Below are 72,089 nucleotides of genomic sequence, written 5' to 3'. Positions count from 1 at the left end.
AAAAAATCAACCCAAAATTAGAAAGGGTAGAAGATGTTAAAAGAAAACAAAAGATGATTGGCAGATAGATAGAACTCCAATGTTTCAGACCTATATCAAACAGGAACACATTTGCATTCTGCCTCCAAAGCATTTCTATCAGCATACAGTTGCTATCAGCATCAGAGAGTATCCTTGTTTCAGAGTAACAGCCGTGTTAGTCTGTATTTGCAAAAAGAAAAGGAGTACTTGTGGCACCTCAAAGAATAACCAATTTATTTGAGCATAAGCTTTTGTGAGCTACAGCTCACTTCATCGGATGCATACTGTGGATTATCCTGCTTCTTTATGAGCACTGGGGTCCCTAATCCCTGAGGCATGACTGTGACAGGCGTTCCCGGGGTGCAACCTGGAACTGGGGCACCACTAAGCTCTCTGTCTTACCAACCCGAGCTCCCTTTCATATTGTAATAATGCAACTGGTCTTGCACCGACACAAACATTCACAGGCAGGGACACACCCAGCTGAGTTACATGAATGGTTTTGCCAGCTGCTACGAACCAACAATAGGCTTCAGTCAGTTCCCTCTTGCTCTCCAGTCTAGGATCCCAGACCTGTATTGTCCTGCCCTGGTCAGAAGCCTGACCAGTGTAAGTTATTACCCCATCCACCCTCCCTCAATGTGGAGAGGACAATGCACCAGCCCCTCCTGTTCCTTAGCAGATTTCCCTTTCCACTTCAAACAACACACTGTTTTAGGTAAAAAACATAAAACAGGTTTATTAACTACTGAAAGATAGATTTTAAGTGATTATAAGTAATAAGTGTACAGATTAAAGTAGATTACATAAGAAATAAAAAGAAATCACAATCTACGTTCTATAACCTAGACAGGATTTGAATCAATCAGTGTCTCACCGTGATGGGACAAACAGCTCACCAATCTTCCACACTGGCTGGAATTCCTCGTTTCCCGCCTGGGGCCACTTCCCCAGTCAAAGTCTTTGTCCTCTAGCCATCTTTCCAGGTTTCCAGCTGTGGGGGGAGTGAAGCCAAGTGATGATGTCACTTCCCCCTTTTACAGCTTCTGAAGTGTGGAGGAACTTCATTGTCCCAAACAAAGCACCCAGGACAGTTCGTGGAAAAGTACAGGCACAAGATGGAGACCAGTGTCATATGAGCTGTTCACATGCCCTTGCATACATTGATGACTCATAGCAGGGGCCATTACCTATATTCTGGCTAGAATGTCCACAAAATATCTATCGGGTCAGGATAACCTTCTTCTCGTTGCCCATCCCTCTCACAATTGTTTGTAGAATGTTTCTTCCTAACACCCACAGGTTAGAGGTTGGTTTCTGCTCTAATGAATATGCTTTATATCTGTCCCTGAAAGCTTATGCCCAAATAAATTTGTTAGTCTTGAAGGTGCCAAAAATACTCCTCCTATTTTTTTAACCTTTATTATAAATCTGGATATTGTTTTAACCATAAAATGTCCCTTCCTTTTTCAATCCTGCCTCAATGATATCTTATGATAGTAAATTCCACAGGGAAATATATCAGACCTGAGTCTCACATGATCTAGTGCAATAGGAACACTGGAAAAGTTCCTTCCATTTCCAGAGAGAGTAATGATTTGGGAGATAGTCCTTATAATTTAATGAGGATATTTCTGCTTAAACTGATAATACTGATACATCCAAAAGGAATATTTTAAGTCAACCACTGTATCTTATTCTGGAAATGATCACATTTAAATGAAAGGGAGTTAAGAGCAGAGAGCAACTTTGTGTCCAAAGAGTGAAGTGATTAAGTATTCATTTAATAGCTATTCATTATTGTGATGATGGAGAGAAACCAGAGAGGGGAAATTTTATTTTTAACCATTTTAATATCACAAATTGTAATTATTAGGACAAGACTGTTCAAACACCACATTATATTTCATTATATAAGAATCATACAAAAACCAGATAATAGGACATTACAACAAGTTTGGCACCATCCAAGATAGGCATCCAATCCTCCCCTATTTAAATTCTTTGGGAGCTTTGCTACTGAATTAAATGGGATTAAGATCAGACCCTCTAACAGAAATATTTTGATGTACAATAATAGCAGAAAACTTTCCCGAGAAGAACCATGTTACATCACAGAACTGCAAGATCATAACAAATACCAATATTAATACATTAATGTGTTGTTACAAAAATTATAAGAATTTATTTAGATATTTTGTTGGTATCAGTTTTTTTCATTCTCCCCATGCATAAAAATTGGATATGACCTCAAATTTTGTACACTTATTTGACAAATTAAACCAATATGTTAAACATATAATTATTTGTAGATTTCTTTGAAACACAAAAATATTATTAGGCCCCATCAGAAATGCTAATATAAGTGTTCACTCGATAACAAGATAAAAAAGACAGAAGAAATGAGTCCAAAGGGTGAATTAATCCATGAGTCATTTTTCTAGTAACTATGAATAATGATGATGGTATATTTAATTTTTAATTGCCTATCAATATGAATTCTTTGATCCAGGCTTTATGGTCTTGTGAGCCCAAGGATTACATCTTTGAACTTCACAGCATGGAATGTCTTCAGTGCTGCAAGTCCGATACTACTGAGACATTACACTGCAATGCAATGACTTTGTTGTTGCCAGCACGGAGGGATTACCGCATGGCTCATGCCTAAGGGCCCAGGCCAGTTTAGGGCCCCTGGAAAATCTGCCCCACCACTGCCCCAGGGCTGGAAGAGCTCTCACTACTTGTGGTGGCCCTGAGGCTGTGGTTGGGGCAGAGAGCTTCTCAGGTTTTGGGGCTGAAGTGGGGCTGGCGTAGAAAGGAGCCAGAAGGGGGCAGGGCTGTGGAGGAAGGGGCAGAATAGGGCGGGGACATTGGAGGAGCCTCAGGGAGAAGGAGCAGAATGGGATGGGACCATGGGTGGGACTTTAGGAGGAAGGGGTGGGGTGGAGCCATTGTTTCCGGTGCTGGGGCTCCCCCACTTGCTCTGGCCTAAGGCCCTGGGAGACCTTAATCCATCTATGGTGCCAGCACAGATTGTACTATGCCCTAAGCCTGTTGTCACTGTTTGAATGTCACGACTCTCCCCAAACTTAAGAATCTTTGTGCCGGCAATAAAGTTCCTCCGTTCTGTGGCTAGACCAGGACTGTCAGGCACGGGCTTACGCTGCACTGCCTGGGCTAGATCCTCAGCTGGTATCATTCAGTGTAGCTCCAGTCTCTGGCCCTTTGGTGCACTGCAATTTGGCCACAGATTACAAGGCAGGAAATTTCCTAGGCAGCGCCTATGTTATTAGCGAAAAGTGGCGCCCGTTTTAGTGCAGACAATCCCTGTGACGCTGATGACTGACACAATTAATGTCAGTCTGTGAGCAGCCACTAGGAGGCAGTACCCCACGCAAAGCCTAATACATGACAGAATGCAGGAAAACACATGACATATGGTCAGGGCTGATATAGGTTGGCAGGAAGGGAGAACAATTGTACCAAGGCCCCAAGCTCAGGGAGGGCCTCAAAACATCTGTAACTGGGGTGAAATGGAAGGGGTAGAGCTGCAGTGAACATGATCTATCAGGTCCCCTGCCAACAATGCAAGGTTAATGTGCTGTTGCTAGTCCCAAGACATAGGATTTATGCCCGTAGGGTATTCCCTCTTTGAGGTGGTTAGCCCCAAAAGTATATTAGGCCTTATGTCTGCACAGCAGGTTCTGTGAGGTGCTGATAGTCTAAAGAATATTGAGATTTATATCGACAGAGCAGTTGCATTGCCAACCCATGGATGACCAGCCCTTAGAAAGACCTGCAGAAAAATCAGTGATGTTGATAATTCAAAGACTGTTAATTCAGATATAAGGCCTCCAATGTGATTTCTGTGTGGGGTGATGTAAGCTTAAGTAGTGTCATTTTTATATGTGTATAATACAGTGATGATGTGGTGCTGGATTCATATAGGATGAAGTCTGTTCTGTTGCTTTCCCAAAGATTATGACGCCCAGATGCCTGCAGGACAGTACCAGTGTGGCATTGCTGACCCAAAGAGTATCAGACCTTTTAATTATTAATAACTATTAGTATTACCTGCAGTGTTGTTGTGCCCATGTTGCTCCCAGGATATGCCCACTTCATTCTGAATGGTTTCTTGCAACAAGTGTTCATTCTTTGTGTTTAACAGTCTGTTCCACCTTGCATTTAGCTGGGACACTCTGAGTACCTTTCCCAGACCTGAAGCAGTGCTCTCTGGGAGCTTTGTCTCTTTCACTAACAGAACTTGGTCCAAGAAAAGATATTATCTCATCTATCTTGCCTCTATTATTATTATGGCAGACGATCACATGGGACGATCCTTATTAGTTAATCCTAAAGATTATTTGACTTGATGCCTGTGCATCATAGTTAGCCTCAAGCCTCTCCAGGAATTTATGCAAGAGAAGATGTGTTGGGTCATGAGACTAACCAAACAGCTACTAGGCCTTTGTGGTGTTTCTAGCCTAAAGACATAAGAATTTTGTCTACAGGGCCATCTTGTGGTGTGTTGCTAACTTTAAGGTTATAAAGCCTGATGTTTGCTCTATTGTGCCACTATTTCAAAGATTATTAAACCTTTTCCTTCCCGGGCAGTGTCTTTGTGTGATTTTGGTAGCTTGAAGATTAAAACAGATGCTTGTGAAATACACTGAATTAGTGCATCTGATAGTGACAGTTCCCAAAAACAATAAAAGCATATGACTTTCATTTAGCTAAAAGAATCTTTGGATGCCTTCGGTTTGATCTTTGTTGAATGTGTGAGTCCTTCTTTTACAGGAAAGCCTCATTACACCTGCCCATCGGTGTCTTTGTGGTAAAAGTAGCTCCAAGGTGACGAAGGCTAATGACTGCTGGGCAGGATTTGTGAGGTGTCTCGAGCCCAGTAATTGTTAGGTTGTCTGTCTGGCCAGCAGATTCTGTGCGGGGTTGCTAGCCCCAGAAATATTAGGAATGAGGCCTATATGGCTATACCAGTGTGATGCTTCTGGGCCAAAGATCATTGTGCTTTCAGGGTTATTTGTGCCTGCGACATGTACTCGTCAAAAAACTAGGTCTTAAACATATAGGAGAATCCATACTGTTGCTAGCCTGGAGACCATCAGGTCTGAAGCCTTCTGAACAGCCTCTGCTGGTTCCTTCACTCATGCCATTTCTTTTGTGTATCCTGAGGCCTAATAATTTTTAGGTGAGCGACACCACACAGGTACTCCCCTACAGGATTGAAGCTTTACAAACCTTAGGTTCACTTACCTCACAGTGGTGCCGACTCTCAAAATGCTATCAGTGAATAAGAGAAACAGTAATTATGTAGTGTTAGTAACTGAACAATTACTAGACCTTATGACTATGTATTACACTGGCTTCGTGTGTGTGTGTGTGTGTGTGTGTACACACACACACATGCATGAATGTACGACCTTCCAGCAGCAGGCTTGGGGAGCAGTAGCAGTCAAGCCATGCATTAAAGTTAAAAGGAATCTCATTCAGCTCAGATAGTATGGACCTGAGGATGGGCAGGAATGATGCCAGGATGGGTAGGAATGGCATCCCTAACCCTCTGTTTGCCAGAAGCTGGGAATGGGTGACAGGAGATGGATCACCTGAGATGACCTGTTCTGTTCATTCCCTCAGGGGCACCTGGCATTGGCCACTGTTGGAAGACAGGAGACTGGGCTAGATGGACCTTTGATCTGACCCAGTCTGGCCGTTCTTATGTTGACCTGTTTTTTCTGTGCCGAAGACCTCATCGTGAGTCTTTGTGGACAATCAAGATGCCCTCATGACTCATTACACCTGCACAGCAGATTTGGATATATTTGCTTACCTACACGTTATTAGATTACAAGCCTGTAGGGCAGTGCCCATGAGGTATGGCTTACCTACGGATTGTTAGTAGATCAGATCATAAATTTTCCAATGGAATGTTCTTTTACCAAAAAAAAAAATCATTTAGTCAACACTGTCATTTCCATGGGAAGATATTTATTTTGGGGCGGGTGGGCGGAAGGAGACTCATAAAGAAAAAGAAAGGTTTCAGAGTAACAGCCATGTTAGTCTGTATTCGCAAAAAGAAAAGGAGTACTTGTGGCACCTTAGAGACTAACCAATTTATTTGAGCATAAGCTTTCGTGAGCTACAGGCCCAACCTGATGATCACTTTAGATAAGCTATTACCAGCAGGACAGTGGGGTGGGAGGAGGTATTGTTTCATATTCTCTGTGTGTATATAAATCTGCTGCAGTTTCCACGGTATGCATCCGATGAAGTGAGCTGTAGCTCACGAAAGCTTATGCTCAAATAAATTGGTTAGTCTCTAAGGTGCCACAAGTTCTCCTTTTCTTTTTAAAGAAAAAGAAATAATTGAAATGAAGTGTTTTGGTGGCATTGGACTGGGAACCTTTTGATTTTGTGTTCTGACATGACTTTTTGTTTCATTTTTTTTTCCCTTAGGACAGTAGCCTATGTGTTACCTATGTGATGTGGCTCTCCTAAATATTATTAGTCCTTGAGCCTTGATGGAAGCACCTGTGAGGTATAATGGACCTAAAGATTACTAGGCCACAAATCTGTATGTCAATACTTGTATAGCATTCCACACTTAAAAATGATTAGGCCCCTTATAACTGCCAGGCAGGGCCTGTGACATATTGCTCTCCTAAAGTGTATGAAGTCACCAGCCTGAAAAGCTGTACCTGTATGGTGTTGCTCACCCAAGTATTATTAGGCCATATGCCTGCACGGCATTACGCATCCAGAGATGATTAGGCTTCAAGTAGTCCTTGTGTGGTTGTGACAGATGTTTTCCAAGGATATTGAATTAAGGTGAAATCTCTTTGGAGTCCATTGTATTAACTACAAAGCTCATGCATTAATGTGGGCCTGGATGATCAAAGTGCCGTATTGACAGACAAGAATGGTCTTTTAGGACAATACATGTGAAGTGGATTTCATGGCAAATATCTAAGGAGAGGTGAAGACAAATTTCCCACCTCCAGTTATGCAAAAACCCAGCTTACTGAAGCTATGGCCTGAAGAGTGGGCCTTTTTCTGCTGACTACCTGTTCCCAGAGGCACAAGATCAGTGGTCAAGCTGTACAAAGGATAGACTGACCTGTTCACAGGGGTGGGAGTTCTGAGCTGAGGCTCTTATGAACTTGTAGTCACAGGGAAAACCCCCTAAGTGTGGTTTGAAAGACTGACTCCTGCCAGAGCCCCTGCTGGATTTGGGAGGTGATTTTGGGTAAGCTTATTAGCAGGTGTGTAGGTTCTCTTATTGTTTTTAATATGTTTTCTCTGTAATAATTTCACCTTCAGAATACATGTGGCAGCTTATCAAAGTCTGTGTAGTAATTTATAACTGCTGGCAATTACACTGTTCATAATCTTTGATGGGAAAGCAAAGCACAGAAGCTGGCCTGTTTAGGAAGACTGATTTACAGGGAATATCACAATGTAGGCAGTGAACTGGAAAATCCCAAGTTACTTGGGGGAGAGATGCAGATCTCTGTCCAAGAGAGGTGTTGGCTGAGGAGCTGGGGGCCTAGAATGGATGCCCTTGGTAGACCAGTAAGGTAACCAGATGTCCCGATTTTTTAGGGACAGTACAGATTTTGGGGTCTTTTTCTTATATCAGCTCCTATTACCCCCCACCCACTGTTCCGGCTTAAAAACAGACTCCAGTGAGAAACTGCAGAACTGGAATTAGTTTGCAAACTGGACACCATCAAATTAGGCCTGAATAAAGACCGAGAGTGGATGGGTCACTATAAAAACTAATTTCCCCCTACTGTTACTCACACCTTTTTGTCAATAGTTTGAAATGGGCCACTCTGTCTCCATTGGCCCCATTACCACTTCAAAAGTGATTTTTTCTCCCTTGGTATTCTACTGTTGAGATTAGCCCACTTCCACTTCAACTGAATTGTCTCGTTAGCACTGACCCTCCACTTGGTGAGGCAACTCCCATCTTTTCATGGACTGTGTCTATGTACCAGCTTACTGTTTTTTTTCCACTCCATGCATCTAATGACGTGAGTTTAAGCCAATGCAATCTTATGCCCAGATAAATGTATTAGTCTCTAAAGTGCCACAAGTACTCCTCGTTGTCTTTGTATAAATCCTGCTATTCTTTCGACAGGATTCTTTTGGTTGAAGAAGCCTCTCAGAATCCCCTAAGTTAGGACAGCAATCATCAAGTTTGGTCATTTATCTCTGGGAACTGCTAATTTCAATGAATGTTTGCAATGTCTTTGAAACACATTCAGATTTTAATGATGCACAGTGGACCCACTTTAACCACACTTCCAAACTTGCTTGCCAAGTTACGCAATCTCAGTTTGGTAGGCACAAACTTTTTCATCATCATGTCCACTGAGAGCTTATTAAAATGGTCAGAAGCTAATACCGTTTCTGGAGAGATGGGTCAATTACACTAAATTGATCGCCTCAGGTCCTGGAAGTGTAACCTCCCTGGAATTTGCATTTTTGTTTTGTTGCCAGAGCCAGGGTGATTATTTTGAACCAGCACGCATAATCTCCAAAGTGCATTACCTTCTTCCTCACAGGGGAATTAAAGAAATTACCAGCAGAGAATTCCCTATGAGGGACTATACAGAGACAGAAACTAATTATTTGATTTGTAACTGCAGAACTGCACGTATGAAATTCAAAACTGTTGTTTCAGTGACAATATTAGTATCAGTCAAATATTACTATTAATTCTACTAATGTCAGACCTACATATCCACCTCTCTCTCTATAGCCCACACACCTTCTGCCCAGACCTCGGAGACCAGGACAGACACATCTTGATTGGATGCACCTTAATACCATGGGGAAACAGCGAAAGAATATGGACAGAATAAACATGTTTTAAACTGAAACTGCTATCACAGCCACAGGTTACAAAACAGGCTCTCCCCTAGGATAGAATAGTTCCCTGCGCTGCAGGAATGATTGGAATAGTCTGACCTGTGGCATGTAGGATATGAGACTAACTGATAATCATGACCTCTTCTGGCCTTAAAATCTATGGACCCATGTACAGACTTAATTTCCTGTTTAAAAATAATGCAAAGAGAAGTCTTTGTGTTCAGAACTGCTTGGATGAATTCAGATTGGAATAAAAAGAAATTAAAACCAGTTGCTAAAAGGTATTTAGGTGCCTAATTCACATTGAAATTAGTGGGGCCCAGACATGAAATCAACAGACCTATTAACTTCGGTGGGACTTACCAAAGGCCCATAGGGAATAGCACCTTCTCCCATCCAGGTCCAGTCATCTCTGCTGCCTTCTAAGAGGAAGGGGGAACATGACCCTATCTACCCCCGGCTTCTTCCCCCCTTTTGGGGGATAGCTCGCAGCCAAAAGGGGATTAACAGGGAGCGATGCTTGGACTCAGGAAAGCAAAGAGAATGCAGTCATGCATGGTATCTGTGCAGGGGCACTTCGGTGGACACTTTCCTTGCACTGTCTCTTTAACCCTGCACATTCAAGCAAGGACAATGTGACCATTTGCAGGCAACTACTCCCCTAGAAACTGAGCTGTGCACAAATCCCCCAGGCCTAGTTTCCTGCATCAGAACTATGTGTCATAATTGTGGAAACATCGCACCCCAAGCGGCGTAGTCAAGCCAACCTCAGTCCCCAAGTAGGCAGCACTAGCTAGCACCTCTGAAGGAGGCAGATTACCTCTGCCGACAAGAGAACACCTCCCGTCAGCACCGAGAGCCTCTACACTGAGGCGCTACAGAGGTGTCCCTGTAACAGTCCAAGTGTAGACAAGCCCTATGGATTTTGCTGGTACAGAAACATTGTTTAAAATAAAAAATCACACGCCTCACCCACATCGCAATACTGGCAAAAAGTTTTCAGCATACACCTGGCCTCAAGCTGGTCAAATACCAAACCCACAATTTGTGAGAGTTTTAATGAATAAAAGTGCCATTGTCGGCCAGCTCTGATTCCTACGGACATAGTATAGAAGTTACCCAAATGAGGCTGTGCATTGGTGATCCTTAGCTCAGATCCTCAGCGGCTGCAAATTGGCACAAGAGTCACACCTGCAGTGGCTCCGGCCTGTTGACTTCAACGGGAACACTCCAATTTACACCACCCAGAAGCTCCAAATGACCGGTGTCAGTTACACCAGCAAAGAATCTGGTGTAGAGACTTCAATGGGGCTTCTATGCTTCACACCACCTAGGGATCTGGCCCACTGTCTTCAGTGGATTTAAGCTGATTTATGCCAGCTGGGGATCTGGCCCCTTTGAATTACATAGTGTTTGTGGCCAATGTACATTAGCAGGAGATCTGGGCAATTAACTTGAATAGAGCATTTCTTATTTACACCTGGTCCATTGGCATCAATACAGTTATGCTGACACAGACCAGCCAGGGATCTAGCTTTCACTTGGCTGAATGGGGAAAAACAGTGATGTTTAAAGAATGCTAATACGAGTTTGATTCCCATTAGCACTCACTCCCTTTATTGGTTTGGATGTGAGGTGGGGGATGAAGGCTAGAAGAGTGAAGCTGCTCAGTGGAGTCAAGCTTTTCAAAAGTGAATAGTGATTTTGGGTACCTAGCTTGAAGCACCTCAAAAGGACTGGACTTTCAGAGAGCGCTGAGCACCCACCTGTGATGAGTTTGATCACAGAAACCTCCTTAGAACCTGCCAACTTATGAGCCGAGACTCCTTCTGCCCCTGCTTTCCTGCCCTGGCAGCTTGGGACTTCAGTGCCCTGTCTGGTTTGAGCCAGACCCGCTAGCCTGCTGCAAACCCAGACCCAGGTCTGAACCATGTCCCCTAACAGCTGTTGGTTTTCCTGGAAGCAGCTTAAGAAATGTTCATGTCTTTAACACTCAGATGCTCAACTTCCAATGGGGCACTTAACTTGCACGTTCCTTACTGCAGAAGCTGACCAAATGCTCTACTAGGCTACTTAAAATCAAGCAAGTACACAGCCAATATTCATAACTCCAAATACAAAAATGATAGATACATACGAATAGAAGGAATATATCCAGTAGATCTTAACCTTTGTAGAGATATGTTACATGGCCTATCTAGCATAAAACATATTCCAGTTATGTCATAGTTACACTCATAAGCATATTTCTAGAAAGCATTATGGGGTGTAATGTCACACCCTCCTCCTGAACATACTGCCAGAGACTTGGACACTGTCCATGGCAGAGGCAGTACCTGTAAAATCCCTGTTGGTTTCAGGTCACAACCCCTTTTAGTACCTTTAAACCGTAGGAAGTCTTTCATTGGTGTTCTAGCAAGGTTTGGGGTTCCTGGTCCCCGGATGCCTGAAAACAAGTTGGGGTGTAGTATTGCTAACAGAATGCAGACAGCAATATCTGTTAAAGTGGAGTTGTCTTGGCATTTAGCCTTGAGGCGGTGTGCCTCAGTTTCCCCTTCCACACAGCAGCGTAGGCCTGTTACGCTTTTGCTGCGGTGCCAAGCTTCCAGCCTGTTTACAGGTATAAGCTGAAAAGCAACATGCTTGTGGGACTGTCTTGCCACCATCCCTAGCATGAACAAAAGTGTTTTTTTTCCCACAAAGCAGGTGTGTCCCACATGTTTAAAGGATTTACCACTAGCATGAGCTCCTTTGTCTTGACCCAGAGATGAAGTAGCAAAAGAATCAAGATTAACAGGAAATCTTCAGCGGACAGGCTTTGTTCACACAATTTAGCTTGTTTAGTGTCTATTGCATTTCCCAGTTCCTTTGTGTACCCTGGTAGGGGCTCTGGTGCAGATTCTCCTGCCTCTTTGGAGAAGGCTTTTAATTCAGGCCTGTGTTTGAGGCTTTGGCAAGAAAAGGGGCACTGCAACCATGCCTGCCCTCGGCCGCTCTCTCTTCTGAAGCTTCCCAAGTGCAGAGTTTTTCTCCCACCAGCCTTGAAGAGAGAGTTTTATTTTTAATAAGGGTAAAAGGAATAACATTCTTTAATGGAGTGCTTTGGATCGGTAAGATCCCCTCATTTACCCCACTTTCTGCTCCCAACAGGTCAGCTGGATGGGCGCTCCCCTCCAGGAGATCTGATCCTCAGTCTTTCCTTAAAACCTGATTCACAAGAGAGGGGTCTGGCATTTTAAATGCAGATTTTTCACCCTCCTCTGGGGAAGAAGCTCCCCTACAAGAAGTGGGCAGAACCTCCACCAGTTTCCATGTGTACCTAAAGGGGCAAGGACTTTCTAACCTCCCACCAGTTCCAATTCTGCCATTTTCCCTGGCAACAAATCCTTCTCCTGGATCAGGTCCCTCTTGACCACAGAAAAGTCTGCATCCGTGTCCCTCAATCCCAGGAGAACTTTCCCATTCAGTTTAACAGCATGCATGTGCTGACTGCTCGGTTGTGTAGAAGCCCCCATTACAAATCCTGTGTGGAAAAAGGCCACAGCCTGGCTCTGAGAAGCAGCAGTTTATGTATTACCTGCTGCCTGTTCCCACTCAGCAAAGGACATTTATTTCTCAGGTGCTCAGTGGACTCACAATCCGAGCACCTCTTGGGCTCCTCTGCGCATACAGGAGACTTGGGACGACTAACAGGGGGATGGGGAGGTGAACACCCCACCTCCTCTTTTCCTGATGTAAAACGGTGATTCTGCTTCCCCCAACCCTGTGTCCCTCTGCCCCTGGTTTCTGTTTAACTGCAGGTTGCGACAGCTCAAAAGTGTCTGCAACCTCAGCCAATCCACCCACGGCATCCACCTTTTTGTCCCACAAATACTGTTTTACATCATCACTGCACATATTCAGGAATTGTTCCTGAGTAACCAAATCACACATTCATTCAAAGCTTGTAATGACTTTTCCCCTCACCCAATTATCTAACAAATCTCACATATCATTTACATAAGCCACGTTACTCAATCCAGATCGCCATTTAAGACTCCTGAATTTAATCCTGTAGGTTTCAGGTGTAATCTGAAACTGTTTCTGTCATAAATATAAAGGGAAGGGTAAACCCCTTTAAAATCCCTCCTGACCAGAGAAAACAAATCTTCTTACCTGTAAAGGGTTAAGAAGCTAAAGCTAAACTTGCTGGCACCTGACCAAAATGACCAATGAGAAGACAAGATACTTTCAAAAGCTGGGAGGAGGGAGAAAAACAAAGGGTCTGTGTCTGTCTGTGTGATGCGTTTGCTGGGGACAGAGCAGGAATGGAGTCTTAGAACTTTTAGTAAGTAATCTCGCTAGGTAGGTGTTCGATTATGATTTCTTTAAATGGCTGAGAAAAGAGCTGTGCTGAATAGAATGACTATTCCTGTCTGTGTGGTTTTTTTCACAAAAAGAAAAGGAGTACTTGTGGCACCTTAGAGACTAACCAATTTATTTGAGCATGAGCTTTCGTGAGCTACCGCTCACTTCATCGGATGCATACCGTGGAAACTGCAGCAGACATTATATACACACAGAGACCATGAAACAATACCTCCTCCCACCCCACTCTGCTGCTGGTAATAGCTTATCTAAAGTGACCACTCTCTTCACAATGTGTATGATAATCAACGTGGGCCATTTCCTGCACAAATCCAGGTTCTCTCACTCCCTCACCCCCCTCCAAAAACCACACACACAAACTCACTATCCTGCTGGTAATAGCTCATCCAAACTGACCACTCTCCCTACAATGTGCATGATAATCAAGGTGGGCCATTTCCAGCACAAATCCAGGTTTTCTCACCCCCGCCCCACCCCCATACACACACAAACTCACTCTCCTGCTGGTAATAGCTTATCTAAAGTGATCATCAAGTTGGGCCATTTCCAGCACAAATCCAGGTTTTCTCACCCTCCGCCCCCCCCCCCCCAAACTCACTCTCCTACTGGTAATAGCCCATCCAAAGTGACCACTCTCTTCACAATGTGTATAATAATCAAGGTGGGCCATTTCCTGTACAAATCGAGGTTCTCTCACCCCCTCACCTCCCTCCAAAAACCACACACACAAACTCACTCTCCTGCTGGTAATAGCTTATCCAAAGTGACCACTCTCCCTACAATGACATACACATTATAGGGAGAGTGGTCACTTTAGATAAGCTATTACCAGCAGGACAGTGGGGTGGGAGGAGGTATTGTTTCATGGTCTCTGTGTGTATATAATGTCTTCTGCAGCTTCCACGGTATGCATCCGATGAAGTGAGCTGTAGCTCATGAAAGCTCATGCTCAAATAAATTGTTTAGTCTCTAAGGTGCCACAAGTATTCCTTTTCTTTTTGCGAATACAGACTAACACGGTTGTTACTCTGAAATGTGTGTTTTTTGTAACTTAAGGTTTTGCCTAGAGAGATTCTCTATGTTTTGAATATAATTACCCTGTAAGGTATTTACCATCCTGATTTTACAGAGGTGATTCTTTTTTACTTCTATTAAAATCCTTCTTGTAAGGAAACTGAATGTTTTTTCATTGTTCTAAGATCCAAGGGTTTGGGTCTGTGGTCACCTATGCAAATTAGTGAGGATTTTTACCAAACCTTCCCCAGGAAGTGGGGTGCAAGGGTTGGGAGGATTTTGGGGGGAAAGATGTGTCCAAACTACGTTTTCTCAGAAACCCAGATAAAGTTTGGTGGTGGCAGTGGAAGTCCAGGGGCAAAGGGTAAAATAGTTTGTACCTTGGGGAAGTTTTAACCTAAACTGGTAAAAATAAGCTTAGGAGGTTTTCATGTATAAGTAGGGGCATAGCGAGCAGATCGAGGGACGTGATCGTTCCCCTCTATTCGACATTGGTGAGGCCTCATCTGGAGTACTGTGTCCAGTTTTGGGCCCCACACTTCAAGAAGGATGTGGATAAATTGGAGAGAGTCCAGCGAAGGGCAACAAAAATGATTAGGGGTCTGGAACACATGACTTATGAGGAGAGGCTGAGGGAGCTGGGATTGTTTAGCCTGCAGAAGAGAAGAATGAGGGGGGATTTGATAGCTGCTTTCAACTACCTGAAAGGGGGTTCCAAAGAGGATGGCTCTAGACTGTTCTCAATGGTAGCAGATGACAGAACGAGGAGTAATGGTCTCAAGTTGCAGTGGGGGAGGTTTAGATTGGATATTAGGAAAAACTTTTTCACTAAGAGGGTGGTGAAACACTGGAATGCGTTACCTAGGGAGGTGGTAGAATCTCCTTCCTTGGAGGTTTTTAAGGTCAGGCTTGACAAAGCCCTGGCTGGGATGATTTAACTGGGAATTGGTCCTGCTTTGAGCAGGGGGTTGGACTAGATGACCTTCTGGGGTCCCTTCCAACCCTGATATTCTATGATTCTATGCAGGTCCCCACATCTGTACCCTAGAGTTCAGAGTGGGGAAGGAACCTTAACAGTTTCAAACCCAGTTCCTTAAATTTACCATAGTTGAAGCATCATCAATACACATCTTATTGAATATGTTGAGAGGTCTTCCAGTCAATTTTGCTACCAATGTGGTAATTTTTGATTGTCAGGAATTGTATGGAGGGTGCACAGTCTCTGAAAGGTGAGGAGATATTCAGCAGTGTCATTGGATTCATCATACCATGGACATAGTCATTTCCATTTGTGTATATCTGAGGAAGCGGGGCAGCTCCTGGAGGGTTTTGTCTCTTCCGCTCAACAACAGCTAGTTCATGCTTCTGGGCCTCAATCTGGGCCTGTATTTCTCTGTCTCTTAACTCCAGGTCTCATTGTAAGTGGCTGCGTCAGCTTCCATAGTCCTTCTGTGCGCAGTTGCCTCAGCTTCTTTGATCTTCAATTGAAATTCCCGGTCCTTTGCCTTTACAGAACAAAGTAAATTACCAAATAAAATAAAATAAAATGAAACATGCAAGTCTAAGCTTCATACAGGAAAAAACCAAATACAGGTAAAGCTCACCCTCAGATATGTTCCAATAAGCCTCTTTAACAGACTAGACTTCATCCTAGTCTGCGTCCAGCAATCACTCAAACCCCTGTAGTTACTGTCCTTTGGTCCAGTTTCTTTCAGGCATCTCCTTGGGGATAAAGCCAATATTCATAACTTTGAGTACAAAAATGAAACATGCATCCAAATGGGATGAATATATCCTGTAGATCATAAGCTTTGCAGAGATATGTTACATGGCATATCTAGCATAAAACATATTCCACTTTTGTCATATTTACAACCAGAAGCATATTTCCATAAACAATTATGGAGTGCAATGTCACACTCTCTTTCACGGACTATAAGTTATAGGAACTAAATAAAATTAACACAAGAATTGGGAGGGAGCTGGCCTACTCGGAGATGCTTTATTGCAGCATCTGCAGAGATCTGCAAAAAGAAAAGGAGTACTTGTGGCAACTTACAGAGTAACAAATTTATTTGAGGATAAGCTTTTGTGAGCTAAAGCTCACTTCATTGGACGCTGTAGCTCACGAAAGTTTATGGTCAAATAAATTTGTTAGTCTCTAAGGTGTCACAAGTACTCCTTTTCTTTTTGCGCATACAGACTAACATGACTGGTACTCTGAAACCTGCAGAGATCTTGAGTGTTAACCATCAGTTTGGGGAATATCCTCCTTTTTGCAGCCTGCCCTGACCTTGGCATTTTCAGTGAGGACATCCCCAAGCACCTCCGGGTCACAGGAGGCAGAGAAGGCAGGTGGAGGATTTATGAGCATGACTCCTTGAGGAAGTAGGGGCATAGTGTTTCCGGAACACAGACCTGGAGTGAAAGAGTTGGGAAGTTTCTGAATACAGAGATTGTTGGTTGTTTCTACTGGTGTTCAGGGAAGCAGGACTTTGCATACATTCTTTGTAACCCCTCCCCCACAGATTATAGCAAAGAATATCAGTGACTTGGATTATCAATTTTTCCCCCTAATGCAATCAACATTGCAATGCCTCACAGGTTGGCACCACTTAGGAGAAGGGCCACCGACATGCCCCAGAGCAGTGATAATACCAGCCAAGCCTGCACATCTGTGGGGGATAATTTCTCCTACCATAGTAAAGAAGGGAAGAGTCATCACTGGGCCTGCCATGGATCTCCTTGGGTGGAGGTGATGATCACAATCTCCTTGTCCATCTGCAGCCATGGATCAGTGCATGGGCCCATCCGTATGGTGTCCTCACCCTTTTCTGTCAATCAAACACGACTGTCAGTCAGTACCACACCTTTGGTGTTATTGGGATATTTTCTAGGTGGTGACTTTGATATACCAGGGTCCAACCCAGACTAATCAGGAGCTGTGTCACACCTGCCTGCAACCTTGCAATGACTTGGTGAATTGTCTTCTACCTGGGCCACTCACAAACCTCCATCTAGCATGCAAATCACACTCTGATCATGTGTGTGTAACTGCTGCATGGCCAGGAATAGTTGGGTTACACTCAGGCTCTCACCACCATTAGTTTTTCTGCAGGGTGACCCCAACACACTCCCCAGTCTTTGATTTCCCTCCCAAAATGTATGTCCTGTGCTCCCCAGTCCTCTCCTGGACAATACAAGTTACACTGTCCATTATTTCTTTATCAGCACGAATATGCACACAACTCTCAGACATTTGTATTGAAACACACTGGATTAGATAAAACAATAAAACAAAGTTCATTGAACACAAAGATAGATTTTAAGTGAGTGCAAATAAGAAGGCATAGAAGACAGACATGGTTACAAGAAAAATAAAGCTAGAATGGAACTTGTGCCTAAGTTAACAAATGATGTGAAATTCAAAGCAAATGTTTCCTCACCACATGCTCTCAGCACTCTTACTGACCTAATTTCTTAGGTCAGGACACACCCCCTGCCCTATGGCTGCTTCCTGTATCCCTTCAGATGCAGTGAATCAATGGGCTGAGAGAGAGAGAGAGCAACTGATTACTTGGGATGTCTGCCCCTTCTTTTTATAGACCTATTCCCCCTTTGAGAAACATGTCCACCTTGTTACCAGAAGACAAAAACTCTGTGTAGAAGGATGTTCCCTGCTGCTTTTTCCTCACCTTTTTGGGCTTCCTTTGTTTCCCTTCCTGCTTGATGACTCTGGTTACTGTTTAGATACAAAATTAAGAGAGCACACATTTCTTTGTTTGAGACAGACCAGTTTGCAAGCCTCAGTTTGGAACATGTATTAATAACAAGATACAGTGTGATCTTATAACTTCACATACATTATCAAAATTGTATTAATATTAAGATGAGAGAATGACTATTTCTGTTGACTCATAGATTTATTTAGCATCCTACAGCTGAGCTCTGTGTAATAATATGCATGCAAGAGGGATAGTTTTGTGAACTGCAGAAGTCCGTAGCATGCTGTGGCCTCCCTCTGAGCTCCTCTGGTCACCATGTGGTCTCCATCAAGCAAAATGAGTGAACCTACCTTTCCTACCTTTGGGGAGTAACCTAGCAAGGGAAGGACATAGGATACCATGGTGATTGGCATGCTATAAAAAGCATGATAATCTGGAGTACTTTTACATGTCTTATAGGTTTTACATTCCACCAACTGGGGCTAGGACCATGAGGTGATTCTGAAACCAGGAATGACTGAGAAGATATCAGCTAAACCTGGAAATAATTAGTACATTTCACCTGTATCTAACTTTCTGTTCCTTTGATTCAAAATTTCTTGCTAAGGCTGGTTGAAAATTTTTCTTAAGAAATTTTTTTGAAGGGAAATTGAATTTTCAATTTAACTATTTTTTCTAAGAAATTATCTTTTCCCTGGAAATTATAAGCTTTCCATCAAAATAGCAAACTCCTCTCCTCCCTAAACCATGGCTTTGGGGCTCTGGTGATGTTCCAGGGCAGTTCAGCAAGAGGAGAGACCATCATGCATGCTGGTGGATATAGTCCAGACTAGGAGACTGGCCATGGAAGAGATTGGTGGTGCGCGGTATCTGAGGCACCCCCGTGGTATTTCAGAGTGACAAAATTTAAGTTTTTAGCAAAAAGATTTCGGTCTCCACAAAAAACAACAACAGAAAAACCCTTTGTGGATCAGCTCTACACAGTATCTGGCTTGCACTGAAAACAGCAGTATAAAATATACCCCTAACCTCATACTCTGTAACTCTGGTAGAAATTACATCATTGAGTAACACAGTAGAAAGAGGAGGTCAAATTAATCACCAGGGCATCAATTAACCGAGGGTAGCTTTGGTTCACTGAACGTATCATTAGGTGTTGTGTCTCTCTGAGCTCAGGGATTCCCAGTTGCTTCAGGAATCATGTCCCATAGATCACATATCTCAGTATAAAATTTCCCGAATGCTCCCATCTGGCAGTTTCTGTCGTTGGAGAAACGCCACCACATCTCTCTCTCTCTTCTCAGCAGGTAGGTGCTATCATCCTAAATCTCAGTAACACGCACACACTGAGACACCATGGGGATCAGCAGGTATAAAATTGAAGACGTCCAGCACTTAAAGCCTTAGTCACAGCTCCTACCCCTTTGGCTGAAGGAGCGACGTCCTTGGTTGGACAAAATAGGCAATTACCTAGTCACTGAAGCCAAGGCTTCCCATTATGTCTCTGGGTTTTAGTACAGTCTCAAGTAAATGCCCAAAAGCTTAATTAGCACAGTGAGCAGCTTTACCCCAAACCAACATGCCAAGCCACAGAGCTCCCCTTGCCCAAAGAGGGTAGAAAGAGTGACACTCCTTTACTCTCACCCCTTCTTTTGAGAAGGAATCATCTCTTCAGACTGATTCTCTCACAGCAGAGTCACAAATCACTGTTTTCTGTTTGGATTAGTAAACAGGAGTGTTTGTGTGGGGGGCATGATTAACCTGCATGTCATTGTATTTGCACAGTGCCTGCATTTTATGGAACACCTAGAATGACCAGATGTGAACAGCTGGCTCTGTGGACTAAGCCTTTCCCTGAGCGGGTACTGATGTCCATTAAGAAACTGATCTCCATTTATCTTCACTTACACGATTACAGAGAAGGGACAGGTTTTCCACACCATCCACCTGCTCACATCTCTGGAGCAGCCTGTTCTCTGTTCAGAGGTGATGGAAGAGGGAAATCACTCAGAGGTGACTGAGTTCATTCTCTCAGGACTGACAGATCGTCCGGAGCTGCAGGTTCCCCTGTTTGGGGTGTTCCTACTGATTTATGGTATCACCCTGGTGGGGAATGGGGGGATGATCTTGTTAATCACGATTGATCCCCGACTCCACACCCCCATGTACTTTTTCCTCAGGAATTTGTCTTTCTGTGACCTCTGCCTTTCCTCGATAATTTCCCCTAAGATGCAGATGAATTTCTTAACAGAGAGGAAAAACATTTCTTTCACTGCCTGCACTGTGCAAATGTATCTCTCTATCGTTTTTGGAGATGTTGAGTGCCTCTTGCTGGCTGTGATGGCATATGACCGTTATGTGGCCATCTGTAACCCACTGCTCTATACGGTCACCTTGTCCAGGCAGCTCTGTAAACAGCTGGTGGCTGGGGTTTACGCTGTAGGGGTGGTGGATTCAATGTTAAACACGTGTTTTACATTTCGGCTGTCATTCTGCAGCTCCAACATCATCAATAATTTCTTCTGTGACATCCCCCCACTGTTGGCGCTCTCCTGTTCTCAAACCCGCATCAATGAGATTGTGATGTTTGTTTTAACATCCTGCATTACAGTGATCAGCTTTGTGACTGTCCTCCTCTCCTATGTCTATATCACCTCCACCATCCTGCAGATCCACTCTGCTGAGGGCCGACACAAAGCCTTCTCCACCTGCACTTTCCACTTGACCGCTGTGGTCCTGTTTTATGGCACCCTCCTCTTCATGTATTTACGTCCCACCTCCAGCTATTCCATGGATATAGACAAAGTGGCCTCAGTGTTTTACACACTGGTGATCCCCATGTTGAACCCCCTCATCTACAGCCTGAGGAACACAGAGGTGAAGGACGCCCTGAGGAAAGCAATGAATAAACTACTAACCAATTCTTGAATCTGTTTCATTCAGTACTGGTTTAGTGGTGGGGAGTGGAATCAGGTGAATTTAATTCCCAGTCCATTAGAAAATAATTTCGGAGAGCCCGTGGTAGTTTTGTTCATTATTATATTGTTATTATTATTAATTTGTTTGTATTGCAAAAAGGTCTGTAGGCCCCAACTGAAATCAGTGGACAAAACATGGGAAGCATCACAGGAAATGCAGGAAACCCAAGTGCATAGTGTGCCGGGTTCGGTCACAGAGACCCTCATTGGAATTGTAACCTCATGTGCTGAAATGACCTCTGAGCCCATTTTCCCTTCTAGCCTGGGCCTCCAGAACTCTGTCTTGTTGCGCCAGATACACGAGCCAGCTGCAACACAGACCTAGGCTCTGAGTGATGCCCCCAAAGCTGCAGATCTAGACTGAAACCAGCTCAGCACGACACCTGTCTCCAGTACACAGATACCTAGCTCCCAATGGGATCTAAACCCCCAAATAAATCTGCTTTACTCTTTATAGAGCATGTACATGATAAAATGATAAATGCTTGCCCTGTATATTACTGCAAGAGAGATATGTACAGCTGTTTGCCCCGCCCAGAATCCCGTCCGCCCACGGTAACAATTACTTACACTAAGTTTATAAACCAAAGTGATTTTATTAAGTATAAAAAGTAGGATTTAAGTGTTTTTAAGTAATAACAGACAGAACAAAGCAAAATAAAACAAAACACTCAAGGCTAAGCTTAATACACTCAGAAATCAGCTGCAAATGTTCCAGTTTTTCTGAGGATTGAGGACTGTTGCCTGCATGCAGTGAAAGGTTTGAATAAGCCAGATGAACACCATTTCCTCCCTATCATCCTTCTTTATTAATTTATTCAAATTGACCACAAATGGTATATATCACCACACATTTATTTCTTGCCATAAGTCATTTCATTTCTTTCTTTCAGTCCTTCCAGGAGCAACTGTAATATTTTATAATAAAGTTATAGGTAAATAAACACTCGTCTTTCTCATGTTCTGTCCTGCTTTCTAGAAGAATCAAAAAGCTGTGGAAAGAGGTGCAGCCAGTTAAAATGGATCTCAGCATCTGCTCTGCTGCTGAGGTAACATCCTTGGCTTTCCCTGTGGTGCTGTTTCCGTGCATGGCATGTTGGTTCCATTCGCTGAACAGGGTGTGGGAAAAAAGGATCTGTGACCTAAAGCTGAAAACAATCGTATCCCATTTCAAGACCCATCATCTTTCTGGGCTCATGGATCTTGACCGCCTCCCTGGATTGGAACTGGTGAGGCAAAGGGGAAAGGCACCTTGTCTCAGCCTCAAAACCTTCCACCATTCCCTTTCCCCAAAACTGTCTTTCTTAAAATTCTTACGCTTTATCCCCCACCCACATTGCTCAGCAATTATCTCACTGCTTCAATTCTGCATCTCATCAGAGTGAGGAGAGAGACTTTTTTAAATGTGATATCACTGAAAAGGTGGTACTGACCTGTGGGGCAATTTAAGTGATTTGTCCGCTTTGTGACAGAGCGTAAGAATGTACCCAGGTCTGCTGAGTCCAAGTCCAGCAGACCATCTGCCCTCCATGGATCAGGGACAGATGGATGAAATTATTCCTTTCCTATACAAAAGAATCTGCTATCCTGTGACCCTAACTCTTTAAATAAATACACATCGGGTCAGATTTAATACCCCAAACCAAAACTCATGCGTGTCCCATTATAAGAACATAAGAACATTAAGAATGGCCAAACTGAGTTAGACCAAAGGTCCATCCAGCCCAGTATCCTGTCTACCAACAGTGGCCAATGCCAGGTGCCCCAGAGGGACTGAACCTAAGAGGCTATGATCAAGTGATCACTTTCCTGCCATCTATCTCCACCCTCTGACAAACAGAGGCTAGCGACACCATTCCTTACCCATCCTGGCTAATAGCCATTAATGGATTTAACCTCCATGAATTTATCCAGATCTCTTTTAAACCCTGTTATAGCCCTCGCCTTCACAACCTCCTCAGGCAAGGAGTTCCACAGGTTGACTGTGCGCTGTGTGAAGAAGAACTTCCTTTTATTTCTTTTAAACCTGCTGCCCATTAATTTCATTTGGTGGCCCTAGTTCTTATGTTATGGGAACAAGTAAATAACTTTTCCTTATTCACTTTCTCCACACCACTCATGAATTTATAGACCTCTATCATATCCCCCCTTAGTCTCCTCCTTTCCGAGCTGAAAAGTTCTAGCTCCTTTAATCTCTCCTCATATGGGACCTGTTCCAAACCCCTTATCATTTTAGTTGCCCTTCTTTTAACATTTTCTAATGCTAGTGTATCTTTTTTGATATGAGGAGACCACATCTGTACACAGTATTCAAGATGTGGGCATACAATGGACTTATATAAATGCAAAAAGATATTCTCCATCTTATTATCTATCCCTTTTTAATGATTCCTAATATCCTGTTTGCTTTTTTGACTCCCGCTGCACACTGTGTGGACGTCTTTAGAGAACTCTCCACGATGACTCTGAGATCTTTTTCCTGATTAGCTGTAGCTAAATTAGCCCCCATCATATTGTATGTATAGTTGGGTTTATTTTTTTTTTCCAATGTGCATTACTTCACATTTATCCACATTACAGTTCATTTGCCATTTTGTTGCCCAAGTTCTGTGAATTCTTTTTGAAGTTCTTCACAGTCTGTTTTCGGCTTAGCTAACTTGAGCAGTTTAGTATCATCTGCAAACTTTGCCACCTCACTGTTTATGCCTTTCTCCAGATCTTTTATGAATAAGATGAATAGAGCTGGTCCTCAGAAGGACCCTGGGAGAACACCACCAGTTACCCCTCTCCATTTTGAAAATTTATTCCTACCCTTTGTTACCTGTCTTTTAACCAGTTCTCAATCCATGAAAGGATCTTTTCTCCTATCCCATGACAACTTAATTATCCCTTACATCTGTTTTGTAATCATCTCTGTTGCTATAGGACATTTTATCTCATTGGCTTAGCCAGTCCCCTTGTTGTTCTGCAGTTCCTCACTGGTGACTCTTTACCAGGTTAATCAAGAGATTCACTGAGCAAGAACCTCAGGACAGAGATGACTATGAAAATGTAGGAGATGAGGATAATGAGGATGGAGATGATTTCCACGGAGCTGCCATAGTTATAGAGAAGGAGTTGATTGAGAGAAGTGTCAGAGCACAGTAACTTGAGGAGCTGCCAGGGTTCCCTCCCCACTCTGAACTCAAGGGTACAGATGTGGGGACCCGCATGAAAGACCCCCAAAGCTTATTTTTACCAGCTTAGGTTAAAACTTCCCCAAGGCACAAATTCTCCCTTGTACCTTGGATTAGGTAAACGCTGCCACCACCAAGTGATTCAACAAACATTTAGGGAGGGCCACTTGGAGCCCTATCTTTCCCCTAATATCCCCCAAGCCCTACACCCCCTTTCCTGGGGAGGCTTGAGAATAAACAAGATGACCACAGACAACCTTGGGTTTTTTAGGACACTAAAAAAAAACCAAAAAACAATCAGATTCTTAAAAAAAAAACCAGAACTTTATTGGAAAGAAAAAAGGTAAAAGAAGCACCTCCATAAAATTAGAATGGAAGATAATTTCATAGAGCAATCAGATTCAAAACACAGAGGATTTTCCTCTAGGCAAAACCTTAAAGTTACAAAAAGTAAAAAAAAAAAAAAAACATAACCAGGAATACATCTTCCTCTCAACACAGAGACAATCACAAGCCAAAATTAAAGATAATCTAATGCATCCCCTTGCTAGTGCTTACTAATTCTATTGGAGTTGAACTGCTTGCTTTCTTGATCTGACTCCGTCAAGAACTACACGGAACAGACAGAACAAATCCTCCCCTCACCTGCCCCCCCACCAGATTGGAAAGTATCTTGTCCCCTTATTGGTCATTTTGGTCAGGTGCCAGCCACATAACTTGAGCTTCTTAACCCTTTACAGGTAAGAGGATTTTGTGCCTCTGGCCAGGAGGGATTTTATAGTACTGTATACAGAAAGGTCGTTACCCTTCCCTTTATATTTATGACAGGAGCTGAGGTGGGTCTTCCCACCCCCTTTCCTCCCTGTGACTGGGGGGTGTTAACAGGCCACTTGCACCTTGAATTATCCTTGTGTGTATTAAAATCTTCAAACCCAAACTTTGAAATGTTGAATCAAATTGTTTTACATTTCTGTTTTTACCAGTTCTAGTTCCAAGGTGCCTAATTCTGCACTGCTGAGCATTTTCTGCTGTCACGAACAACTGTGCCATATGAGGTGCTGATTCAAACTCTGCTGAAGTAAATACGAATCTTTCCACTGACTTCAGTGGGCTTTGGATCAGGGCCTTATGATGCAAAGGTGTACAAGACTATACAGGCTGCAAGGCAATGGAAAATCAGTCACATTGAGAGAGGGATGGGCGACGGAATGGATCCCTTAATGATTACCTGTTCTGTACATTCCCACTGAAGCACCTGGCATTGGCCACTGTCAGAAGACAGAATACTGGGCTAGATGGACCACTGGTCTTACCCAATATGGTCATCCTTATATTTATTCTGTTCTTATGGGATTTTGCAGGAAGAAGCTTCAGAGCTGATCCTTTTTTGCCGAGAAAACATAAGAATGTTCACTCAAAACATTCTGTACAAGTTTAAAACAAAACATCATTCATTCATTTTCAAAAAGAGAAGATTTGAGGGAAAACATATCAGCACTCTTTAAACATGACTGTTTTTCCCCACTCAGCTGTGTGAATACTAAATCCCAAGTTGGTTTGCATCAGCATATAATTCGTTACATTTCAACTGAATAAAATACCAAAAAAAAATTAATTGATTTACTCAAACAAGAAAAAATCAACCCAAAATTAGAAAGGGTAGAAGATGTTAGAAGAAAATAAAAGCTGATGGGCAGAGAGATAGAACTCCAGTTTGTTAGACCTATATCAAACAGGAACACATTTGCATCCTGCCTCCAAAGCATTTCCATCAGCATCCAGTTGCTATCAGCATCAGAGTTTATCCTGCTTCTTCTGGAGCACTGGGGTTCCTAATCCCTGAGGCATGATTGTGACAGGCGTTCCCAGGGTGGAACCTGGAACTGGGGCACCGCTAAGCTCTCTGTCTTACCAACCCGAGCTCCCTTCCATATTGTAATAATGCAACAGGTCTTGCACCGACACAAACACTCACAGGGAGGGACACACCCAGCTGAATTACATGAATGCTTTTGCCAGTTGCTATGAACCAACAATAGGCTTCAGTCAGTTCCCTCTTGCTCCCCAGCCTAGGACCCCAGCCCTGTATTGTCCTGCCCTGGTCAGAAGCCTGACCAGTGTAAGTTATTACCCCATCCACCCTCCCTCAATGTGGAGAGGACAATGCACCAGCAGATTTCCCTTTCCACTTCAAACAACACACTGTTTTAGGTAAAAAAAAAACCCATAAAACAGGTTTATTAACTACCAAAAGACAGATTTGAAATGATTATAAGTAATAAGGTACAGATCAAAGTAGATTGCCTAAGAAATAAAACAAAATCACATTCTAAGTTCAAAAATCTAGACAGGATTTGAATCAAGAAGTGTCTCACCGTGATGGTACAAACAGCTCACCAGTCTTCCACACACCAGCTGGAATTCCTCCTTTCCTGCCTGGGGCTACTTCCCCAGTCAAAGTCTTTGTCCTTTAGCCATCTTTCCAGGTGTTCAGTTGTGGGGGGAGTGAAGCAAAGTGATGATGTCACGTCCCCCTTTTATAGCTTCTGAAGTGTGGAGGAACTTCATTGTCCCAAACAAAGCCCCCAGCACAGTTAGTGGAAAAGTACAGGCACAAGATGGAGACCAGTGTCATATGAGCTGATCACATGCTCTTGCCTGCTTTGATGGCTCATAGCAGGGGCCATTACCCATATTCTGGCGAGAACGTCCACAAAATATCTATCGGGTCAGGATAACCTTCTTCTCATTGCCCATCCCTCTCGCAATGTGATAACTTGTTTTTAGAAAGTTTCTTCCTAACACCCACTGGTTAGAGGTTGGTTTCTGCTCTAATGAATATGCTTTATATCTGTCCCTGAAAGCTTATGCCCAAATAAATTTGTTAGTTTCGAAGGTGCCACAAATACTCCTCGTAATTTTTTTAACCTTTATTATAAATCTGGATATTGTTTTACCCATAAAGTACCCCTTCCTGTTCAAAATTGTGCCTCAATGATATCTTATGATACTAAGTTCCACAGGGAAATATATCAGAGCTGAGTCTCACATGATCTAGTGCAATAGGAGCACTGGAAAAGTTCCTTCCATTTCCAGAGAGAGTAATGATTTGAGAGATAGTCTTTATCATTTAATTGGGATATTACTGCTTAAACTGATAACACTGATTCAACCAAAAGGAACATTTTAAGTCAACCACTGTATCTTATTCTGGAAATGATCACACTTAAATGAAAGGGAGTTAAGAGCAGAGAGCAAATTTGGGTCCAAAAAGTGAAGTGATTAAGTATTCATTTAATAGCTATTCATTATTGTGATCATGGAGAGAAACCAGAGAGGGGAAATTTCTTTTTTACCATTTTAATATCACAAATTATAAGTATTAAGACAAGACAGTTCAAATACCATGTTATATTTCATTATATACAAATCATACAAAAACCAGATATTAGGACATTACAAAAAGTTTAGCACCATCCAAGATAGGCATCCAATCCTCCCCTATTTAAATTCTATGGGAGCTTTGCTACTGACTTAAATGGGATTAAGATCAGACCCTCTAACAGAAATATTTTGATGTACAATAACGGCAGGAACCTTTCCCGAGAAGAACCATCTTACAACACAGAACTGCAAGATAATAACAAATACCAATATTAATACATTAATGTGTTGCTACAAAAATTGTAAGAATTTATTTCGACATTTTGTTGGTATCAGTTTTTTCATTCTCCACATGCATAAACATTGGATATGACCTCAAATTTTGTACACTTATTTGACAAATTAAACCAATATGTTAAACATATAACTATTTGTAGGTTTCTTTGAAACACAAAAATATCATTAGGTACCATCAGAAATGCTAATATAAGTGTTCACTCGATAACAAGATAAAAAGGACAGAAGAAGTGATTCCAAAGGGTAAATTAATCCATGAGTCATTTCTCTAGTAACTATGAATAATGATGACGGTATATTTAGTTTTTAATTGCCTATCAATATGAATTGTTTGATCCAGGCTATATGGTCTTGTGAGCTCAAGGATTACATCTTTGAACTCCACAGCATGGAATGTCTTCAGTGTTGCAAGTCCAATACTACTAAGACATAACACTGCAATGCAATGACTTTGTTGTTGCCAGCAGTGAGGGATTACCGCGTGAGTCATGCCTAGGGGCCCAAGCCAGTTTAGGGCCCCTGGAAAAGTCTGCCCCCACGATCGCCCCAGGGCTGGAGGAGCTCTCACTACTTGTGGTGGCCCTGAGGCTGTGGTTGGGGCAGAGAGCTTCTCAGGTCTTGGGGCTGAAGCAGAAAGGAGCCAGCAGGGGGCAGAGCCATGGAGGAAGGGGCAGAATAGGGCGGGGACATGGGAAGGGCCTCAGGCAAAAGGAGCAGAATGGGATGGGACCATGGGTGGGACTTTAGGAGGAAGGGGTGGGGCAGAGCCATTGTTTTTGGTGCTGGGGCCTCCCCCACTTGCTCTGGCTTAGGGCCCCGGGAGACCTTAATCTATTTCTGGTTGCCAGCACAGATTGTACTATGCCTTAAGCCTGTTGTCACTGTTTGAATGTCACGACTCTCCCCAAACTTAAGAATCTTTGTGCCAGCAATAAAGTTCCTCCGTGCCGTGGCTAGACCAGGACTGTCAGGCACGGGCTTACTCTGCACGGCCTGGGCCAGATCCTCAGCTGGTGTCAATCAGTGTAGCTCCATTCTCTGGCCCTTTGGTGCACTGCAATTTGGCCACAGATTACAAGGTAGGAAATTTCCTAGGCAGCGCCTATGTTATTAGCGAAAAGTGGCGCCCGTCTTCGTGCAGACAATCCCAGTGATGCTGATAACTGACACAATCAAGGTCAAAACAGCAGACTGGACTTCTACATAGAGTGCTTCCGCCGACGTGCACGGGCTGAAATTGTGGAAAAGCAGCATCACTTGCCCCATAACCTCAGCCGTGCAGAACACAATGCCATCCACAGCCTCAGAAACAACTCTGACATCATAATCAAAAAGGCTGACAAAGGAGGTGCTGTTGTCATCATGAATAGATCGGAATATGAACAAGAGGCTGCTCGGCAGCTCTCCAACACGAGTTTCTACAAGCCATTACCCTATGATCCCACTGAGAGTTACCAAAAGCAACTACAGCATTTGCTCAAGAAACTTCCTGAAAAAGCACAAGATCAAATCCGCACAGACACACCCCTGGAACCCCGACCTGGGATATTCTATCTACTACCCAAGATCCATAAACCTGGAAATCCTGGGCGCCCCATCATCTCAGGCATTGGCACCCTGACAGCAGGATTGTCTGGCTATGTGGACTCCCTCCTCAGGCCCTACGCTACTAGCACTCCCAGCTACCTTTGAGACACCACTGACTTCCTAAGGAAACTTCAATCCATCGGTGATCTTCCTGATAACACCATCCTGGCCACTATGGATGTAGAAGCCCTCTACACCAACATTCCACACAAAGATGGACTACAAGCCGTCAGGAACATTATCCCCAATAATGTCACGGCTAACCTGGTGGCTGAACTTTGTGACTTTGTCCTTACCCATAACTATTTCACATTTGGGGACAATGTATACCTTCAGATCAGCGGCACTGCTATGGGTACCCGCATGGCCCCACAGTATGCCAACATTTTTATGGCTGATTTAGAACAACGCTTCCTCAGCTCTCGTCCCCTAGAGCCACTACTCTACTTGCGCTATATTGATGACATCTTCATCATCTGGACCCATGGAAAAGAAGCCCTTGAGGAATTCCACCATGATTTCAACAATTTCCATCCCGCCACCAAACTCAGCCTGCTCCAGTCCACAGAAGAGATCCACTTCCTGGACACTATAGTGCTAATAAACAATGGTCACATAAACACCACCCTATACCGGAAACCTACTGACCGCTATTCCTACCTGCATGCCTCCAGCTTTCACCCTGACCACACCACACGATCCATCGTCTACAGCCAAGCTCTGCGATACAACCGCATTTGCTCCATCCCCTCAGACAGAGACAAACACCTACAAGATCTCTGTCAAGCTTTCTTACAACTACAATACCCACCTGCAGAAGTAAAGAAACAGATTGATAGAGCCAGAAGAGTTCCCAGAAGTTACCTACTACAGGACAGGCCTAACAAAGAAAATAACAGAACGCCACTAGCCGTCACCTTCAGCCCCCAACTAAAACCCCTCCAACGCATTATTAAGGATCTACAACCTATCCTAAAGGATGACCCAACACTCTCACAAATCTTGGGAGACAGGCCAGTCCTTGCCTACAGACAGCCCCGCAACCTGAAGCAAATACTCACCAACAACCACATACCACACAACAGAACCACTAACCCAGGAACTTATCCTTGCAACAAAGCCCGTTGCCAATTGTGCCCACATATCTATTCAGGGGACACCATCACAGGGCCTAATAACATCAGCCACACTATCAGAGGCTCGTATACCTGCACATCCACCAATGTGATATATGCCATCATGTGCCAGCAATGCCCCTCTGCCATGTACATTGGTCAAACTGGACAGTCTCTACGTAAAAGAATAAATGGACACAAATCAGATGTCAAGAATTATAACATTCATAAACCAGTCGGAGAACACTTCAATCTCTCTGGTCACGCAATCACAGACATGAAGGTCGCTATCTTAAAACAAAAAAACTTCAAATCCAGACTCCAGCGAGAAACTGCTGAATTCATTTGCAAATTGGATACTATTAATTTAGGCTTAAATAGAGACTGGGAGTGGCTAAGTCATTATGCAAGGTAGCCTATTTCCTCTTGTTTTTTCTTACCCCCCCCCCCCCCCCCGCGATGTTCTGGTTTAACTTGGATTTAAACTTGGAGAGTGGTCAGTTTGGATGAGCTATTACCAGCAGGAGAGTGAGTTTGTGTGTGTATGGGGGTGGGGGGGATGTGAGAAAACCTGGATTTGTGCTGGAAATGGCCCACCTTAATTATGCACATTGTAGGGAGAATGGTCACTTTGGATGAGCTATTACAGCAGGATAGTGAGTTTGTGTGTGTGGTTTTTGGGAGGGGGGTGAGGGGGTGAGAGAACCTGGATTTGTGCAGGAAATGGCCCTACTTGATTATCATGCACATTGTGTAAAGAGTTGTCACTTTGGATGGGCTATCACCAGCAGGAGAGTGAATTTGTGTGGGGGGGTGGAGAGTGAGAAAACCTGGATTTGTGCTGGAAATGGCCCACCTGATGATCACTTTAGATAAGCTATTACCAGCTGGACAATGGGGTGGGAGGAGGTATTTTTTCATATTCTCTGTGTATATATAAAGTCTGCTGCAGTTTCCACGACATGCATCTGATGAAGTGAGCTGTAGCTCACGAAAGCTCATGCTCAAATAAATTGGTTAGTCTCTAAGGTGCCACAAGTACTCCTTTTCTTTTTGCGAATACAGACTAACACGGCTGTTACTCTGAAACCAGTCTACAAGCAGCCACTAGGAGGCAGTACCCCACGCAAAGCCTAATACATGACAGAATGCAGGAAAATACATGACATGTGGTCAAGGCTGATGTAGGTGGGCAGGGAGGGAGAACAATTGTACCAAAGCCTCAAGCTCAGGGAGGGCGTCAAAATGTCTGTAACTGGGGTGAAATGGAAGGGGTAGAGCTGCAGTGAACATGATATATCAGGTCCCCTGCCAATCATACAAGGTTAATGTTGTATGTTAATGTTAATGCTGTTGCTAGTCCCAGGACATAGGATTTATTCCTGTAGGATATTCCCTGTTTGAGGTGGTTAGCCCCAAAATTATATTAGGCCTTACGTCTGCACAGCAGGTTCTGTGAGGTGTTGATAGTCCAAAGAATATTGAGATTTATATCTACAGAGCAGTTGCATTGCCAACCCATGGATTACCAGCCCTTAGAAAGACCTGGAGAAAAATCGTAGAATATCAGGTTGGAAGGGTCCTCAGGAGGTCATCTACTCGAACCCCCTGCTCAACGCAGGACCACTCCCAAATTTTCCCCCCAGATCCCTAAATGGCCCCCTCAAAGATTGAACTCACAACCCTGGGTTTAGCAGGCCAATGCTCAGACCACTGAGCTATCCCTCCCCTGGTTAATTTTTTTTTAAAGTGATGTTGTAAACTCAAAGACGATCAGATATAAGGCCTCCAATACCATTTCTGTGTGGGGTGATGCTAGCTTAAGTAGTATCATTTTTACATGTGTATAATACAGTGATGTTGTGGTGCTGGATTCATATCTGAAGGATGAAGTCTGTTGTTGCTTTCCCAAAGATTATGACGCCCAGATGCCTGTAGGACAGTACCAGTGTGGCACTGCTGACCCAAAGAGTATCAGGCCTTTTAATTATTAATAACTATCAGTATTACCTGCAGTGTTGTTGTGCCCATGTTGGTCCCAGGATACGCCCACTTCATTCTGAATGGTTTCTTGCAACAAGTGTTCATTCTTTATGTTTAACCATCTGTTCCACCTTGCATTTAGATGTGACACTTTGAGTACCTTTCCCAGACCTGAAGCAGTGCTCTCTGGGAGCTTTGTCTCTTTCACCAACAGAAGTTGGTCCAAGAAAATACATTATCTCACCCATCTTGCCTCTATTATTATTATGGCAGATGATCACATGTGGCGATCCTTATTATTTAATCCTAAAGATTATTTGACTTTATGCCTGTGCAACATAGTTAGCCTCAAGCATCTCCAGGAATTTATGCACGAAAAGATGTGTTGTGTCATGAGACTAACCAAACAGCTACTAGGCCTTTGCATCCGATGAAGTGAACTGTAGCTCACGAAAGCTTCTGCTCAAACACATTTGTTAGTCTCTAAGGTGCCACAAGTCCTCCTTTTCTTTTTGTGGATAGACACTAACACAGTTTCTACTCTGAAACTAGGCCTTTGTGGTGTTTCTAGCCTAAAGACATAAGAATTTTGTAGACAGGGTGTCAAGGTTCCTCCCCCACTCTGAACTCTAGGGTACAGATGTGGGGACCTGCATGAAAAACCTCCTAAGCTTATCTTTGCCAGCTTAGGTCAAAACTTCCCCAAGGTACAAAATATTCCACCCGTTGTCCTTGGACTGACCGCTACCACCACCAAACTAATACTGGTTACTGGGGAAGAGCTGTTTGGACGCGTCCTTCCCCCCAAAATACTTCCCAAAACCTTGCACCCCACTTCCTGGACAAGGTTTGGTAAAAAGCCTCACCAATTTGCCTAGGTGACTACAGACCCAGACCCTTGGATCTTAAGAACAATGAACAATCCTCCCAACACTTGCACCCCCCCTTTCCTGGGAAATGTTGGATAAAAAGCCTCACCAATTTGCATAGGTGACCACAGACCCAAACCCTTGGATCTGAGAACAATGAAAAAGCATTCCGTTTTTTTACAAGAAGACTTTTAATAAAAAATAGAAGTAAATAGAAATAAAGAAATTCCCCCTGTAAAATCAGGATGGTAGATATCTTACAGGGTAATTAGATTCAAAAACATAGAGGACCCCTCTAGGCAAAACCTTAAGTTACAAAAAAGATACACAGACAGAAATAGTTATTCTATTCAGCACAATTCTTTTCTCAGCCATTTAAAGAAATCATAATCTAACACATACCTAGCTAGATTACTTACTAAAAGTTCTAAGACTCCATTCCTGGTCTATCCCCAGCAAAGACCCAGCATACAGACAGACACAGACCCTTTGTTTCTCTCCCTCCTCCCAGCTTTTGAAGGTATCTTGTCTCCTCATTGGTCATTTTGGTCAGGTGCCAGCGAGGTTACCTTTAGCTTCTTAACCCTTTACAGGTGAGAGGAGCTTTCCCCTGGCCAGGAGGGATTTCAAAGGGGTTTACCCTTCCATTTATATTTATGACACAGGGCCATCTTGTGGTGTGTTGCTAACTTTAAGGTTATAAAACCTGATGTTTGCTCTGTTTTGCCACCATTTCAAAGATAATTAAACCTTTTCCTTCCTGGGCAGTGTCTTTGTGTGATGTTGGTAGCTTGAAGATTAAAACAGATGCTTGTGAAATACACTGAATTAGTGCATCTGATAGTGACAGTTCCCAACCGCTATAAAAGCATATTACTTTCATTTAGCTAAAAATATTTTTGGATGTCTTCAGTTTGATCTTTGTCGAACATGTGAGTCCTTCTTTCACAGGAAAGCCTCATTACACCTGCCCATCGGTGTCTTTGTGGTATTAATGGCTCCAAGGTGACGAAGGGCATGACTGTAATGACTGCAGGGCAGGGTTTGTGAGGTGTCTCTAGCCCAGTAATTGTTAGGTTGTCTGTCTGGCCAGCAGGTTCTGTGTGGGGTTGCTAGCCCCAGAAATATTAGGAATGAGGCCTACATGGCTGTACCAGTGTGATGCTTCTGGGCCAAAAATCATTGTGCTTTCAGGGTTATTTGTGCTTGTGACATGTACTCGTCAAAAAACTAGGTCTTAAACATACAGGAGAATCCATACTGTTGCTAGCCTGGAGACCATCAGGTCTAAAGACTTCTGGACAGCCTCTGCTGGTTCCTTCACTCGTGCCATTTCTTTTGTGTATCCTGAGGCCTAATAATTTTTAGGTGAGCTACACCACACAGGTACTCCCCTACAGGCTTGAAGCTTTACAAACCTCAGGTGCACTTACCTCACAGTGGTGCCGACTCTCAAAATGCTATCAGTGAATAAGAGACACAGTAATTATGTGGTGTTTGTAACTGAACAATTACTAGGCCTTATGCCTCTGTATTACACGTTTTTTTTGTGTGTGCCACAAGTACTCCTTTTCTTTTTGCGAATACAGACTAACATGGCTGCTACTCTGAAACATGCATGAATGTACGACCTTCCAGTAGCAGGCTTGGGGAGCAGTAGCAGTCAAGCCATGTATTAAAGTTAAAGGGAATCTCATTCAGCTCAGGTAGTAGTCAGCTCAGGTAGTATGGACCTGAGGATGAGTAGGAATGATGCCAGGATGGGCAGGAATGGGTCCCTAACCCTCTGTTTGCCAGAAGCTGGGAATGGGTGACAGGAGATGGATCACCTGAGATTACCTGTTCTGTTCATTCCCTCTGGGGCACTTGGCATTGGCCACTGTTTGAAGACAGGAGACTGGGCTAGATGGACCTTTGGTCTGACCCAGTCTGGCCATTCTTATGTTGACCTGTTTTTTCTGTGCCGAAGACCTCATCGTGAGTCTTTGTGGATAATCAAGATGCCCTCATGACTCATTACATCTGCACAGCAGATTTGCATAAATTTGCTTACCTACACATTATTAGACTACAAGCTTATAGGGAAGTACCCATGAGGTATGGCTTACCTATGGATTGTTAGTAGAGCGGATCGGAAATTTTCCAATGGAATGTTTTTTTTACCAAAAAAAAAAAAAATCATTTAGTCAACACTGTCATTTCTGTGGTAAAATGTTGATTTTTGGGGGGAAGGTGGGAGGTGGGGAGGGGAACTCATTAAGAAAAAGAAACAATTGAAATGAAGTGTTTTGGTAGCATTGGACTGGGAACATTTTGATTTTCAGTTCCAAGTGTAGACAGGACCTTTGGATTTTGCTGGTACAGAAATGTTGTTTAAAAAAAAAATCAGATGCCTTACCCACATCACAATACTGGCAAAAAGTTTCTTGCATACACCTGACCTCAAGCTGGCCAAATACCAAAACCATAATTTGTGAGAGTTTTAATAAATAAAAGTGCCATTGTTGGCCGGCTCTGATTCCTACGGACATAGTATAGAAGTTAGCCAAAGGAGGCTGTGCATTGGCGATCCTTAGCTCAGATCCTCTGAGGGTGCAAATTGGCACAGGAATCACACCCGCTGTGGCTCCGGCCTGTTGACTTCAATGGGACCACTCCAATTTACACCACCCAGAAGCTCCAAATGACCGATGTCAATTACACCAGTAAAGAGACTTGGATGTGGCTTCTTTGCTTCACACCACCTAAGGATCTGGCACACTGACTTCAGTGGATCTAAGCTGATTTATGCCAGCTGGAAATCTGGCCCCTTTGAATTACATAGTTTTTATGGCCAATGTACATTAGCAGGAGATCTGGGCAATTAACCTGAATAGAGCATTTCTTATTTACACCTGGTCCATTGGCATCAATAGGGTTATGCTAACGCAGACCAGCCAGGGATCCAGCTTTCACATGGCTGAGTGGGGAAAAAACAGTGATGTTTAAAGAATGCTAATACAAGTTTGATTCCCATTAGCATTCGCTCCCTTTATGGGTTTGGGTCTGAGGTTGGGGACGAAGGCTAGAAGAGTGAAGCTGCGAGAGGCAAGCCTTTCAGAGGTGAATAGTGATTTTGGGTGCCTAGCTTGAAGCAGCTCAAAAGGACTGGATTTTCAGAGAGTGCTGAGCACCCACCTTCTGAAAAATTAGGCCCTTTTAAGGTGTCTCATTTTTGTCCACACAAAATGGCTGACCACTTGCTCAGCTTTGTCTTTAGTATGTTTCTCTCACTCAGTATATAAAGGCCTCCTGACTGGATTACTTTGATAGTATAATGCTGGCACTCATTCCTAGGCTGGGCAAAGGGCTGAAATGAGAATCTGGACTAGCCTCACAACATAAGGCTGAGAAGAGGGAGGAGATCAGGCTTCGTTTAAAGTTTGGTGTCTTTACTTAGCATCCAAACCCAGTTTCATCTACTCTTCCCCAACTGTACAAATATGACAAATTACACCCGTGGGCCTCTCTGCTCTCCTGGAACCACATGGAAATCACAATAACTCAGTTCACACTTAGGTTATTTTTTTTATTTCAGGGACCAAAACAAATCCAGACCTAGACATGTGCTTCTCTCCAATTAATCCCATTGGAGTCTCAGAAGGCTTTGAAATCCCTCACACTTACCAGACCTTCAGCCACCAGGTTGTGGGCAGTCTGACCTAATGGTCAGTGTGGAATCAGGTGCCAGGCCTGGTCAGAAGGAGAGGTTTCAGATCACAGGATTGAATCACAGAATCACAGGGCAATTTCAAGTGATTCCTTGTCATCCAGTCCCTGCTTCTAGCACTTGGAGGTTTAGGGACAACCAGAGCATGGGGTTGCATCCCTGACCATCTTGACTCATAGTCATTGATGGACACATCCTCCATGAATTTATCTACTTCTTTTTTTCTCCACAAATCCACTTTAAATTCATGTCTTTAGTTAATCCAGATTAACTGTTCTGGATGTCCCTATGTAGACAGGCCTTTAGTCTCTCTGTACTTCGATTCCTCAACTGTAAAATGGGCATAATAGCACTTCCCTACCTCACAGGGATCCTGTGAGAGTACATAGATGAAAGACTGTAAAGTGCTCAGATAATATTGTAATGAGGAAGGTACATAGAATTTGAATGAGATAAACAGAGCAAATTATTGCAAGAGCCAAGGCAAAGCAAGGAAAGGAGTCAAGAGGCAGAATATTTAGGGGATGCATAGTTTATCCTTCCTGACCGCAAACTGGCAATCAGTTAGACCCTAAGTATTTGGGCAAGACCCAGAAGCCAGACACCTGGGAAAGAATTCTGTGTATTAACTCAAAGCCCTCCCCATCTAGCATACCATCACACACACTGTATCTGTCCAAAGGGTGATGGAGCTTCTGCTGTGTCTCTCCAAGAACCCCAGGGGAAATTCTAGCTGAGTGATCCAGAATTCCTGGTGTGGTATTCTCTGCAGCACAGACCCTCCATGACACCTCAAAGCATGCCTCATGGCTCCAATCCACAATCTGACCATTACTTATTAGATGTCTGAATTCATGGGAATCTCACTGTGAGTCTGAAAAAAGCTCACTCAACTTTTGCCTTTGCAAGCCACTGCCTCTAGAGTTTGGCCCAGTAAAGTAATACTGTAAGCTCTTGAGAGCATTTATTTTCTAATGCTTTCAAATGTTCAGAAAAAAAACAAATCTGGGCCTTCAAAGTTTTTGACGTTTTTCCAAACCAAACTTGGACATTTTAAATTTCCACCTTTGATTTTAGAGGATGGGAAACATCAAGAAGAAAAAATAAAGTGTCCATGAAGGAGCACAGTGTGTGTGTATGTGTGTGTGTGTGTAACATTCTGCAGAAGCTGTGAGCACAGGAGGGTTGCTGAACTCTCCATGGTAGGAAATGTAAAAGTGTGGTACACAGAAAAATGAAGGACATCATGGCAAACAGTAGTTGAGGTGTAACATAGCAATCAGGTATGTCAATAACAAGTGATTTCCACAGTACGCTTTCCAAAGAAAGCATTTACAATAGCACAGCGATATTCTCCACTTCCACAACTTCATAGTTTGCATTAAGCAGAGTTAGTCTCCAAGCCAGTAAAAGGTCGAAGAGCTGGATGTCTCTGGAGAGTGGGTCTCGGAGTGGAGTCTTTCTCCTGAGAGTCATTCCTTCCATTTCAGGCTGCATCAGGAGACTGGATGCTTCTCGAAACGGTGAATTCTATGTGGAACCATTCACCCCTTGGCCAGTGGCTTAGAACAAGACCACGCTGGTAACCCCCCAAAGCAATCATTAGCTAATTGATGTTTGGTGAGTTCTGTGTCAAGTCCAGTACCTGGTGGGCAGGAAACCTCCTTACCCAGGAACATCAGTGTGATGGTGCATATAAGAAAGATGACCATTTGTATCATTGTGGTTACTACTGTTATACAATTGCAACAAATCTTGTACAAAAGCTGTCAATGGAAAAAAAAGTTATGATTTGGTAAATAAAATTATCCTGCTTATAAGCATGTATGGACTTGTATCTTAAACCTGCACTGTATTCCTGGGGGACACCCCCTCCAGATAGGTGCCTAGCCCTACTGTCAATTCTGTGTGTTGGTGGCCTACCAAGGACACTCCACTCTCATAATGGGCCTTTGAAGAAACTCATTCTGTCTAGATCGCTCTTCCTGAAAATGCCTCAGACAGCGAAGAACCAACGGCAATCCCCTCTGATTCAGCAAAACATGTAGGGGCATGTGACATGCTCATATGATCCTGGACTTCATCTTGGGTCAGGTTTCAGAGTAACATCCATGTTAGTCTGTATTCGCAAAAAGAAAAGGAGTACTTCTGAAGTGAGCTGTAGCTCACGAAAGCTTATGCTCAAATAAATTGGTTAGTCTCTAAGGTTCCACAAGTACTCCTTTTCATCTTGGGCCAGTAACTTTCCATATACAGGTGCTGTGGGCTTTGTTTGGGATAATACATTTCCATGTACATGAAATGAGGTATAAAACAGGTATAAAAGACCCCAGAGACACTTCCTTTTTGCCTCTTTCCTGCTCTGATTCTCTGGATTGTGGATTTACAACTAAAAGGAGCATCTTGACCTATGGACTAAGGACTTTCCAATCTTTTGGAAGTCACCAGAGAGACTTTACAAGTCTATTCCATCACTGCTACAAACCTCATCTAAGTACTTTGCAATCATTTGTATGTATATGTATACTCTGGTGATCCCCATGTTGAACTCCCTGATCTACAGCCTGAGGAACAAGGACGTGAAGGATGCTCTGACATAAACCATAAGAAGAAAAATATTCCCTAAAATATTGTTTAGAACCTGATTTTACAAAAACCCATCTAACTGCAAGTCAGCATGGAGAGACTGTTTTTTTTTTCTTTTTACATGGTCCACACTGCTTATTCAACACTTCTCTTTAAAAAAAAAAAACATTTCTGAAAGGTATACATATGACCATGCTCAAGCACTGGAAAAACTGAAATAGATCAATATTTATTTCAAGGTTGGTCATGAATTTTCCTTTGAAATTTTTTTCTTGAATAGAAAATGTGATTCAACAGAAAAAAAAATAGTGCAAGCTCCTTGGAGCAAAGACTCTCTTTCCATCTGTTCGTACAGCACCTCGTGTAGGGAGTTACTAGGATAGAAACTATAAAAGTGGTTGTACATCATTATGTGGAAACTAGAGTACACAACTAGTTTTGGCATAATTGATTTTTTTTAGCTACTACTTTCCACAAAAGTGGAGATTTTCTGCCAGAAGAATGTTGATTTTGAAGAATAGTTTTGATTTTCTGGTGTGAGAAATCTAAACTAAATCTTTTATTTTCGATCATTTCTACATTAACTTCTGCATCCACCGAAGCTGCTGCGATCCCTCTTGGAAGTTGTAGTTTGAGTGCCTCATGACCTTATTCTTCCTTTGGGCTGGAGTTCCTGTTTGAACCACATTTCCCATGATGCACTGTGTTCATAAAATTCCTATGATACTCTACGGCACCTCACCAGGGGGAAGGAATATGATGCATCAGTGGAAATTAAATCAGTTATGGCAGCCCTGCTCAAAGGAAGGACTGGGGGCACGAAACACAGAACTACAACTCCCCGAAGGCACTGCAGTTACTCAAGCAGATGCTGGTGAATACTGAGCTGACCTAAAGGAAACATTTCAATACACCTCAACAAACAAAAATGAAACTTTTGCAGTTGGGAATGTCAAAATGTCACATTATGAACGATAATTGCCAAACACTAGAAACCCGGATGAAAACAAACATTGAAATTTCAGAGTTTCCCACAGGATGGGTACTCCATTTTTCTATTTGCTGCCGCCTATGTTGTCATATAATCTTTTGTCAGGTGCAAAGAGGTTTGGTAATATTTTTATAATAGTGCTGGCCTGATTTTCAAAAGTGCAACTCATCTTTGGAAACCAGATCACAGGGTTAAGATCTTCAAAATGGGCACCTCAAGTTGGGTTGCTAAATTCATATTTGGGCTTTAATATGTATCTCCAAGACTGCTGAGCACCTACAGTCTCCTTTCGATGTTGGTAGAAGCTTCTGGGTGCTTGGAATATGGGAAAATGGGCACCCAACTTCCACTGACTTTCAATTAGCTCTAACTACCATTTGCACCTTTCAAACTCTCTCTCTTAAATTGTCTAAATATTGATTTAGGGGCCTAAGTGTAGACATACAATTTTTGAAAATTTGACCATGTAAATATTTCTTTCCAACTCTACATAGGGAGACTCAATTCCTAATTCCTGACCCAATTAAAATTCCTGCTTATTGACAATTGGTCCAAGTCTGATGCATATGTTGCAACACCGGCTTTGCCCAGCATGACTGACAGAAGTAAAGCTCTGCTTTAGAGCCCCTTGTTGTTGGATAAACTTGTTTATGACTTTTATACAAGTTGTGTGTGTGTGTGTATGTGTTTCATATGACAATTAAGCTGAAGGCAAACAAACAAAAAGTGCGGCCAAAGACAATTTAAGAGAAAAGCAAAGGGAAATTCCCCTAAAGTCCTTATATGAAGTATTAAGTCAAGATGACCTGCCCAAAATATGCACGAAGTCTGTAATCAATGATAATAGACCAATCAGAAAAGAAAGCAACAACATGAACTTGGGACAAAGAGCAGTGAATTGTGAGCAGTAGGTCTTGCTTGTGGAACTCTTCAAGAGATCTCACTGAACCCAGGACTATCTACAGGACAGAATGCAAAAACAATGTCTTTGCAAAACAATTCCAGCAGCAATGATTGGGCCATCCCTCCTCGGGGGAGATGCGCTTCTTCACCTCCTACAATTTCACATCCTGCATCTTGGACTACGTTGGGACAAGAAACAGCCTCTATTTAGTCAGTATAGTTAGTAGATCAGACACTGGAATGAGACTCGGGGAACCTGGGATCTATTCCCAGTGGTTGTGGGCAAGTCGCTTCCCCAGAGTGTGCATCTGTTTCCACTTCTACACTTTGTCTATTTAGACGGTGAGCTCTCTGGGGCAGGTGCTGTCTTTCAGGCTCTGTGCGTAGAGTGCCCAGCACAGTGGGGCCCAATCCTGGATGCAGGCTGTAGCTGCTACCATAGGACAAAGAATTCTCAGTAGCCTTCCTCCGTGGCCAAGATTTATACTCTGACTGCCTGGGAATGCTAAGGGCCATGAGCTGGAGCTCGATACATTCAGGCTAGAAATCAGGGGCACATTTTTGAAAGGGAGGGTAATAAAGCACTGGGAAAACTTCCAAAGGATATAGTGTCTTCTCCATCACTGGGAAACTTTACAGAAACCCTGGGTGCGTCCTTCTGGAAAATATGCTCTCGTCCAAGTACCAGAGAGGGGGTGGATGCGGGAGTCACATGGGGAGGTTCTCTGGCCTGCGTTGTGCTGCTGCAGGAGCTCAGACTAGAGGATCACAACAGTAGCTTCGTGGGAATCGGGGGAGGCAGCATAGGTCAAGGGATCGGAGTCTGGTGGGGGGTGGGGAAGCAAGGAAGGAGCCATATGGGCTGGATGGGCGTCTGGGGATGGGGGAGCAGCCAGGCCTGGGGCTAATGATGGTGGGGGGTGTTTGGGGGGGGAAATAAACCCATGGGACACTGCAGGAGGCATCATCAGGGCCAGGGAGGCTGAGGATTTCCAAGCCCTTCAGTGCTGTAAGATTTGGCCTCTGGGTCAGTCAGGCTGGCACTTCTTGCCCACACTGAATTCACTGGGTTTTTCTAAAAAGATTGAACCAAAGAGAAGCGCTGAGTTAGCACCTCTCTGGCTTGTAGGAAAAGAGTGGGGCAGAGTCTGTGGATGTGGTGGTAGCCCAGGGGCGAACGCTCTTGCTGCCAGTACCACCCCCACACGGGGAGAGAAGCCAGGAGTTCAGATTCCCAGTTTATTGATCTGGTTTGTTTTTAAACCTGTAACGTCCCAATGTTTGTTCACCAAGACAATCTGGAAACAACCAGAACACACTTGAATCTCTAGAGGCGAAAGCCACCCTCTCACATTCCCCCAAGTCCCCTCAGCTTGCCAGTGCACCCCTTCTGGGTCAGACTGGGATCCACCCTGGAGGAAACAGTCCCATGCTCCATACCTCCCCCTCTTCCTTTCCCCAAGCCAGACCTCCTAGAAGGGAAAGACCCCATTTCTCGCTCCCCTCAGCCAGCCAACCAGCCTCAGGCTGGATCAGAGCCAGGACCCCTTGGAGGGGAAAGGCCCTGTGTCCCATTCCCCACCCCTATGACTCAGCCAGTGCCCCCTGCCCTGGGGCTGGATCAGAGGCCCCCATGTCCCATAATAGAGCAAAGACCCTATAGCCCAGAACCTGAACCCATTCCTGTATGCCATGTGGCTTTCCCCAAACCCATGCATAAACCCTTACAGCCGAAGAGCAACCCCCGCCCCCACCACCACTCAAGGATTAAATGTGCTCCCAATTCGGGGTGGGGGGGTTACCCCTTTTTGCCGTGGCCTAGAATCCCCATCTCTCCCACTCCAAACCTACATGCTGCACACAGAAAAATGGCTCAGGGCCCCTAGGCTGGGGAGCCCGGGATCGGATGGGTGAATCACCCCGGCTCCTGCTCACCCCGTCACAAAGCTCTGCTGGCTGGACCCTCCCTCAGGAATCCCTGGACCGAGCTGCCCCGACTGCAGGGCCCAGAGCCTGATCACCAGAGGAAACAAGGTCCTTGCATGATCCAGGCCCTGCCCCCAAGGTCAGGCCCCAGCACCGGGCTCTGAGCTGCTCAGAGCTCATTCTCCTTCTCTCTGCAGCAAGGGAAGCACTGAGAAAAAGCTCCACACAGTGTCTGCACAACAATCAGCCTCATGCTATAACTGCGCACCTTTTCCACCCTGTAAGACTGGCTCAGCAGAGTGAAATGCACACACCTCTAGACTCCCCTCCCAGAGCTGGGAATGGAACCCAGGAGTCCTGACAACCAGGTTATCCTTCCCCTTCTCTAACCTTCTCTAACCACTAGGCCCCACTCTCCTCCCAGAACCAGGAGTAGAACCCAGGAGTCTTGTCTCCCAACTCTCCTGATCTAACCCAAAAAACTTCCCTTCCCAAGCTGCAGATAGAAACCAGGCGTCCTGACTCCCTTTGCCCCTCCCTGCACCACTCTGTTATATCCAGGAGTAGAACCAGAAGTCCTGGCTCCCAGCCCTGCCCCACCCCAGCTCCTAACCCAGAAGACCCCACTCTCCTCCCAGAGCTGGGACTAGAACCCAGGAGTCCTGTCTGAGGCTTAATCTCCTCCCATTTCCTAGCAGAGATTTCAAATCTCAGGCCCTAAACATTTGCCTCAGGACAACTATTTAATCTACGAGGACCTGTAATAATAGCAACACCACCTGCCTGGTGGACTCTCCTTCCTCCAGAGCTTATCACTTGTCTATTAACACCACCAAATGATCACAGCTGCTCTGACAGTCTCAGCAGGGCTGCCGTCAGAGGCCCTGCGGGCCATTAAAACCACAGTTTTCCTTACACAGCTCTGCTGATTCTGCTAGCCAGGAAAAGGAGAAGTTGGAAGGCCTCTCTGTAACCCCTAGAGCTGGGGAAGAGGGGAGCTCAGTCTCTGTGGGCCTGGTCAGCCCCCAGTCTCCCCTCTGAGGTTTGCAAGCAAGGGGGCCAGTTGGTACACATCTGACCTACAAGCTGGGCTGAGAGCCCACCAACTCATTAAACACAACGTAACAGATTCAGGGGCTTAGAGGGGAAAGATCCTGTATGCCATTCCCAGACCTCCTCCCACCCTTCCCCCTGGACAGCTAACCCCCTGGCCTGGGGTCAGATTGAAACCAGCATTCCCCCAAAGAGGAAGGTTCCCCATACCCTATTCCCAATAGCCCCTGGTCAGAAACCAGTACCTCCCCACCTCCTGCCTGTAGAAACCCCACTCCGACATGCCCTCCTCACCTAGTGTTGCCTGCAATCCCTTATTACAAGGGACATCCCTTACTTTTTCATCTCTTTACAACAAGATCAGGAGTTGCTGAGCACTGCAAAAAGCAACAAGAAATACCCCTGGTGAAGGTAGGTGAGTCCTGCTTATTATTGGGAGTATTATAAAACTACAACTTATGAGAATACCAGGACAAGGGGTGGGGCAGGAGTGCTATGAAAAGAGTCCCTTATTTTTGAAATACAATGTTGGTCACCCTATCCTGACACCTCCCTCCTGCCAGCTCTTGCTAGGACTATCAAAAGCAAGAGAGAGTGGCAGGCTAACAGCCAGGCTGGCCAAGGAAACATGTCCCAGGGTGGGGCTGGGGCAGGAACAGAGTTGAATTTTGGCTCCAATATAGAGAGAGTGCTTGATGGCTGAGAGAAATCAGTTGATGAGAGCGAATCAACACAGAAACATTGAGAGAACAGGATGTGTGAACCACAGGAGTGTGTGTGTGTGGTGGTGGGAAGGGGAGGTTAATATCCTGAAGCAGGAAGATCCACAGATTAATTATGTACTTAGTAAAAAGAGAAACCTGCTCTTTCATATCAGCTCCTAATGTGTTATTCTCCCCGCAAGGGAATGTCTAGATGAGGTCCTGGGGTCACAACCCCAGTAGATGAATCCTCAATCATACACCCCTCCTGCCATGCAGGGACAGGATATTTCATTTTCTCAAATGGCTTCCTGCTAAAGGGGGGGGGGGGGTTGCTGGAGTGCCCTTAATATAGGAGAGCCTCTGAGGCGGAGTTAAGGCCCTCTAGCCCCACCCACAAATAGCCTGGCTCTGCCTCTCTTGACAAAAGACCATGCTCAGGCAGGAGTGGTTTCCTGTAGAGGGAGGGTGGGAGTTTGTTTGTGAGATAGGGCTGTGTTTATAGGCAGTCCTAAGGAGGAGTGTTGGGCAATTTAAGATAATCCTACATCTATGGGTTTTTGTAGGAAAAGGCTGAGGGTTTAGGCTTCTCTGTTCTGTTCTTAGCTTAGGCTGGGGAGTAGGGTCTGTCTGGGAACTAGAATTCCTGGTTTCTGTCCTCTATGAAGAGAACTTTAAGAGAGGGCATTGTCACTCTGAGCAAGGAGATTCAGGCACAGAATGGGTGCGAAGCCTGTTTTCTCTAACCTACTAGACCCTCTCAGACCGGGTATAGAACCCAGGAACCCTGGTGTCCAGTACCCTCCTTCTCTCTCCTATAGGCCCTTCCCCAGGTCTGAAGAAGGGCTCTGTAGAGCTTGAAAGCTTGTTGCACCAACAGAAGCTGGTCAAATAAAAGATATTATCTCACCTATCTTGTCTATCCGTAGACTCTATGATGGCAATTTCCCACAATATTCTGCACAAACGTTACTGAATTCTGTGAAATCTTATTGAATTAAATGTATGTATCATTGTGTTCTAGGGACTGTGTTTGATTACATGGGACAGGAGGACGACCACCCTCCAAAAATTAAGAACAGGTTGGAGATGCAAATTTACTCAAGTTGTAACACCTCCAGAGAGCTACCACCACCTGGAGAGAGGCTTACATATGCTTGTTCAAACTGGATTCTTTAAGGGTCAATGGACAAAGAAAGGACTTTGAGTTAAATAGCTTTAGTTAAAACTGATTCAGAGCCTTATTTCTAGTGTTCCAAACAGACAGGACCGTCTGTCCAAGGGCTGCCTCAATCCTTCCTGGTTTGGAAGGACATGGCCCAGTCTGTGCGTTTGTTCTGAGTAAAAGGCGGTGTGAGCTTTTAACCGTAGAAAAAACCCTTGGTGGTAAGGTTTGAATTACTGTTCAGCATCTAGAGCCCTTGTTGGAGCTGGGGTGATCTCTGGTGAGGTTGTTAGCATGAATGTAGGATCTTTTATTGCTTTTAAAGTTTTCTCTATAATGCTTTCCCCTTGAGAATAAATTTGTTTGCTTAGAAAGAGTGGTGTGGTAACTTATAACACCATTGTCTATCTCAGGAGAAAAGTATAGCAGGTTGGCTTAGGCAGTCTGGCTTACTGGGAAATTCACAGTGTAGGTAGGGAACTGTGGAGCCCCAAAAAACCCCAATCAAGAGGGCGAGAGGTGTACATCTCCACTCAAGAGAGGTGACAGCTGAGGAACTGGAAAACCTAAAAGCAGGTGTCCTTGCTGGGGGGTTACAAGTTCAAGGTTCCTGAATGAGACAGACTCCACTCCCCTTGGAATTTCTCTGGAGTTTAGTCTCAGGGACTTGCCTTAATCACCCGTCCCCCACAGGTTTTAGTTCCAGAAGGAGCTGCAGGAACCCTCCCCCCTGGAGTAGAACAGAGTCATACATAAAGCATTCTTATAACGCAAGTTAATATAATGGTCCCAAAGATACTGCATGGGGTTGCAATATCTGTCACACCAGATCTTCTGAGTGTCTTACCTGTTGGACAATGCCACCTCTAAAACATTATTCTTAAAACTTGAACACATTAGAGTTTTTATTTTCATTATCAAATTACATAGAGTGGAAGGGAATGGAAAGAATATTGTCACTTTAGTCCAAAAGATGATTAAATTATTCATCAAAGCTGCTGAGAGAACTTTCTTCTCTCTAACATTCTCCCCACGGCGTCCTTCACCTCCTTGTTCCTCAGGCTGTAGATCAGGGGGTTCAGCATGGGGATCACCATCGTGTAGAACACAGAGATCACCTGGTCCTGCTCCAGTGAGGAGGTGGAACTGGGTTGTAAGTAGGTAAAGCACGTTGTCCCATAGAATATAGCTACGGCTGTCAGGTGGGAGGTGCAGGTGGAGAAGGCTTTGCGCCTGCCCTCGGAGGAGCGGATCCTCAGTATGGCAGCAGTAACATACAGATACGAGAAGAGGATGATCAATATGGTAGTCAGTTGTATGGAACCAGCAAAGATAGAAAGCAGCATTTCATTGGTGTGAGTGTCGGTGCAGGAGAGCCGCATGAGCGGAAGGACATCACAAAAGTAATGATCGATTACATTGGGCCCACAGAAGGACAGCTGAAAGGTGCAGCTGGTAAACACGGTTGCATTTGCAACCCCAGCCATGTAGGAGCTAGACAAGAGCCAGATGCAGGACCTCTTGGATATGATGAGCCTATAGAGCAGTGGAGTACAGATGGCCACATAACGGTCATAGGCCATCACCGCAAGGAGGAAAGACTCAGTAGTGGCAAAGGCAAGAAAAAAGTACATCTGTGCAGCACATCCAGCATAGGAAATGGCCTTACTCTCCCTTGAGAGGCTCACCAGCACCCTGGGGGCGATGGATGAGGAGTAGCCAAGGTCAACGAGTGACAAGTTGCTGAGCAAGAGATACATGGGGGTGTGAAATCGGGAGTGCGTCCAGATTAGGGCAATCATCCCAAAATTCCCCAGCAAGGTGAGAACATAAACCACCAGAAATATGAGGAAGAGGGCAACCTGCAGTTCTGGATAGTCAGTGAATCCTGCAAGGATGAATTCAGCCACGGTAGTGTCATTTCCCTGGGCCACTGCTTCACATGGGCTTTGAGGAGAGACCTGCACAGAGGGAATTTCTGTAGAAATAAAAAACAGTGTGAGGACCTGGAATTCCGTACGACCAATGACAGCATTTTAGTCCATTTGAGACCCTTGTTTGCTGAAAGTAAGAATATTTTTACCCATGTGTGCTGTCAAGGTTCCTCCCCCACTCTGAACTCTAGGGTACAGATGTGGGGACCTGCATGAAAAACCTCCTAAGCTTATCTTTACCAGCTTAGGTCAAAACTTCCCCAAGGTACAAAATATTCCACCTGTTGTCCTTGGATTGGCCGCTACCACAACCAAACTAATACTGGTTACTGGGGAAGAGCTGTTTGGACGCGTCTTTCCCCCCAAAATACTTCCCAAAACCTTGTACCCCACTTCCTGGACAAGGTTTGGTAAAAAGCCTCACCAATTTGCCTAGGTGACTACAGACCCAGACCCTTGGATCTTAAGAACAATGAACAATCCTCCCAACACTTGTACCCCCCCTTTCCTGGGAAATGTTGGATAAAAAGCCTCACCAATTTGTATAGGTGACCACAGACACAAACCCTTGGATCTGAGAACAATGAAAAAGCATTCAGTTTCTTACAAGAAGACTTTTAATAAAAAAATAGAAGTAAATAGAAATAAAGAAATCCCCCCTGTAAAATCAGGATGGTAGATATCTTACAGGGTAATTAGATTCAAAAACATAGAGAACCCCTCTAGGCAAAACCTTAAGTTACAAAAAAGATACACAGACAGAAATACTTATTCTATTCAGCACAATTCTTTTCTCAGCCATTTAAAGAAATCATAATCTAACACATACCTAGCTAGATTACTTACAAAAAGTTCTAAGACTCCATTCCTGGTCTATCCCCGGCAGAGACCAGCATATAGACAGAAACACAGACCCTTTGTTTCTCTCCCTCCTCCCAGCTTTTGAAAGTATCTTGGAAGTATGGGCTGGATGAATGCACTATAAGGTGGGTAGAAAGCTGGCTAAATTGTCGGGCTCAATGGGTAGTGATCAATGGCTCCATGTCTAGTTGGCAGCCGGTATCAAGTGGAGTGCCCCAAGGGTCGGTCCTGGGGCCGGTTTTGTTCAATATCTTCATAAATGATCTGGAGGATGGTGTGGATTGCACTCTCAGCAAATTAGTGGATGATACTAAACTGGGAGGAGTGGTAGATACGCTGGAGGGGAGGGATAGGATACAGAAGGACCTAGACAAATTGGAGGATTGGGCCAAAAGAAATCTGATGAGGTTCAATAAGGATAAGTGCAGGGTCCTGCACTTAGGACGGAAGAACCCAATGCACAGCTACAGACTAGGGACCGAATGGCTAGGCAGGAGTTCTGCGGAAAAGGATCTAGGGGTGACAGTGGACGAGAAGCTGGATATGAGTCAGCAGCGTGCCCTTGTTGCCAAGAAGGCCAATGGCATTTTGGGATGTATAAGTAGGGGCATAGCGAGCAGATCGAGGGACGTGATCGTTCCCCTCTATTCGACATTGGTGAGGCCTCATCTGGAGTACTGTGTCCAGTTTTGGGCCCCACACTACAAGAAGGATGTGGATAAATTGGAGAGAGTCCAGCGAAGGGCAACAAAAATGATTAGGGGTCTGGAACACATGACTTATGAGGAGAGGCTGAGGGAGCTGGGATTGTTTAGCCTGCAGAAGAGAAGAATGAGGGGGGATTTGATAGCTGCTTTCAACTACCTGAAAGGGGGTTCCAAAGAGGATGGCTCTAGACTGTTCTCAATGGTAGCAGATGACAGAACGAGGAGTAATGGTCTCAAGTTGCAGTGGGGGAGGTTTAGGTTGGATATTAGGAAAAACTTTTTCACTAAGAGGGTGGTGAAACACTGGAATGCGTTACCTAGGGAGGTGGTAGAATCTCCTTCCTTCGAGGTTTTTAAGGTCAGGCTTGACAAAGCCCTGGCTGGGATGATTTAACTGGGAATTGGTCCTGCTTCGAGCAGGGGGTTGGACTAGATGACCTTCAGGGGTCCCTTCCAACCCTGATATTCTATGATTCTATGATTCTATCTTGTCTCGTCTTTGGTCATTTTGGTCAGGTGCCAGCGAGGTTACCTTTAGCTTCTTAACCCTTTACAGGTGAGAGGAGCTTTCCACTGGCCAGGAGGGATTTCATAGAATCATAGAATATCAGGGTTGGAAGGGACCCCAGAAGGTCATCTAGTCCAACCCCCTGCTCAAAGCAGGACCAATTCCCAGTTAAATCATCCCAGCCAGGGCTTTGTCAAGCCTGACCTTAAAAACCTCTAAGGAAGGAGATTCTACCACCTCCCTAGGTAACGCATTCCAGTGTTTCACCACCCTCTTAGTGAAAAAGTTTTTCCTAATATCCAATCTAAACCTCCCCCACTGCAACTTGAGACCATTACTCCTCATTCTGTCATCTGCTACCATTGAGAACAGTCTAGAGCCATCCTCTTTGGAACCCCCTTTCAGGTAGTTGAAAGCAGCTATCAAATCCCCCCTCATTCTTCTCTTCTGCAGGCTAAACAATCCCAGCTCCCTCAGCCTTTCCTCATAACTCATGTGTTCCAGTCCCCTAATCATTTTTGTTGCCCTTCGCTGGACTCTCTCCAATTTATCCACATCCTTCTTGAAGTGTGGGGCCCAAAACTGGACACAGTACTCCAGATGAGGCCTCACCAATGTCGAATAGAGGGGAACGATCACGTCCGCCGATCTGCTCACTATGCCCCTACTTATACATCCCAAAATGCCATTGGCCTTCTTGGCAACAAGGGCACGCTGCTGACTCATATCCAGCTTCTCGTCCACTGTCACCCCTAGGTCCTTTTCCGCAGAACTGCTGCCTAGCCATTCGGTCCCTAGTCTGTAGCTGTGCATTGGGTTCTTCCGTCCTAAGTGCAAGACCCTGCACTTATCCTTATTGAACCTCATCAGATTTCTTTTGGCCCAATCCTCCAATTTGTCTAGGTCCTTCTGTATCCTATCCCTCCCCTCCAGCGTATCTACCACTCCTCCCAGTTTAGTATCATCCGCAAATTTGCTGAGAGTGCAATCCACACCATCCTCCAGATCATTTATGAAGATATTGAACAAAACCGGCCCCAGGACCGACCCTTGGGGCACTCCACTTGATACCGGCTGCCAACTAGACATGGAGCCATTGATCACTACCCATTGAGCCCGACAATCTAGTCAGCTTTCTACCCACCTTATAGTGCATTCATCCAGCCCATACTTCCTTAACTTGCTGACAAGAATACTGTGGGAGACCGTGTCAAAAGCTTTGCTAAAGTCAAGAAACAATACATCCACTGCTTTCCCTTCATCCACAGAACCAGTAATCTCATCATAAAAGGCGATTAGATTAGTCAGGCATGACCTTCCCTTGGTGAATCCATGCTGGCTGTTCCTGATCACTTTCCTCTCATGCAAGTGCTTCAGGATTGATTCTTTGAGGACCTGCTCCATGATTTTTCCAGGGACTGAGGTGAGGCTGACTGGCCTGTAGTTCCCAGGATCCTCCTTCTTCCCTTTTTTAAAGATTGGCACTACATTAGCCTTTTTCCAGTCATCCGGGACTTCCCCGGTTTGCCACGAGTTTTCAAAGATAATGGCCAATGGCTCTGCAATCACAGCCGCCAATTCCTTCAGCACTCTCGGATGCAACTCGTCCGGCCCCATGGACTTGTGCACGTCCAGCTTTTCTAAATAGTCCCTAACCACCTCTATCTCCACAGAGGGCTGGCCATCTCTTCCCCATTTTGTGATGCCCAGCGCAGGAGTCTGGGAGCTGACCTTGTTAGTGAAAACAGAGGCAAAAAAAGCATTGAGTACATTAGCTTTTTCCACATCCTCTGTCACTAGGTTGCCTCCCTCATTCAGTAAGGGGCCCACACATTCCTTGGCTTTCTTCTTGTTGCCAACATACCTGAAGAAACCCTTCTTGTTACTCTTGACATCTCTGGCTATTTCAAAGGGGTTTACCCTTCCCTTTATATTTATGACATGTGCGTATCTCATTCTTTCTCTTTTGATGTGGACAATCCGCAAAGATCAACTATTGGCATAAAACTGTAGCATAGTGCCAACTTGATTGCCAGAGGGTGAAGTTCACTGTTGGCTCAGTTGAAAAACCTTTCCCCCGCACAGCAGAAATCAAGAAAGTTTGCATTAGAGCTGGGTGGTTGGTTTTGGGGTTTTTTTCTTTTGTTTTTTGGTTCAGTGGCTGACCTGAAAAATCCCCAAATAACAGCAACTTGTTCCCTTCTCCCCTAAAATAAATCATTTCGTTGTCAGGTTTTTACCCTCTTCTCCCTTTTTTTTTTCAAGTTAAATCTAACAGATTTTTGGAAACAAAACGTCATTTCAAAACAAAAGCTTGAAACACATTATTTCAAAAATGTCAAAATTGAAATAGTTCACCTTTTTATTTCAGAATAACTCCTTTGGAAGATTATTTCTGTGACCCTTACACTCCCAGTATTGTGTTGCCAGGGCTAACACTGTTGCTTTGGTGTGAATGATCCTTGGGGTCAATTCTGGTGCCTCCTCCTGGAAATCTCATAGGCATTATTAACCTCTACCCAGTGCAGGGCAGTTGCCGAACCTGTAAAGCTCAGACGATGAACTGGGATGTATACACTACCCATTGGGATCTTACAAGGTGGCCTCATAGAAGGGGGTGAAAGGAGAAAGGACTCAGAGTTTGGGCGGACAGTTAATAACTACAGCACAGGAAATGAATCAAAAACATTCTGCTGTTATCTGCAGCACCATCCCTCTCCCCAGACACAGCCCAAACCCAGGCTACAGCCAAGTGACACAAAGATTCACCTGCTGTGTACTGCTGGTGGGTCTGCACCCAGGGCTGCTCCTTAGATTCTGGATGTAGCAGCTTCAGCTGAAGGGGTCGTTGCCTACATAAGTAGCTCTCAGATCAGTTAGGAAGTTTTAGGTCAAAATTGTACCTTCAAACCGACTTTCCAGTGGATCGTGAGATTTTTCTTGCTGCTCGCAATAGGTTTTTACTCTTCCCGCTCCCTCCCGCAGTGCTACACACAGACAAAGCAAACCTACCTGCGTAAGGATGAATCATTTATGTGATGGGTCCAAGAGATTCCCATCTGAAGGAAGGGCAGGAGGCTGATTTATATTCCCTTACAGTCTGTTGGGACCTTAAGTCTCTCCAGGCTCGGACCGTCAGACAGACGAAGGAGCTTCAGTTATCTTCTTGTTGCTGGGGCCAAGTGTATTTGTGGAGAAGTGATTTGTTTAACACCGTGCCAGGCTGTTGTGATGCATGTCGGTAATTGGTCCCAGTGTGTCCCTAGATCGCTGAGACTGAGTGATTCAAAGCACTGGGAATGGAATATGGAGACTTTTCAATGCTAGGTGTTGTGCAGGTTGGGCAGATTGGATGGCTCAAGAGATTGGGAATTATTTAGAGGTTCAGGGCTACATTGTGCTTTGATCACCTGCTCTGTGTATGGGGCAGTGCTTAACTACACCACCCCAGGAGGAGGTCAGGGATTGAATTGTGACTCAGGTGCTGGAGCCAATCGCTACCCTCACCTATGTGGGCTCATTGAGACAGAGGGGAAGAGGCAATGCTCTGCTAACTTTCCACCCACCTGTGTGTCTGCTCTGCAGCCCCCACTTTCCCCATCGTGTCCCCTACGGAGGGTCAAGTCTGTGGGGTCCTGCTCCTCCTTGTGTGTGAATGACCCCCATAAAGCTAGGCCAGGCTCTGGCTCTCAGAATGTATGTCTGTTTTGTTTAAGCATCCAAACTTTTCTGTGCACAGCAAACATCTGGAGTCTATAACACTGGGCTGGCAATGAGCAAAAAGTGGGTGGCAAACATCCACTTTCTCATGAGAGTCCCAGCACCTCTACTCCTGGTCTCAGTTGGACACTGAAAACACTAAGTCCATGTCTACACTGGTAATTGAAAGACAAAACTTTTGTCGTTCACAGGTACTTAACCTCCCCCCACCCCTCAAAAGACAAAAGTTTGCAGTGAGAGGTGCCTGTGTGAACGACCGCGTTGTCGGTGGGAGCGCTCTCCTGTCAACAATGCAAATCTTACTCATTGGGGGTAGAAGTATTTTGTTGGCAAAAGTGCCGACCAACAGTGTTAACACTGCCCAACTTTTAGCAACCCGGCCATGTCACTAAAAGCTGTGTATCATAGACATAGTCTAAGGCATACAAATATATGTGAGTGTTTCAGAATCTTAAACCAACTCATGTCTGAATGTGGGGCTTAAAAAGACGTGGAGTCTATGGGGGGGGGGGGGGGTCGATGGTTTGTTCTGGGTGGGGGGGTTGGAACAAGTTCATTCATATTCATAGGGAATATATATTTAACGTACACACAGAGAGGAACCAAATGTCGGAATGACTTTCATGTTGGATGAAGGAAAACAGAATGAGAAAGAACGAATGTAAGTCCTCAGGTGACAGCACAGTGGGTGTATGTCTTTGTCCTCAGTCACGTGATGCATCACCTCTGCCTTACAAAATAGCCGCTGCCTCTGCGGACAGCAGATTTCTTGATAACGGAATCGTCAGGAGTGGGAGCAAGGGGGAGTTCATTCTCTCACTCTTCCGCAACTGTGCCCAGGCTGCCTACCGGGGTCCCAGCCAGAGCCAGTTATCAATCTATGGTTTCTTGGGTGGGGATATAAATACCTGAACATTAGGAATTTCTGGGATTATCAAAGAAGCTTGAGGGAGTTCATAGCCTAAACCTCCATTGGAATTCAATGGAAGTGGGTTCTTAAGTCTCTTAGCTGAGCACAACTGAGACTAGCAACTCAACTTTCAAGATAACATCTTCCTCGGGGGAGAGGGGGAGGAATTAACCCATCACAGATTTTGCAGAGGGGTTTTGTTGAGGTCTAGCAGGCCTAGTGGTCAGGCTGCTGCCAAACTATCTCTCTGAGTTTTGGGATGGGTTTTCTGGGCAGCCTGGTGGGCCCAGCAGCCAAGTCACAGTTCATAACCTCCCTACTACCCCTAGATCCCTCTGAGGTCTCTGGGGGTGGATGGAGGAGAAGAAAAGGGTAGGGGTATCCAGGCTCTCCCTCTCCACCAGGTCCTGCCCCAGGGCCCAAGGGGGTAGAGGCGAGGGATGGCTCAGTCTCTCTTGACTCCTACTCAAGATCAGCCTCTCCTGAGCTGCTTCCTACATTTCCTGTTTTCCCTTCAGTTTGGGGCATGGCCCCAACCCTATGTTTACATGTCTCAGTAATTCAAAGCCTTAGCTTGGGGCAGGAGCGACTTCCTTCTGCTTCATTGCTAAAGCAGGTTTGTTATAGTTTGCTTGTTGCAAAGCTCAGAGAAACCTATGGGACACAGGACTATTCCCTCATTGATTCTAAAGGGTTGTGGGTTGTTGATTGTCATTATGACATTTGGATGCATTCCAGACCAGGGAGGGTCTGCATCACCCCTGCCCTGCAACTTTGGGTGCCTTGTAATGCCTTGCTGCTGTAGTTCCCACCTGGGCCACTCACAAATAGCCTTTTAGCATGCAAGTCACACCCTGTAGGTCTGTGTACAGATACAGCCTGCTAGCACACTCCAGTCAAACTCTGGCTTCCACCAGCCTTGGTTACCACATTCAGGGTGAGCCCAACATTCTCTAAGTCCTAGATTTCCCCCCACCAAATGTGTATTCTGTACTGCCCTGTCCAACCTTGTCCTGGACAACTCAGATAACAAAGGTCTCTGTCGTCCCTGTAAGGATAAAATATGCAAAAACTTGACATCCTAAATGGAGTTACCCCCACAATTCACAACATTGGATTTATTTTGATAAAAGAACAAAAAAAGTTTATTTGAGTGCAAAGACATAGATTTTCAGTGACGACAAAAAATAAGGTGTTAAACTCAGAAATGGTTACAAGAAAAATAAAGATAAAAGACTTTATCAGCTTATCAAACCAGACTTGGTATAAAGTGGAGGTCTTACCACAAGTTCCCATAATCACTGCTGACCAAGTTTCAGATCAGGATCTGCATCCAAAGTCCATAGGCTGGTCGTCTTCGTCATCTTCATCTTCTTCGACGGAAAAGAGAGAGAGAACTTGGGAGTATTGGTGCCCTCACTTTTATAGTTCAGTCACACTTTGAAATTCTAGCCTTGGGATTCCTATCCTTAGAAACTTATTAGGACTTTAAAGTAATAGTTCTGTAGATTTTGTAGCCTACCATCCATGGAAATAGCTTTTGATATGTGGTTAGCTCTATTCTCTTTTTTCAGATACCTGCAGCCTCTCAATAAGAAGTCTGTAGTAAGTCTTGGACACATTCCTCAAGGAATATATAACTTTCAGGGAGGAGATATGGAGAAGTGTGGCAATGGGCACTAATGCTTGTGATGATACAAGCTTCAATCCCATTCACATACCACCAATGTATTTGCTTTGGACTTTCATTCTCCTGTAATGTTGTCATTGTAATTTATGCCATTACAGTTGTTTCCATGTTAACTGTTGCGACTTCACTTCAGAATATGCACATGGAAGAGGCAAAGAGGGACCAAGAAAAGATTAAATGGAACCACAAAGATCTGCAGTTAGGTCAAAAGGGATAGACCTTTTGGTCAAGCAAGTAATTTTGGTAACAATATTCTCTTCTCTGAAATTTTGACCAGAGAGAGAAATTTCCAAGTCTGTGTGTTTAAGATTTATGTTGCTGTGTAAATCAAGAGTGGAACTCCTTTAATGATGCTGTAATGGTTATCGCTATCAGCTCTAAACACAGCAATCTGTCTTCAAATCTCAGTGAGAACTAAAGGTTTTATCCAATTATTTCATTCAGAGAGAAGGTCAAGGTGTTTTTTTAAATGAATGTCTAATGTAGGGCCCTGGGTCCATATTTACTCACACAAATAACTGGCCTGATTAACAAAATGCTGAGAATCCAGAAGCTAACATAGATTTTTTTTATTATTATTTTTTTAGTCTCCTTGTGCCAGAACCATGTCTTTCTAGGTGTTCTGGTGAACCTCTTAAAACGTTGTCAATAATAATATGCTGTTGCAAGTTGTTTACATGTTCAATCATTGCAGGACTTCACTGAAAGCAGCTTTTTAATTATACTCAAAGACTGTGTATTATTTTTAAAACATTAGGATTTCTAGTGTATTCTAAAGAACCATTGTAACAACTTTCCTAGGGTTGTGGTGAACTCTCTGTCACTGGAAATTTTTCAATAATTTATTTTTTTTTCTAAAAAATATGCTGTAGTTAACATAGGAATTAATTGCTTGGGTTCTATATCTCTGACTAGCTTCCTGTGATAGGTAGGAGGTCAGGACAGATGAGCTCATGGTCCCATCTCCCCTTAAAATGTATGAATAAGTTTCATTGGATTCCATATTGGTTCTTATATGGCCTTGCTCCTCTTAGGATTGAAACACCTCAATAAGTTCATTAAACAACATGACTAACATCTGTCAAATGTGGGGGGTTCTCTCTCTTTCATCATTTAACCATAACTGCTGTTCCAGATCAGATCACTGTTTCTTTTGTCTGAAAGTCACCACCCACAGCTGCTTGAGAGGAAGGTGAAAGGAACAACCTGTTGGTGAATTATGAAATATGATGCTCATAGGAAAAGATTCCACCAAAACTGAGTCAGTAATTGGGTGTCTGGAACATTTTTAACAGTGGGGGTGCTGAAAGCCAGCCCCCTTACCCCTGTCCACCCCACCACTCCCCAGAGCTGGGCTATGAGCAGGGCCGTGTCTCATGGAGTGAGTGACCTGGATGGGGTAAGGGGGCCGAGGTTGGGGCCACAGCTGGTGGTAGATATGGGGCTGGCAGCTAGGACTCCAAGTAATTATAGGCCTGTTAGTTTGACATCTGTAGTATGCAAGGTCTTGGAAAAAATTTTGAAGGAGAAGGTAGTTAAGGACATTGAAGTCAATGGTAAATGGGACAAAATACAACATGGTTTTACAAAAGGTAGATCATGCCAAACCAACCTGATTTCCTTCTTTGAGAGAGTAACAGATTTTTTAGATAAAGGAAACGCAGTGGATCTAATTTATTTAGATTTTAGTAAGGCGTTTGATACTGTGCCACATGGGGAATTATTAGTTAAATTGGATAAGATGGGCATCAATAGGAAAATTGAAAGGTGGATAGGGAATTGGTTAAAGGGGAGACTACAACGGGTCCTACTGAAAGGTGAACTGTCAAGTTGGAGGGAGGTTACCAGTGGAGTTCCTCAAGGATCAGTTTTGGGACCAATCTTATTTAATCTTTTTATTACTGACCTGGGCACAAAAAGTGGGAGTGTGCTAATAAAGTTTGCAGATGATACAAAGCTGGGAGGTATTGCTAATTTAGAGAAGGACAGGGATACCCTACAGGAGGATCTGGATGACCTTGTAAACTGGAGTAATAGAAATAGGATGAAATTTAATAGTGAGAAGTGTAAGGTCATGCATTTAGGGATTAATAACAAGAATTTTAGTTATAAGCTAGGGACGCATCAACTAGAAGTAACGGAGGAGGAAAAGGACCTTGGAGTATTGGTTGATCATAGGTTGACTATGAGCTGCCAATGTGATATGGCTGTGAAAAAAGCTAATGTCGTCTTGGGATGCATCAGGAGAGGTATTTCCAGTAGGGATAAGGAGGTTTTAGTACCGTTATATAAGGCACTGGTGAGACCTCACCTGGAATACTGTGTGCAGTTCTGGTCTCCCATGTTTAAGAAGGATGAATTCAAACTGGAACAGGTACAGAGAAGGGCTACTAGGATGATCCGAGGAATGGAAAACTTGTCTTATGAAAGGAGACTCAGGGAGCTTGGCTTGTTTAGCCTAACTAAAAGAAGGTTGAGGGGAGATATGATTGCTCTCTATAAATATATCAGAGGGATAAATACCAGAGAGGGAGAGGAATTATTTAAACTCAATACCAATGTGGACACAAGAACAAATGGATATAAACTGGCCACTAGGAAATTTAGATTAGAAATTAGACGAAGGTTTCTAACCATCAGAGGAGTGAAGTTTTGGAATAGCCTTCCGAGGGAAGTAGTGGGGGCAAAAGATCTATCTTGCTTTAAGATTAAACTCGATAAGTTTATGGAGGAGATGGTATGATGGGATAACATGGTTTTGGTAATTAAATATTCATGGTAAATAGGCCCAATGGCCTGTGATGGGTTTTTAGATGGGGTAAGATCCAAGTTACCCGGGAAAGAATTTTCTGTAGTATCTGGCTGATGAATCTTGCCCATATGCTCAGGGTTTAGCTGATCGCCATATTTGGGGTCGGGAAGGAATTTTCCTCCAGGGCAGATTGGAAGGCCCTGGAGGTTTTTCGCCTTCCTCTGTAGCATGGGGCACGGGTCACTTGCTGGAGGATTCTCTGCTCCTTGAGGTCTTCAAACTACAATTTGAGGACTTCAATAGCACAGATATAGGTGTGAGGTCTTTTTTAGGAGTGGTGGGTGAAATTCTGTGGCCTGCATTGTGCAGGAGGTCAGACTAGATGATCATAATGGTCCCTTCTGACCTAAATATCTATGAATCTATGACTCCAAGGTGGGGCGGTATCAGGGACCTGGGGCACAAGCCCGGAAGTGGAGCCCCAGGCATGGGGACAGCAGTGGAGTCCTTGGTGCAGGTAGGTCCCTGGGTGTGGGGGTGGAAGCCTGGATCTTGAGCACTGTGCCGGCAGCCAGGACCCTGGGTGCAGAGTGGCATCCGGGATGCTGGGTGTGGGGCAGCAGCTGGGACCCCTCAAAAACATGCGGGCATTGCAGCACCCCCTGCACCTCTAGTTCCCATGCCTGTGGGTGTTTATACACTAAATAATAATTAACTTTTATACAAAGAGAAAAGAAAATTTACTTAAAATTTAAATAGGTGTGTTTTCAATAATCTTACAAGCAGTATTATTAAAACATAACCAAGGCAGAAGTAGCAGAAAGATAGCAGCTTGAAGCTCTGAATTCAGAGGGAAACATTTGGACTTTCCCTAAAGAACTGAAATGAATAGACACAGATTTCCTGAAAATCCCTGGCAAATACTTACATTCCACCCCTCTTCCCCCATGACATTGTAGAGCTATCCCCATTCACATTTTTCATTTCACTCCAAATGTCACTTTTCTGCCCCATGGTCAATCTCATTGGGCTTTGTCATAAATATAAAGGGAAGGGTAAACACCTTTAAAATCCCTCCTGGCCATAGGAAAAACCCTTTCACCTGTAAAGGGTTAAGAAACTAGGATAACCTGGCTGGCACCCGACCAAAATGACCAAGGAGGAGACAAGATACTTTCAAAAGCTGGGGGGTGGGGGAGGGAACAAAGGCTCTCTCTGTCTGTGTGATGCTTTTGCAGGAATCAGAACAGGAATGGGGTCTTAGAACTTAGTAAGTAATCTAGCTAGATATGCGTTAGATTCTGATTTCTTTAAATGGCTGAGAAAATAAGCTGTGCTGAATTGAATGGATATTCCTGTTTTTGTGTCTTTTTGTAACTTAAGGTTTTGCCTAGAGGAATTCTCTATGTTTTGAATCTAATTACCCTGTAAGGTATTTACCATCCTGATTTTACTGAGGTGATTCTTTTACTTTTTCTTCTATTAAAATTCTTTTAAGAACCTGATTGTTTTTTCATTGTTCTGAAGATCCAAGGGTTTGGGTCTGTGTTCACCAATGCAAATTTGTGAGGATTTTTATCAAGCCTTCCCCAGGAAAGGGGGTGTAGGGTTTGGGGAGGATTTTTTGGGGAAAGATGTTTCCAAGCTGGCTCTTTCCCAGTTATATATCTGTTAGACGCTTGGTGGTGACAGCAATAAAGTCCAAGAGAAAAAGGAAAATAGTTTGTACCTTGGGGAACTTTTAACCTAAGCTGGTAAAAATAAGCTTAGGAGGTTTTCATGCAGGTCCCCACATCTGTACCCTAGAGTTCAGAATGGGGAAGGAACCTTGACAGGTACACAGAAGGATAACTGTACAGTCAGGAGAGTCTGAACCATGGAATGCACAAAGTCCCCCACCCATGAAGCCACCACCAGCTGCACACCTCCTTGTTCATAATGGCCATATAATGGAGGGGTTTGCAGATTGCAATGTAACGATCAAACGCCATCACTGTGAGGAGGAAACTGAACAGCGGTGCTATGCAGCCAGCAAAGGAGATGGTTCTCCTCTCAACAAGCAAATCTGCAATCAGCTTTAGGGCTGTGACCGAGGGATAGCAGATGTCTACGAAGGACAGGAAGCTCAGGAAGAAATACACAGGGAAGTTCAGACACTCACTGCACTTTATGGTGACAATGATGAGCAGATCTCCCAGTGTGATAAGTATATAGAAAAGTAAAAACAGCACAAAACACACTTGCTGTAACTTCTGATCCTGGGAGAATCCCAACAGAATGAATTCAGACACATTGTTTGTATTCTCCATGTATTCGGGATAGGAGATGACTTTAAGGTGCTGAATAAAATCACCTGTCAAGACACAGATTAAGGCATATCATCAATAAAAAAGTCAATGTTGATTACTCTCACAGTGAATATTGAGCTGTATTAACCAAATAAATAGATTTTGACCAAAAGTAAACCAATATCAATATTCCACTCAAAGAACACTAGAAGTTGATGGCCAACTCAATATGAAAAGCTAAGATATATGAACATGTATTGCAGTTTATTTCTATTGTATTGTTATATATGCTCACTAAGCCTAATGTTCAACTGTGTTCTTTTAAACAGGAAGAATAGCCTTCTCACGTTGTCTCTTGGGCTTATAAATGCCCATTTTATGTACTTAATTGTTGACTTGAAGACCCAAATATGGGACTGAGATGTTCCACTGAGGAGGCCATGTTTGAAAATTGGTGCATGAATATTTTCACTGGAAATCTCTGGAAATCTCTGTTATAGTCATGAATATGATTCGTATATTAAAGCTTTAAAGGGGAATAAGATAAATGTACATTAGAAAATTGCTTTTTAGTATTTTTCCTCTGGTAACTCAAGCAGAAGTTCAGTTTATTATCATCAGAATTCAGACACTGTTAGCACACATTGCTCCAGACCTCTATTGTTCATTTCTGAAGAGCTAAATGATAAAAACACAACACATGTTTGTTTTCTCATCAGTCATGATCCAGGATTATCTTCTTGAGTGTAACAATCAGAAAATATTGATTTCTCTTGCCACGGACATCAGGATTTAGTTTCTCATGGGAACATACCATATTGATTGAGGAAACTGCACATCTGTCAATATTCACTTCAAGGAACTATAAACCAGTGTTTCCTAAGCCTTAAATATGGAAAGCATTCATACTAAAAGAGAATGACAACAGAGGAAACCTTTTCTCTAAAATGCCTACTGAATATTGTTAGTTTGCAGAATTATCATCTTTCTACACATCACATTTTTTTTCATTTCACTCTCAAAGTCACTTTTCTGCTCCATAATTTGAAAAGGTGGTGTGAAATTTTCATACAAAAGTTGTTAGCGAAGTGCACGTTGTGAGGCATTGCTCCATGTGCTCATTCTGAAATTCTCCCTGAAAAGAGGTGAGGGTGACTTTCAGGACCAGTGGCTGAAAGTCTTAACATTTTTAAAAATACTTCAAGAATATTTCAAAAAATGTAAGAAACAAAAACAGCCAGGAAAAATGAAAACTTTCAGTGAGCTTTTTGTGAAAATTTCCACACACAACTTCCCTCCATTTTTTCAAACAACTATGGAGCTGGTTGTATTGTCCCAGATTTGAGGGGGTGGGGTGTACCCCAGATTTTGATCAAGCTAATTGCAACCATATTGTCTGCATTCAGCCACTGTGAATTAATAAAATAGAACATCACATAGTTAAGAGTTAATTTGAACAAGCAGGGCTTCTGGAGGCAAAGTCAAATGTTCACTACACGTTTGCAGTTTCTGCTAATCGGAATGGGAGGAGGGTAGAAAAGAGTCAACAAATTGAGACTGAAAGAAAATAAGTGGATGAGGACTTTGCATTTTGGCGCTTTTAATATAGACGCTTATTATGACTAAGATTATTAGGAATGTTTGTTGATAAGTAATTTATTGAAGTTAGGAGAGGTAATGACCCAGTAGGGGTCACTATGAGCTATGCGTTTGGTAAACGTTAGTTATAAAAAGACTAGATAAAAAAGTGTACTTTACAGCAACTTTCTGAAGCTGTCCTGGGAGATCGTTTTTCTGACCCCATACTCCCTGGCAGGGAAGTGACTGGCCATCACGGACCTGCTGCCAATTTCTCAATACCATCTCAGATTCTACGTATTTATTTTGCATGTTCTAAACCTATTGCTTATGTCTGTGTGTGCTTAAATCTAATACATCGAGTTTGAGATAAGAGCAAGCTTACTTGTATTAATCTTTCATCAGACAGAATTGCTGTGTTCCCATTGATTTATTCCTGACATTGCCTGGGGTGAAACAGTTAAGTTACCACTGCTTTGGGTTCTGAAAACCCTGGGTAACCATTGAAATGTCATGCATTTTTAATTTAAATAAATAAAATAATTTGTTGGGGGAAAATAACAATTGTCTTCTGGCACAGTTCAGGGCAACTGCCCCTGTATTCCCCCTCTGCGGTCCAGAAAGTGTCCCGACTCTTAGATTTATGGCTCCCCACCTGTCACCTCTCTCGGATGTGGACAAGGTGTCCCTCCCCTTTCTGACCAAAATTTTCCAGGCTGTAAAATTCCCTGCCTATACTGTGAATTCCCCAGCAAGTGAGATTCCATGAGCCACCCTGCTTTACTTTTCTCCTCAGAGATAGAAAACAGTATAATTGTCATAGTTATCACACAGATCTTTCTAAGCAAGCATATTTATCCTTAAGGTAAAAGTGTTACACAGAAAACAAATTAAAACAGTAAAAGAATCTACACACCCACTAAAAAGCTTTCCAGAGATCACTGCCCACCCTCTCAACTCCAATAAGGGCTTTGGCAGGTGACAGTCCTTCCAACCCTTCCCTAAGTGCTGGGGGCCCTCCCCTTGGACAGAAGTTCTGTGCATTTGCTGGATCAGAAAGGCGGCCCTGAGTCAGTTTAAACTCAGGTTATTGATCCAAAAGCCCTTTCTTTGTCTGTTGATCTCTGAAGAATCTGAGAGAATTTGTCTAATTACCTCCCAATGGAGCACTGTGGTCCCCTCTGCCATGCAATTCCATATATTCACTGGCCTACAACGTTACATAAACTTATTACAGTAAGCTCTCCCCAAAAATATGGCAAGAAATTGCCCTACCTGTCAGACATTCCCCTTGCTCTGTTTTTATATTTTTAACAGTTTGTGGTCTGTGATATGCAGGAAACTAGACTATCTGATAGTTGCCTTCCGGCCTTAAACTCTACAAATTAGTTATTTATTATTATAATTATTTTATTTTATTATTTTATTATTTGAAAAACATATAGTAAAATACCCCAGAGAGTTTGCAATTAGATCCATGTGATTTGGCTCCTGCTCCAATATACAGCCTTCATTCTTACTGTTCTTATTTGTATTAATGTGGGCACCTAGGAGCCCACCAGCACCCCATTGTGCTAGGTGCTGTACACATAGACACAACAGAGAGACAGTCCTGGCCTTAAAGAGTTTGCAGTCTAAGACAGGAGTCCGCAGATGTTAGACAGGTGGGGCAGTACGAGAAAACAGAGACACAACACTGGGCAGTTGTCTCAATAAAACAGTGGCCTAATCATTGTCAAGTTTCTGGAGACAGTGAGAGCAAACGTGAGTTTTCAGGAGGGACTGGAAGGAGGATAATGAGAAAGCTTTGTGACTATTTCTAGGGAGCTCCTCCCAAGTGTGAGGGGCATGGGAGGAAAGCACAATGGTTCTTGTCTGAAAATTTAACAAGTGGGTGATGAAGGCTTTGCTTACTGACCAATCTGAGGTGAATGGTGACCTTTCAATAGTGAATGGTGTTAGGGTCATCTGGGATAGGTTGTGAAGGGTCCTGAAAATGAAGACAAGCATAGAGAAAGGGGAGCTGGTAAAGGGATATCATGGTCAAACCAATGGGCTAGAAAAATTATCTTTGCAGTAGCAATCTGAATAGATATGAGCAAGGTAAGACTGCATTTGTCTGTCACATGGATAGACTCAAGCCTGAGCAATTTTAAGGGGTGGAACTGGCAGTATGAGTGAGAAAATTCCTATGTGAGTTCTGAAATGGTTCAAAGAGACATCACTTCTGGGAAAAGCCATTTTTTTTAGGGTGAGATATTCAGAAGTGCCTAAGGGAGTGACCAGTACAAGTTCCAGGGAAAGTATTATCTGCATTTTACATAGTGAGGAAGTGAGGCAAAGACGGTGAGTGCTCAAAAAAAAGTACTTTAACTTTGAGTGCCCATATTTAAACACCTGGGCTGACATCAAAAGTGCCTGAGTGACATTTTCATCAATTTTCAGTGGGGCTGTAGCTCTCAAGAGTCTAAAACCAGCGTCCTGTGTGGATACAAAATTTGTAACAGCATCCGATCCGCAAAAATGATCCATGGATATAAAGCGAATATCCACAGGTTTTCAGGGCTCCAGATTCAAAGTTTGTGTCTGCATCTGGTCCATGATCCACATAAATTGTCCACAGATATAAAACGGATATCTGCGGATTTGCAGGGCTCTAATTAAAGGGACCAGTTTTGAATCTATTTTCCAATATATATCACATTTTGCACCTTCTGAGGTGAGTGACCCCATGAGCATCTGATCAGGATTCGGGGGATGGGAGGGGAGGAATGGGCTAGTTCTCTTTGAAACAAAGAAAAGGGGAAGAAAGAAAACACCCAGAAGTTTGAGCAATAATTGGAAACAACACATCTTTGTGTAGTTATCGCTAGGGGACGTGAAGGTTTTAATGATCCCATCTGTGTCTGCCCTGAACTGAAGAACTCTGGGGCTCTCCAAGGAGTCCATCCCAAATGCCACTGAAACAAGTCTATAAACCAGACCTCCACACACAATCTGCTTTGCAGTCAAGAGTAACAGACGTCTCCCTCCTGCAGGTAGGTTTAATTGCTCTGGTTCTGAGGGAAGTGGAATAAATATTCTCTTTTGGTGCTGGCAATTCTGAATTAATTCTGATTCAGAGCCAAATCTCATGGAGATCAGATTTATTGACTCCAGAGGTCCTGACTTTTCTAAGAAGGTGCATCCTCAGGTGGTGTCAGTTGCCTAGCTCCACTAAAGCCAATTTTCCATGTACACATGCTGATGATCTGGCTCATTAGAGCAGAGCAGTAGCTCTTTTGTAGAAAAGGTTGAGACTCACTTATCATTGGCTCTAAAATCCACAGCCTTACTCAGACTGTCTTGAAAATGGCTCATCCTCGTGGAGGTCTAGGGTAGGGTTAATGGACTAAATGTGGAGTCATGCATGCAAGGGAGAGCCCGTTGAAAAGTCCCAGGATATCAGAATTATACAGTTCACATCACGTTGTTTTGTGAATGCCCTGGGCATGCTGGGGCTCTGATTCTCCCCAGACTGTTCTCACCTTCTCGGGGTTGATCCCAGCTAGTGTCTGGCACCCACTGACCCTCTGAGGAAAGGAACATTTCAAAAGTTATTCAAGGTAAACTTTCATGTGCAGGGGGAGGGCTCAAAGCCAGAGGGTTTGCAGGCAGCCTGGCCTCAGAACAACAAGGTGGTTCAAGATGGCTGGATCCCAGTGCCCTCCTTGCTCTGTGATTTTTGAATCCTGGCTTTGGCAGATTTCCACACATGTGTATTGTGTATGTATGACAAGGAGGAAGGTGGAGAGGAGAGCTGAATTGCATCTGTTTGTGCATGTGGTGGGAGGGAAAGCTTGGAGCAGCCAGGTCTTTTGTGAGATGGTCACAGCAATGGATGTGGTGGAGGGTTGGGCATTGGAGAAGTGGTAGAATAATGTGTGTGTGTGTGGGGGGATATCCACTGTCCAAACACTAGGGCTTCGAAAACCCAGTTCGATGCCTCAAGCCCTGAAGAAGAACTGACTTTTGAACAATGGAGGGTTGTTATTTTCCTGTGATCCCTTAATGTATAAGAGATCGTCCTTGTCATAAATATAAAGGAAAGAGTAAACCCCTTTAAAATCCCTCCTGGCCAGAGGAAAAATCCTCTCACCTGTAAAGGGTTAAGAAGCTAAAGGTAACCTTGCTGGCACCTGACCAAAAGGACCAATGAGGAGACAAGATACTTTCAAAAGCTGGGAGGAGGGAGAACAACAAAGGGGCTGTGTCTGTGTGATGCTTTTGCCAGAGACAGAACAGGAATGGAGTCTTAGAACTTAGTAAGTAATCTAGCTAGATATGCGTTAGATTATGATTTCTTCAAATGGCTGAGGAAATAAGCTGTGCTGAATAGAATGAATATTCCTGTCTGTGTGTCTTTTTTGTAACTTAAGGTTTTGCCAAGAGGGATTCTCTATGTTTTGAATCTTATTACCCTGCAAGGTATTTACCATCCTGATTTTACAGAGGTGATTCTTTTTACTGTTTCTTCTATTAAAATGTTTCTTTTCAAGAACTGAATGCTTTTTTTATTTTTCTAGGATCCAAGGGTTTGGGTCTGTGGTCACCTATGCAAATTGGCAAATTTACCAAACCTTCCCCAGGAAGTGGGGTGCAAGGGTTGGGAAGATTTTTTGGGGAAAGACGTTTCCAAACAACATTTTCCCAATAAACCCAGATAAACATTTGGTGGTGGCAGTGGAAGTCCAAGGGCAAAGGGTAAAATAGTTTGTACCTTGGGGAAGTTTTAAGCTAAGCTGGTAAAAGTAAGCTTGGGGGGTTTTCATGCAGGTCCCCACATCTGTACCCTAGAGTTCAGAGTGGGGAAGGAACCTTGACAGTCCTCAAAGGGACCTTTTCTCTCTGGGAGCTCAGAGACGCTGACAGAGCAGAACCATAAGTGGCATAACTGGTGGGATGGGAAGTCGAGCCACCTGTGCCCTTCCCCACACATAACCCCCCCCCCACCACCACCACCATTGCCCCACAATTATTCCCCAGGACAGTTTCATTAGGTGGAGGGAGGGGGCACTTCTTCCCTCTACTTTTCCTGGGTCAAGGGAAGGAACCCCAAACTTCCCCCTTCTCCACACTGCAGTGGGGAAGGGGTAGGCTCACCCTTCCCTTGGTGCTTCTGCTTCCAGGGGAAGGGGGAGGTCAGAACAGAACTGGGAAGCGTGGGGAAGAAAGGAGGGCATCAGAGCTCAACAGTGGGAAGTCTAGCAGGAGTTTCTACTCTCCCTCCCCCCAGAAAAGCCTCCTCACAGCCAAGCTCTCTAATTGTGTCCCCTCTTCAAACAATTGCCTCCACTGACCCCGTGTTAATCCTTGCGCTGGTCCTGCATCCTCGACCTGGAGGAGGCCACGTGATTGGAGGACTGGTCTGCTCTGTACAGACAGAGAAACAGGAGACAAGGAGATGATGTAAAGATAGTGAAGGGACTGACATTCAGCTCCTGCTTTCAGTGGCCATGGGAATCCTTGCCAAAGGGGCAGTGGCTGAGGAGAGCTGGGCAGTGGAACATGAGGATGCCAAAATTATTGGACCAGAGAGTGCGAGTGGTTCGGGCACACACCTCATGGGCAGGAGACCCGGGTCCATTCCCCCTGCGCCAATTGCTCTTTCTTAATCCACAGTGGAACAGCTTCAACAGGAGAGACACGATATGCCAGAGGCCAGAGGTTAGAGCGCTCTCCTGAGAGGTGGGAGATACCTGTTTAAATCCTTTCTTCCCTCTCTTTCAGGGAAGGGGAATGGAACCTGGGTCTCCACATCCCAGGCGAGTTCTCTAACCACTGGGCCAAAAGTTATCATGGGGGCAGGAGTACCACACCTGCCTCCTTCTGCCATTTTGTGTAGAATGAGGCCGGTGTCCAATTCATTCCCTCAAGAAACTGCTACGAAGCCAGGAGAGGGGTACCTGTGTGTGGGTTGCTAGTAGAGAGAGTCACGTAAATCCAGGTGGAAGGGAGGTGCCGATCTGTGAGGAAGGGGCAGTGTTTCGCAAATCAGTGGGTCCCACTGGCAAGCTTAGGGGACTTCCGACCTGGCATCCTGTGGGCTGTTGTGGAATGCATTTTAAGGTGCCTATCTGTCCCCATTCATTGTACAGGGAGACTGGAAGCTCCTTCACTGGAGATTTTCAAAAGGAGGCTAGAGAGCCATCTGCCTTGGATAGTTTGGGCACAACAAATCCTGCCTCTTGGCAGGGGGTGAGACTGGATAACCCTTGCAGTCCCTTCGACCGCTACGGTTCTATGATTCTACAGGGAGGTACCTAACTCGGCTTTCTGGATTGCACTGCTGTGCTTGTTTTTGTTTAGGCACCTAAACGTGAGGTGCCAGGATACTCGGAGCTGCAATGCCTGAGTCCTTTCATGGATTCTAGCCTTTGAGACTTAAACACTGCGGGCCAGACGATCATCCCCATGGACATGCCGAATAGCATCAGAACCCACCATTGCTCCCATTGAAGTGAATAGCACCACCGCCTGGCTGGGGTAAGTTTGCTGCTCACATGAGGAAAGGTATTGGATCTGGTGCTCTGAGTGAAGGAACTTTTCTTTTTCTTCAGAAAGGCAGGGCTGTAAAACTCAGCTTGTGATAAACACGGCCATGCAGTTTTAAGAGCTGAGTCACTGCAGTAATGTGAGGAGTGGAACTGGAGAAAGAGGGTCAGTTTTCTGGAGGGACCTAGTTTATTGTGAGATCAGGAGCTCAGGAGTGCGAACAGGGGTCAGGCTACTTGTGCACAAATGCTAGAGGCTCTGCATAGAACACTGGGTAGCCCCAGGCTGCTGAATAAAGTTCTCTTTCCTGCAACTCCCTGCCTGCCCATATCCCTTATTGCTAATGAAACAACTAGCCTGGCTCCATAACAGACAGTGCATAAGCACCCATGCCTCATATACGTTCACACCCCAAGTAGTACTTTGCCCTGCAAAAAGTCTCATTGCCCAGTGGTCTCACTAATTGATGTGGGTGATTGTATCAGAATCTGACCATGGAAATGACATTGTGCAGGTGGGTGGGTTGTTAGCCGCAAAGATTGATCTCAAGATCATGAGCCACCGCTCCCTGAGCTAGAAAACCTAGCTTGAAGCCAGTGCTGGACTCCGAACACTACATGTAGTCCAGACAGTGGAGGGAAACAGAGATCTTCATGGTGGGTGTGAGGCTTCTGGAATCCTGAGATGGATCCACTGCCTAGAATTTATGCTTTGTTGAAAATAACAGAGTTTGAGGTGTTTGCATTCAGCCCTCATTTGTCTCCTTTTTTAGTGTAGGCCTCACTTTCTCACCTGCAGTGGAGAGTGCATCTGGGATAAATGACGGAGAGGAATCACACTGCAGTGAGTGAGTTTGTCTTGTTGGGATTCACACAAGACCCAAAGCTGCAGGTCATCCTCCTTGTGATGTTTCTGTTGATCTACCTGCTGATCCTAGTGGGGAACCTCACCTTGGTCACCTTAATCAGGACTGACTACCAGCTTCACAACCCCATGTACTTTTTCATCAGCAACCTGGCCCTCTTAGATGTTGGTTACACCACCATTATCACTTCCAGCATACTGATTACTTTAGTATCAGCAAGAAAAGTCATTTTGTTCCCTTTGTGTGCTCTGCAATTCTTCTTCTTATGCATCGCATTGTCCTGTGAATGTTACCTCTTGGGTGTCATGGCATACGATCGCTTCATGGCCATTTGCAACCCATTGCGCTACACTGTCATCATGTCCAAGCGGTTTTGCATGCTGCTGGTGCTGGGGTCATACCTAGTGGGCTGTGCGAATGCAATTGTTCAAACTATGTTTATATTCCGTTTGTCCTTCTGCGACTCAAATGTCATCAACCATTTCTTCTGTGATGTACCCCCGATCCTGAAACTGTCCTGCTCTGACACCCACATCACAAACATTGTTCATTTCACCTGTACTGCTGTGGTGGTAATACCTACTATCTTGATCATCCTTATCTCCTACATATACATTGTGGTTGCCATTCTAAGGATCAACTCTGCCAAGGGCCAACTCAAAGCTTTCTCCACCTGCGCCTCCCACCTGACGGCCATCACTATCTTCTACGGAACAGGCTCTTTCATGTATTTACAGCCCAGTTCAAAGTACCCCATAGATCAGGACAAAATCATTTCTTTGTTTTATACCCTTGTGATCCCCATGTTGAACCCCCTGATCTACAGCCTGAGGAACAAGGAAGTGAAAGAGGCCTTTATGAGGATGTTACACAGTAAGATTTATTCTCTGTGAATTTAAATGTTGGGAATGGGTTTTTTAATGGTAAACAGGAGTGAAAGTGGGGAGTGAGTTCTTTACATCATTATCTTGTTTTTTGTGAATTACCAACCTTGTTCGTCTTGCACCAAAAAAACCCTAAGGGACAGGTTTTCCAAGGAGATCTGCACCAAACAGCTATGATTTGGCAACTCATCAAGTAGCCAGCTTCTCAGAGCTGCTCAACTCCCAGTTAGGAACCATTTTGTGCTAAGGCCACGTTGCCATCCTCAAGGGAAGGGCAGGCTGGTCCCGTGGTTCAGGCACTGGCTGAGGACATAGAAAACCTGGGTTCAATTTCTGGGTCCACAATGGACTTCCTGTGTGACCTTGGGCAAGTCACTTAGCCTCTCTGTGCATCTGTTCTCCATCCTTACAACGG

At 44.1% G+C, this 72,089-nt stretch overlaps 3 protein-coding genes across 3 annotated transcripts; 2 read left to right on the top strand and 1 right to left on the bottom strand.

The window, feature by feature from the left end:
• The first annotated feature begins 20,009 nt into the window (after window positions 1-20,009).
• On the top strand, window positions 20,010-20,948 carry LOC140913745 (olfactory receptor 5W2-like). Its single transcript, XM_073350544.1, has one exon. It carries the CDS (start codon window positions 20,010-20,012, stop codon window positions 20,946-20,948), a length of 939 nt encoding a protein of 312 aa, XP_073206645.1.
• A 26,484-nt stretch (window positions 20,949-47,432) lies between these two features.
• LOC140912601 (olfactory receptor 5J3-like) lies at window positions 47,433-61,834 on the bottom strand. Its single transcript, XM_073347254.1, has 2 exons — window positions 61,451-61,834; window positions 47,433-48,404 (listed from the first exon to the last, which is right to left on the bottom strand). The coding sequence occupies exons 1-2, from the start codon at window positions 61,832-61,834 to the stop codon at window positions 47,433-47,435; spliced, it is 1,356 nt and encodes a 451-aa protein (XP_073203355.1).
• An 8,910-nt stretch (window positions 61,835-70,744) lies between these two features.
• On the top strand, window positions 70,745-71,683 carry LOC140912595 (olfactory receptor 5AR1-like). The gene has a single exon (XM_073347244.1). The coding sequence runs from the start codon at window positions 70,745-70,747 to the stop codon at window positions 71,681-71,683; it is 939 nt and encodes a 312-aa protein (XP_073203345.1).
• The last annotated feature ends 406 nt before the right edge of the window (window positions 71,684-72,089 follow it).

Source organism: Lepidochelys kempii, chromosome 6 (assembly GCF_965140265.1).
Source record: "Lepidochelys kempii isolate rLepKem1 chromosome 6, rLepKem1.hap2, whole genome shotgun sequence".
NCBI lineage: Eukaryota > Metazoa > Chordata > Testudines > Cheloniidae > Lepidochelys > Lepidochelys kempii.
The sequence above is the reverse complement of the archived record's forward strand: the minus strand, read 5'-3'. Positions and strand labels throughout refer to the sequence as shown.

Coding starts and splice junctions, on each gene's coding strand:
- LOC140912595 (XM_073347244.1), top strand. CDS start 70,745: ATGACGGAGAGGAATCACACTGCAGTGAGTGAGTTTGTCTTGTTGGGA.
- LOC140913745 (XM_073350544.1), top strand. CDS start 20,010: ATGGAAGAGGGAAATCACTCAGAGGTGACTGAGTTCATTCTCTCAGGA.
- LOC140912601 (XM_073347254.1), bottom strand. CDS start 61,834: ATGGAGAATACAAACAATGTGTCTGAATTCATTCTGTTGGGATTCTCC. Junction 48,405..61,450: donor TGGCCATTATGAACAAGGAG/GTGTGCAGCTGG, acceptor CCCTCTGTGCAG/GTCTCTCCTCAAAGCCCATG.